The sequence below is a fragment of the Sorghum bicolor genome, chromosome 10 (genome assembly GCF_000003195.3).
Source record: "Sorghum bicolor cultivar BTx623 chromosome 10, Sorghum_bicolor_NCBIv3, whole genome shotgun sequence".
NCBI classification, from domain to species: Eukaryota; Viridiplantae; Streptophyta; class Magnoliopsida; order Poales; family Poaceae; genus Sorghum; species Sorghum bicolor.
The window spans coordinates 58,143,593-58,204,540 of NC_012879.2; the positions used below are offsets into that span (position 1 = coordinate 58,143,593).

At 42.4% G+C, this 60,948-nt stretch overlaps 6 protein-coding genes and 2 long non-coding RNA genes across 22 annotated transcripts; 3 read left to right on the forward strand and 5 right to left on the reverse strand.

The window, feature by feature from the left end:
- Nucleotides 229-2,827, reverse strand: LOC8063786 (polyubiquitin). The gene is made up of 2 exons (XM_002438859.2): nt 2,579-2,827; nt 229-1,651 (listed from the first exon to the last, which is right to left on the reverse strand). Exons 1-2 carry the CDS (start codon nt 2,798-2,800, stop codon nt 506-508), a joined length of 1,368 nt encoding a protein of 455 aa, XP_002438904.2. The 5' UTR covers nt 2,801-2,827; the 3' UTR covers nt 229-505.
- Nucleotides 15,585-23,221, forward strand: LOC8065105 (RNA polymerase I-specific transcription initiation factor RRN3). Of its 2 annotated transcripts, none has more exons than XM_021449723.1 (16): nt 15,585-15,745; nt 15,827-15,972; nt 17,497-17,601; nt 17,697-17,768; nt 17,844-17,915; nt 18,001-18,237; nt 18,675-18,782; nt 18,865-18,978; nt 19,094-19,198; nt 20,677-20,745; nt 20,862-20,974; nt 21,398-21,481; nt 21,580-21,676; nt 21,823-21,942; nt 22,055-22,239; nt 22,556-23,221. In XM_021449723.1, the coding sequence occupies exons 2-16, from the start codon at nt 15,877-15,879 to the stop codon at nt 22,842-22,844; spliced, it is 1,866 nt and encodes a 621-aa protein (XP_021305398.1). In that variant the 5' UTR covers nt 15,585-15,745; nt 15,827-15,876; the 3' UTR covers nt 22,845-23,221. The 2 variants fall into 2 exon arrangements, with proteins under 2 accessions (XP_021305398.1, XP_021305399.1); XM_021449724.1 differs by lacking the exon at nt 15,585-15,745 and adding an exon at nt 16,867-16,991 and having other exon boundaries at nt 15,834-15,972.
- On the reverse strand, nt 24,748-29,612 carry LOC8063787 (cysteine-rich receptor-like protein kinase 10). 2 transcript variants are annotated; one of them, XM_002438863.2, is made up of 8 exons: nt 28,972-29,612; nt 28,523-28,575; nt 27,817-27,902; nt 26,564-26,745; nt 26,296-26,488; nt 25,820-26,057; nt 25,578-25,731; nt 24,748-25,491 (listed from the first exon to the last, which is right to left on the reverse strand). In XM_002438863.2, the coding sequence occupies exons 1-8, from the start codon at nt 29,413-29,415 to the stop codon at nt 25,144-25,146; spliced, it is 1,698 nt and encodes a 565-aa protein (XP_002438908.2). In that variant the 5' UTR covers nt 29,416-29,612; the 3' UTR covers nt 24,748-25,143. The 2 variants fall into 2 exon arrangements, with proteins under 2 accessions (XP_002438908.2, XP_021304609.1); XM_021448934.1 differs by lacking the exon at nt 27,817-27,902 and having other exon boundaries at nt 28,523-28,568; nt 28,972-29,611.
- On the reverse strand, nt 31,090-35,076 carry LOC8065107 (mRNA-decapping enzyme subunit 2). Its single transcript, XM_002438865.2, has 9 exons — nt 34,693-35,076; nt 34,358-34,474; nt 34,110-34,261; nt 33,878-34,005; nt 33,334-33,432; nt 32,552-32,704; nt 32,257-32,360; nt 31,978-32,045; nt 31,090-31,703 (listed from the first exon to the last, which is right to left on the reverse strand). The coding sequence occupies exons 2-9, from the start codon at nt 34,441-34,443 to the stop codon at nt 31,522-31,524; spliced, it is 972 nt and encodes a 323-aa protein (XP_002438910.1). The 5' UTR covers nt 34,444-34,474; nt 34,693-35,076; the 3' UTR covers nt 31,090-31,521.
- Nucleotides 40,000-43,745, forward strand: LOC110430746 (probable 2-oxoglutarate-dependent dioxygenase At3g50210). Its single transcript, XM_021448639.1, has 12 exons — nt 40,000-40,244; nt 40,698-40,813; nt 41,311-41,429; nt 41,508-41,571; nt 41,645-41,712; nt 42,130-42,188; nt 42,266-42,419; nt 42,528-42,547; nt 42,786-42,832; nt 43,149-43,229; nt 43,316-43,405; nt 43,505-43,745. The coding sequence occupies exons 1-12, from the start codon at nt 40,211-40,213 to the stop codon at nt 43,631-43,633; spliced, it is 981 nt and encodes a 326-aa protein (XP_021304314.1). The 5' UTR covers nt 40,000-40,210; the 3' UTR covers nt 43,634-43,745.
- On the reverse strand, nt 46,444-47,461 carry LOC110431425. Its single transcript, XR_002448913.1, has 3 exons — nt 47,053-47,461; nt 46,879-46,972; nt 46,444-46,736 (listed from the first exon to the last, which is right to left on the reverse strand). It is a non-coding gene; the product is annotated as an uncharacterized LOC110431425 (long non-coding RNA).
- On the forward strand, nt 52,226-56,764 carry LOC110431206. 2 transcript variants are annotated; one of them, XM_021449949.1, is made up of 4 exons: nt 52,226-53,320; nt 55,789-55,880; nt 56,000-56,226; nt 56,323-56,764. In XM_021449949.1, the coding sequence occupies exons 1-4, from the start codon at nt 52,769-52,771 to the stop codon at nt 56,379-56,381; spliced, it is 930 nt and encodes a 309-aa protein (XP_021305624.1). In that variant the 5' UTR covers nt 52,226-52,768; the 3' UTR covers nt 56,382-56,764. The 2 variants fall into 2 exon arrangements, with proteins under 2 accessions (XP_021305624.1, XP_021305623.1); XM_021449948.1 differs by having other exon boundaries at nt 55,789-56,226.
- LOC110431207 lies at nt 53,664-60,690 on the reverse strand. Of its 12 annotated transcripts, none has more exons than XR_002448579.1 (9): nt 60,371-60,690; nt 59,537-60,299; nt 59,025-59,105; nt 58,871-58,936; nt 57,757-57,827; nt 57,240-57,371; nt 55,200-55,319; nt 54,313-54,525; nt 53,664-54,192 (listed from the first exon to the last, which is right to left on the reverse strand). It is a non-coding gene; the product is annotated as an uncharacterized LOC110431207 (long non-coding RNA). The 12 variants fall into 12 exon arrangements; XR_002448580.1 differs by having other exon boundaries at nt 53,664-54,208; XR_002448578.1 differs by having other exon boundaries at nt 53,664-54,219.

The following is a 60,948-nucleotide window of genomic DNA, read 5'->3' on the forward strand; positions in this document are numbered from 1 at the left end:
CCTATACATTGACCTCATATTGTATATATATCAATATCAATCAATCTAAATCCAGAGCACCCAGCTTACCGAGGTTTCAGTAGCATAATTGCATAATATCCTATCTCCTGGCTTAAACTGAGCATCATAACACAAGCGGAATTACTGAAGCAACACGCCAACAAAAGATCAGATAGCCACAAAGATACATCCACTTCACAAGCATGAGCATAGCAAATAACAAAGATATAGCCAGAAACCATGAACAAACATAGCCACAACTTCAGGGTTCACTTATTCTTCATTCCATAGTTCGACCAAACTGCTGCACAGCAGCAAGTGTTCACAAATAACCAGACAACATCGGACTCAACATGGGCTCTGCATCAGACAGGCAAACAAGAGCCAAGACTCGACCAGGACTCAAACCACAGAACACGATGACAGACGGTCTCCTAATCTCAGGAGACCCACAAGGCACCAGCACCACACTTGTGAACCCAGGGACAACACAGCCCAGCAGAACTTACTGGCCACCACGGAGGCGGAGCACCAGGTGGAGGGTGGACTCCTTCTGGATGTTGTAGTCTGCCAAAGTGCGGCCATCCTCCAGCTGCTTGCCAGCAAAGATCAGACGCTGCTGGTCTGGGGGGATGCCCTCCTTATCCTGGATCTTCGCCTTCACATTGTCAATGGTATCAGAAGACTCCACCTCCAGGGTGATGGTCTTGCCGGTGAGGGTCTTGACGAAGATCTGCATACCACCACGCAGGCGGAGCACCAGGTGAAGGGTTGACTCCTTCTGGATGTTGTAATCAGCAAGGGTACGACCATCCTCAAGCTGCTTGCCAGCGAAAATGAGGCGCTGCTGGTCCGGGGGGATGCCCTCCTTGTCCTGAATCTTGGCCTTCACATTGTCAATGGTATCCGAGGATTCAACCTCCAAAGTGATAGTCTTGCCAGTGAGGGTCTTCACAAAGATCTGCATACCACCCCTGAGCCTGAGCACAAGGTGAAGGGTGGATTCCTTCTGGATGTTGTAGTCAGCAAGGGTGCGACCATCCTCGAGCTGCTTCCCAGCAAAGATAAGACGCTGCTGGTCCGGAGGGATGCCCTCCTTGTCCTGAATCTTGGCCTTGACATTATCAATGGTGTCTGAGGACTCGACCTCAAGCGTGATGGTCTTGCCAGTGAGGGTCTTGACGAAGATCTGCATACCACCCCTGAGCCTGAGCACAAGGTGGAGTGTCGACTCCTTCTGGATGTTGTAGTCAGCAAGGGTACGGCCATCCTCGAGCTGCTTGCCTGCGAAGATGAGACGCTGCTGGTCCGGGGGGATGCCCTCCTTGTCCTGGATCTTGGCCTTCACATTGTCGATCGTGTCAGAAGACTCGACCTCAAGCGTGATGGTCTTGCCAGTGAGGGTCTTGACGAAGATCTGCATGCCTCCCCTGAGCCGGAGCACCAGATGGAGGGTGGACTCCTTCTGGATGTTGTAGTCAGCAAGGGTGCGGCCGTCCTCAAGCTGCTTGCCAGCAAAGATGAGCCTCTGCTGGTCCGGAGGAATGCCTTCCTTGTCCTGGATCTTAGCCTTGACGTTGTCAATGGTGTCCGAGGACTCAACCTCGAGGGTGATGGTCTTGCCGGTGAGGGTCTTAACAAAGATCTGCATCTGCAAACGTCAACAAGCAAAAGCAGGGTAAGCCAACAAAATTCATAACTAGAGCATACAAAAAAAATGCTACAAGGAAACTGGCCAAATCTGAACAGAAAAATATATCCCATGAATATTAGCTGCTCAGCATCATACACTGTAGACAACTAAATGTGAAGCTTATCATAATAATAAGCAGCAGCAGAACCATTAGCATTTATAATGCTTGAACTACCAGGTACAAACTGATTTGGCAACAAATGATAGATGGACTGATTGGGTTCGACACTACACGAGTAACATATTCAGGATGCAATTAGCAATTATGCAGCAGTATCTACTTTAGCCATGATATAGCATCCCTGATGACAATCAGTAATCACCATAAGGCAAAGGCATAAGAGCAGGAGTCATATATCATGCACATAAATCAATTGAGATGAAATTATATATCTAAAGAACAAATAGTAGCAATCAAGTTTCCCTCTGGACAGAATAATCTAACTAGACGAAGCGAACCAACAATTCTAAACCAAATCATCACATAACAGTAACGCTATTACAACCATAAAACGCAGGTCCGGCCGCGCCGGCCTGGCGATGACGGGCATGCCAACATCAGCACAAGTGCCCAACCTAGCAGGCAAGCGAACCAAACAACATGTAAAATCGCGCCAGCACGGATCGAGAGCAAATAATCCCAAACAACAACATGTAAAATCGCGTGAGCACGGATCGAGAGCAAATAATCTCATTACAGCCCGCGGATCCACACCTCTACCCGCGGATCAAACCGAAATCGACTACAGATTGCAGGATGCGATAAGTCAAAGTCGTCGCTCTCGCGACCAAACAAGACCTAATAATAATGAAATAGATCCGCGACGAACCGACAAACACGAACAGGGAAATCATACGAGACGGGTCGTGAACTCGCGCGCGTACCTTGAGAGGATCGGGAGAGGCAGGCTCCTTTGCTTTCGCTCGCAGGAGAATTCTTTCGACGGGATTGGATTGGGAGATTGGAGATTGGGGACTTGCGAGGGGAGGGTGCCGGTTTATATAGACGGGGAGGGAGGGAGGGGGCGGAGAAGGCCATACCCAGGCACAGACGGAAGGGTCCCGTGAGGCAGGTGGGCCCCGCGGCGAAAGGCGGTTGCATTGCATCGCGGTGTCGTCGTGGAGTTCGTCCCCACCGCATAATTTTTCCGGAAAAAAAAGTTGGTCACGCCGTTTGCTTCCGGGGGTTGGTGGCCGTTAAATGGTAGTAGTAGACGGCGAGATGACCCGTCCCGGTCCCGCTAGGTGAAATTTCTGCATTTTGAACCTTTTTTGTAACTTTTTGTACTAATAGACCCCTCGCGAAACATTTTCTAGGAATAGACCATTTTTCGGCGTGTTAGGACATGACGCCGAACTTAGGCACTTAGGCGCCCTGTCAGTTGACGCCGAACATGTGCCACGTCAGCGACGACTCTGGTCGCCATGCAGCATGGCCCACATGTCGGCGATAAGTGAAGCGACGCCGAGCCGCACATTTCGGCGCTTAGTGATTTGACGCCGAGGTTTAGGGTCACGGCCCACGGACTAGCACGGCCCACGAGCTCGGCGCTGAATCCATTAGCGCCTAGTCCAACAGTTCGGCGCTGGTCGACTCAACGCCGAGCTATGGCCCCCCTAAATACCAGCCACGGCTCCCTTCTTCCTCCTTCATCCATTATTTCATCAGGTTTCTCTCTCTCCCCCTTCGCCCACGAACCCTAAATCCTAAATGCAGCTGTAGGGAGGCCAGATCGAGGGCTAGGACGACTTGCCAAGGTGCTCCTCCTTTCCCTCTTTCATTCTATCTGTTTGGATTTGGTTGCATGTGTTGTTTGTTCATGGAACTTGTCATTGATGGTTTTCTTGATGCCATGTTTGGAATGTTTGTATGAAATGATTATGACCCAAATGTATGTTTGTTGTGGATATTAATAGTGTTTCGTTTATTGTTTTCGTTATGTATTGGTGGATTAGTGTTTGTTGTGTGGTAATTGAAATTCACATTTATTTAGATGCCAAAAAAAGAATGCCTAGAAGCACCACAATGTCGTCGTGTAAAAAGGAACTGCCCTTGTGGTGTGCTGGCAAAATATGGCCTTGTTCCCTCGGAGCTTGGTGTAGGACTGTATTGTGGTCATACGGTTGACCGTGATATTGTAAGTGACATTCTCACCATTTGTACAACCAAATATTTGTATCATGTTGTTGCAAGAACCATAGTTTTTTTATCTTTTTGCAGAGTACTCGGAAATGTGATTAGGAGCAATATTGGGAGCAAGACGAGGTGGAGGCTAGGCTAAAGGTTAAAGATAATTGGCTGGATCATTATATTATGACCCGCAATTCTAGGCTCGTTCGCTGGCTAATTTGATTTGTGAAAGCCGTCTACGAAACCCAGAGAAGTTTCCTCCTACCTCTGAAGGTGTGATTCGAATTGACCTATTAGTATAATTAGAGTATTGATCATTGGTAGTATTTTTTCACTAAATAGTACCACACTTGTGTAGGTGACATGGACACAAGTCAGCACGCTGCTCAATTGGCAGACGCTAGACGAGGGAAACGAAAGTTGGATGAGGGTCGGTCCTTGTTGTCCCAGCAACTTGCTTCGGGTCCTGCTGGTGATCCCGTTGTTGTGGAGCAAGTTGTGGATGATGTTCCCCACGGTGTCTCTTTGGGTCCTGGAGATTTTGTCAATCAACATCACATGCTAGATGAAGTAGACGATGAGCTCTTTTCCCAAGCAGCGGCCAAAGCTAAGGCGGAGTACTATCAAAAAAAGGCAACAAATGTATTGGATTGGGGGGAGATGGACGACGAGCTTGATTCGCAAGTAGCAGATGCGATGGAGGCGGCGTATGGGGCGCAAAAAACGGTCCCAGTGATTAACCCGTCTCCTTGTAGGGAGGATGCGTCGTCATCGGACGAGGATCTTCTTTCTGGTTATGTTTCACCACCGTGAATGTAATGCTTTGTTGTCATCCATTCCCTCAATTTGTCAGTTACTAATGTACGCGTCATGTGTACACGAATTGTATTGTGACTAGAGTTTTAAGTTGCACTTTTGGACTACCTAGTGACATGGTTTCAGTGAGTACCAATTTATTTGAAATTTGTGAAGTAAAATTGATCAGTAGAAGTTTCCTGTGCAACACAGTTTAAGGGCAAGTGTTACACTCGTAACACTAACTATGGTGTCTTAATAAATATTTCGTTTTGCACTGTAAAAGATATTTGTAGAAAAAAACATATGGGCAGAATCTCGGCGTTAAGTCATTTGACGCCGAAGCTAGGCACTTCGGCGTTTCGACTTCATCCAACCCAGGGAGTACCAGGGCTCGGCGTGAAGTCAATAAACGCCGAAGTACAAAACCTCGGCGCTTCGGGACTTTCGATTCCAGGGAGAACCCGGGGTCGGCGTCAAAGGACTAAACGCCGAGCTTTCTCACATCGGCGCTTCGGAACCCTTAGTTCCAGGAAAGACCAGGTTTCGGCGTTAAAAGATTAAACGCCGAGGTCATGTAAATGTTGATTTTAAAACACTTGGACTGGTTTTTGCACGAAGGCTTTTCACCAGATTGCGAACATCCACTTTGAAGACAAAATGCAACATATGAAAACAATACATGCCATAGTCGTTACTAACACCATAATATTTAGAATTTAGAAGTCCATACACACAAGTCCTTACAATTCCATACACAATAAGTATTTAGAAGTCCATACATAATATTTAGAAGTCCATACACCATATTGGGAAGTTGCAACAGTTGTTCACTTCATCACTTAACGCTCACGGCGGTGATATGTACGCTGCTTCCCTCGCCCAAGTGCATAGGTACCAGGAGTGTACCTGTCCACCGGCCGGATAGTCCTATGTGGGCGTTCACCTTCCTGAGTCGCTTGGGGTGCATCGTCGAGCTGCGACATGCCCATCTCATCATAGTAGTCGTCCTCATCTTCCGTACCTGCAGCTCCCGCTCCATGCGAAGATGAACCTCCTGCTCTATGGGAAGACGAACCTCCAGCTTCATGCAAAGTTGGGCCGTGGGAAGATGCAGCTCCTGCTCCTTGGCTGGTACCGGCTCCAACCTAGTGTGGGACTACGACATCGGGTTCACGTCTACAACCGAGCCGTGCAGCAACCTTGCGTAGGCGCGTCATGGCACGCTGCAATTTGGGGAAACATTAGATTTGGCACGCTACCATGTTAACTTAGATTTGGCGACTACCTGAATGTGTTGGCGTAGCAAATTGGCTTCGTCGGGATCTCCCACCGGAATCATAAGTGTCCTTCCTTGCTCCGCCACTGTCCTCATGATCTCAGTGCCCTGTTTAATAATTATTGTTTAGACACCCCCTCAAGTATGGACGTAAAGAAACTGAATTGGTTACAAATACAAAACACTCACCGCTCTTGCTAACGCCGGCGCGATCTCAACCTGTCGGCCACCTCTGGTACCTATGTCATATGGGTTGTCACCTTCTTCGTCACTCGCAATGTCAGCAATGTCTTGTTCCGACCAAGCCGGCCTCAATTGAAGCCTTGTTCGTTCAGCAAGCCATGCAAGGTACTCCCGGAAAGCGTTGTCACGATGGACAACGAAGATGCGCATGTTGTTCTGCTCCTTCAAGTTCCACTCATCGATGTAGCGATGGTGCTCCAGCTGCCAATCGGTGATCTTTTTCTTCTTTTGTCGGCTGTACCTGCAAGTTTTTAGCAACGTGAAGTAATATCAATTTCCGCTACAGCAGTGCATTCATTATAATTGAACGTGGTACTAGAGCAAATTACTTACTTATGCAGTTGCCAAGAAGTGGAGAAATCCTCTGGTGGACAAGGCTGCAGCCTACCAAACTGACGTGCGACACGATGAGGGAGATGATACTCCACTGCATAGAAACAAATTAAAGGACACCTCATCGTCCACAGGTCCTGGTCCACTGTGCATAATGTGCTCAAATTGAGGGCTGTAATCTGAGGGCGAGTATATGGGCGCCATTCAACCTGTAGTCATCAATTTTGGTTCACACATGCCAACATAGGAACAAGGTTGTTACAGATTTGCAAAACTTACATGGTGAGGTAGTAGGGTGTCCAGCTCGTTTGTGAAACTGATGTACGCGTGGTGTGACACATGGTAAGTTCCATGGGCTCCCTCGTAGATGTGTGCCACGGTTGGAGCGACAATTGGGTCTCCCTGAGGAAACCAAGCCCGTAGCTGCTGGATCTTGTGTGGTCTCCCAACTGGAAATCTCTCCCACATCCAAATCTGTAAAGATTACGAATTTCCATGTTAATCATTGACATAAAGGGTCAGCAAGCCTCAGTGACACAAGTTAACATTTATACCTGCAGTAGTGTGATGCATCCTGACATTGTAGAGTACTGTCCTCCTGCACGTCGGCAAGCCTCGCAAAGCTGCCGATACAGGAAGGCCAGTATAGCAGATCCCCAGCTTCTGTTGCCGGCGTCGTCCCAGTTTAGAAGGCACGGATGTACATCCACGACGCTGTGTCTCCAGTGCCGTCAGGGAATAGAACTGTACCGAACATGTGTAGCACGTACGCCCTGCAGTAGTAGGTGATGGTCGCGTCGTCTGCATCGGCAGGGCACTGGTGAAACTGCTCTCGCAGCCACCTCAGAGACACCCCACTTGTGCGCCTCTTCTTGCCTGCCTCAAGCTCAGGTAGTGGACGTCCTAAGAACTGGCTCACCCGATTCTCCCATCCTTCTGACTCCGTGTCTCCTGTCACTGGGATGCCTCGGATTCTTACTCCAAAGATCATTTGTACATCTTCAAGAGTGACCGTCATCTCTCCACACGGTAGGTGAAAGGTATGTGTCTCTGGCCGCCAACGGTCTATCATCGCTGTTAGGGCCGCCGGGTTGAATGGTGGTGTCCCACGACGACATACTCGAGCGACGGTAGCAAGGTTCGCCCGCTTCAGCAGGGGCGTGTACCGGTCGTCATAAATCATTGTGGTCGCGGCCTCATGTGTCATTGGCCTTAGTACGTTCAGTACCTGCACAATCAAAAGGAAGACATAGTTAAACATGATTAAAAGATTAAAATCAATGATATAATCTCATGTACATGTTGCTTTATGTGTCCTGTAAGATTACCTCGCCATTCTCGATTTTCCTAGCCCGATGATGCTCATCGAACCTTGCATCAAGTAGGGTGTACCGATCCATCCTGCAAGTATTTAAAATTACATAGAATTAGTAGGCATCAATTAAACAAAACATATGATAGATTCGCAAGTTTGTAATGATACAAAGAACTATTACGATACAAATTATTAATAGTTACATACTATTACGCTACCTGTTGTCTAAGTAATTCAGGACATCTTCGCCTATTGTGCCCGGGCTTATGGCATTTGGAGCAACGACTTTTCTGGGTGTGCTCTATAAAATGTGTGCCAACCTTACTCATGGTTGATCTACCTTTCATTGCTCGGTCCATGTCCATCCTAAACCGCTTGCGCCGCCGAGGTCCTCTACTCTTCCATAGTAAACCAAGATCAGCCACATACTTCGGGCCATCATAAGCAGGCCATTGGCTCTCGTCTAGAAAGGGCTCAAATTGAGGATTCCAAGTGCTGAGAAGATTTCTCAAAGAGAACTCCACAGCCATACGGGGAGGGATCTCAGCGTCAACACGTCTAAGACGACAAGCTGTAATCATGTGGGAGCAAGGCCTATGGTATATGGTCGGTTTCTCACAAGAACATTTGTTCTCATTGATTATTACTTTATGTTTTCTAGCACCACGGTCCTCACCACCGATGTTAGTTCCACCACCCTCTAGAATCTCGTAACCATGATTGATTGGATCGAAACAGGTACCCTTCTGTCGCTTGGACTTCCTTTTTGAGAAAGATAGTTCTTGAGAAACTAAAAGTGGCCAAAGTTTCCCTGCTGTCCATAGAGATCGTGCATGCTTCTTCCTCGCAACAAACCAAGAATTCAACTTATAGAAGGTGAATGAGGCAATAGCAGTCACAGGCAGACCACGAACCTCTCAGAAGGCTATTAAACATCTCTGCCATGTTACTAGTCATGAAGCCCCATCTCCAACCTCCGGTGTCATACACAAGTGTCCACTTCTCCTTGGACGACATCAAGTCACTCAAAAATTGTCTCCCATCAACATTTGTAGCTAACTTAAGTGCTTCCAGCTTCGCATTGAATAACTTCACCTCTCGTTGTCTGCAAACCTCCTCAAATAACTTGAAGTTGTCTTTTGTGTGATCACGCCTTATAAGATTCTGAGCAAGATGTCTCATGCACCACCGGTGATGTATTTGGCCATAACCAGGCATTTCTTCTTCTACAGCATTCATAATGTCGGCATGCCTATCTGATATGACACAAACGTCACGCCCCACTCCAATGACATGTTTTCTAACTAGTCTCAGGAACCAACACCAACTATATGTGTCCTCCTTCCGAACAATCGCAAAGGCCAAAGGGACAAGCTGGTCTTCTGCATCTGTCCCAATACAAATAAGCATTGTGCCTTCAAATTTCCCTGTAAGAAATGTCCCATCAATTGAGACAACAGGTCTGCAATGCTTAAATGCTTCGATGCTCTGCCCGAACACCCAAAAGGCCCTACCAAAAATCAGGCTCTCATTCCTTGTTTCACCTTCTTTAGGTAAATACTCAAAGTGCATACATGGATTGACAGCTCTCATTGCATTCAACATTACGGGTAAGCGCTCATATGCTTCTTCCCAATTTCCAAAGATTATTTCAAGTGCACGTTGCTTTGCCCTCCATGCTTTCCCATACTTCACATAGTAATTATAAAGTTGGAATATTGTCTCAACTAACGCAGACACCGTAATGGTTGGCATATGCTTCACTATGGGGCATAATTGCCTTGCAATGAACCTAGAATTAAGCTGCAAATGGCTATCCTCTGCCTTAGCAGTGGCACAAACATGTGGTTGTTTCACTGAGGTAATCTTCCATTTTCCGGCCTTTGTCTTTCTAGCACATACTCTCCAACCACACAAATGTTCTTCACAAGCAACAGTGTACCTCTTTTCCTTGAAGGAATTAATGACCCTAAAAGGACGGTGGTGGAGAATGGAGTACTCTTGCAACCAGGTTTTTAACTCATCCATGGTACCAAATAATAGACCCTTCCGTATGATGAGACAACCACTAACATCAGGGACTGTATCACTTTGCCCTCCATCAGCTACTGCCCTATGACCATGGCTAAGGTCCTCGAAATCACCAACTACTGGATCTCTCCCAGGCAATACCCTCCTCAATATATCTAACTCCCTAGCATTCAGCCGACGAACATGACGATCGTCATCAGAGTCTTCAGCCATCTCATCAACAAATATTTCATCATCTCCGGCTACATCGATATCAACCCGATTTGTAGCCGTAGCATCACCAAAATCTTCTTCACCACTAAGATCATCTTCGTCACTAAGTTCATCCTCAATGGATTCATCTCCGCTCGCATCGTCTACACCTTCTTCAACATCACCGGGTGCATAAGACACATCCTCGTCATCACTATCTACGTCTAACTCACAATCAGCGGGCGTGTTCTCATTATCATCTTCATCGGCCTCAAACCACCCTTGACCATGCTCGGGCAATCCTAACCCTTCACAATCACCGTAGCCATCTTTGTCGGGTGATACTAAACCGTCACCACCACCGTACACGGGTTGTGTGAGAACTAATTCTTCTTCAAATGAAAGACCATTACCTATGCGAGCGGGGGAGGTTGGGCATGCTTCATTGTGGTCATTTCCTACACCGGACTCCTTACTAACCACTAAATCCAAGGAACGAACTTCAGAGGACAATACAACTGCCTTATAATTATTCCATTCAGCCTCAGTACTAATTTTGAGCAAACACTTGATCCTTGGACCATTGGACGAACCCACATCTATCACCCCTTCTAACTGAACATGCATATCTACGACATTCCATCGTAACCTTTCTTTCAATGCCTCCACTAACTGGGACAAAGAGGGTGACTCAGAAAAAATAAGCAGCTCCTCACTCATATCTTCAAATTGCAAACTATCATCTCTTGTCCTAACAACACAGCCTCCATGATGCAACCTCACTAATCTATCCATCTACAGCCAACACACAACATTTGTTGTCACATAACAAAATATAATTTTTTAACCAACATAAGAATGTAAAAATTCAATTTCCATAATTACTAATCCACAACACTATATAAATCGTTCACAGAAATGTCCGAACAAAACTTATACAAACCATGAACTACCACAATCATTATTACACATAACATGAAAATTTATCAATTACCAATACTACATAAAAACCTAACCACAACACAATGTGAAGCAATACATATTCACTGTCAAGCAACTATGGTACAAATAACGTAAACCAATTAGTCAAAATCATACATTGCACACCTACATGACAAAAACAAACCCTAACACCAACATCCTAGGGTTCATCAACTAAATAACCAATGCAACTAAATATAGCCGGATAGAATGGAAGAGGGGAAGAAGTATTACCTCGGGCACGCGCCAATGGGGGAGATCTGGCCTCCTATGCCGAGTTTTAGGTGCTAGGGTTCATAGGGCGGTCGGGGTTAGAGAGAACAGAGGGAGGCGGCGGGGAAAGAATGGAGGGAGGAGGAAGAAGGGGGGCGCGCGACGGGTTATAGGTCCGAACTTCGGCGTTGAGTCGGCCAGTGCCGAAGTATGGGGCTCGGCGTTAAAAGACTGAACGCCGAGCTTTTGGGCCATCCGCCTACGTGGGCCGTGTCGGGCTGCTGGACGAAACCTCGGCGTCATTTGATTAAGCGCCGAACTTTCAAACAAGGCGTAAGTTCACTTATCGCCGACATGTGTGGGCCATGCTGCATGGCGACCAGAGTCGTCGCTGACGTGGAACTGACAGGGCGCCTAAGTGCCTAGGTTCGGCGTCATGTCCTAAAACGCCGAAAAATGGTCTATTCTTAGAAAATGTTTCGCGAGGAGTCTATTTGTAGAAAAAGTTTCAAAACAGGACCAAAATGCAAAAATTTCACTCCCGCTAGTAGGCAACGCACATTTCCTAGCCTCGGCCTTGTTTAGTGGACAAAAAAAAACAAAAAAAAAAATCAAAATTTACTGTCATATCGAATCTTGCGGCACATGCATGAAGCACTAAATATAGACGTAAACAAAAATTAATTGAACCGTTTGCCTTTAAATTGCGAGATAAATCTTTTGATCCTAATTAGTCTATGATTAGACAATATTTGCCACAAACAAACGAAAGTGCTACAATGCCAAAATCCAAAAACTTTTCACAACTAAACAAGGCCCTGGTTTAGCAAAAAAAAATTGCTAAAAATTAAATTTCACATTACATCGAATTTTGTGGCGTATATATGAAGTATTAAATAAAGATAAAAAATAATAACTAATTATATAATCTGCTTATAATTTACGAGACAAATCTTTTAAGACTAGTTAATCTATAATTGGACAATATTTGTTAAATACAAACAAAAATACTATAGTATTTATTTTGCAAAAAAAATAGAACTAAGGCCTTGATTAGTTTCGAAAACTTTTTGGTTTTCGAAACTGTAGCACTTTTGTTTTTATTTGACAAACATTGTCCAAACATAAAGTAACTAGGTTTAAAAGATTCATCTTGCGATTTATAGATAAACTGTGTAATTAGCTTTTATTTTTGTCTATATTTAGTGCTTTATGCACGTGCCGTAAGATTCAATATAACGAGGAATCTTAAAAAAATTTTGGTTTTTAGGCTAAACTAAACAAGGCCTAAACAAAGCCGGCAAAGAGATGCGGTGGTTTTCCAGAAACGGTTTTTGGTCTTGTTTAGTTCTAAAAATTTTTAAAATTTCCTATCACATTGAATCTTACGGCATATGTATGGTGCAGTAAATATACATAAAAACAAAAATTAGTTGCACAGTTCATCTGTAAATCGCAAGACGAATTTTTTAAACCTAGTTATTTTATGTCAAATAAAAACGAAAGTGCTACAATACTAAAATCTAAAAAATTTTGGAACAAGGCCTCTTGTCCCGGATTCTACTTGTTTCCAACCACAAGCAAACCAAAAAATCCTTGGTTTTCCAGGTCCGAGCTGGAGCTAGACGGTAATCCGCAAGGCTGATGACACGTTGGCACGGTTCAGGTTCAGGTTGGCCTACACTGCTAGACCTGGGAAAGAGGGCGGAAAGGGAGCAATGTGCCGACGTGCCGTGAGAAAGGGCCTGCTACTGTGCGTGGTGATAGGCTGGTGTATGGATCATGGATGATTCCTTGTGTTTTCTTATTCAAGGCGCTTTAGTTAAATACCTATTTTTGTGCCGATCCAAACAACCTTTAAAACTTCTGAAATTTTCATCAAACTATCACATGCATCCAGGAATTTCAGATGGAACATTGAGACCATTAAGAATTTCACGTGCATCCGATTATGAAATACATTTGGGATCGATAATCAAACCGGTGAGTTCCGTACAACCTTTGCTAAAAATTCAAAAAGGGGAACTTTCAATCATGTCATGAAAATTTCTCTCTCTCGCATAAGAATAACTAGACTGAAAAAATAACTAGAATAAAAAAAAACGGCAAACCATTCGAAAGAAAAGGATAGTTCACTTTTTCATATATGTACACCACGTCATCCACTTTAGGCAACTCTAGTGAGTCCGCTAACCCCTAGCTTGCGCGCCTCACCTCACCCTGCTCGGCGTCCGCCGCGGACAAAGCTACCTATCAAAGCCCAGCGAGTGGTGAGGAGGGCCACGGCGAGGCCTCCCTGCCTTTCCCCACTTTTCTCCCCCTTCTTCCTTCTCCTTCTTCCCCCACCGCTGCCCTTCGAAGCGCATGTTGTTGAGAGCATTTTCTCTTCAAGGACTACAGATCCAACATCTAGGATGACAGATCTATGGCGGGGATACACGGATCCACAAGTTGCTGGCTGGTCGGTCGCTCGGGGCGACCGTTCATCGTGGCCTCGTCACATATCCCTAGCAGCTCAGAGGTGGTGTGGCTGATGGCATCCTAAGCCGGATCCATTGGTCTTTGCAGCGAGATCTGGTGGGGCGCATGGTGGTTGGGTTCTACGCTCCTTTTCACGGGAGTCGACTTCTTCTTTCGTCTGTTTTTCAATTGATGTGGTCTGCCTTAGATCTACGGAAGACCATTGAGCGGATGTGCAAATGGGTGCTGGAGACCTTGCGCGACGTGGTTGATGTGGGATTGACTCGACATGGATTGGGACGTTGGTGGACTAGGCAACTGGGGCTATCTCGGCCCTCTTCTCTTCACCATCTATCCTACCCTTCTTAGGTTGGCTTCCACGGTGAGTTGGTCGGATCTGCTGACTATTGACTGGTTTTGGTACGGTGCAGACTCTTTGACGAGCATCTCCTAGTCGGCGTCCCTAGGGTCGACATCGGGGTGGGAGTGTTGCAGACCCTTCACCGCACCCTACCTCCATGGTAGGATTGAGTCTTCTAGCGGCGACAGTATGGAGGTTGCTTGAGGTCAGGGCGAAAGCTTAGATGACGATGTCTATGGACGTCATTCCCTTCTTGAAGGTATCCTTTTCTGCCTTTCCTCCTACCGTACTAGATGTCACAGTACAGGTGAAAATTTTCCTTACAGACTACATTATAGGCGTTTTTAGCGTCGTTTCCTCCATGGGGGCTTTGGTAGGCATTCAAATTTCGTAGTTTACACCTTGCCATCTGGGCATGGTGATGCCCCCAAACTATGCTGTTTGATGTCGTCCTGCAAGTTGTTGTTCATTTTTTGGTCCTTGTTAATTGTTAGTTGGGTTGTTAGCTGGGTTGATTCGGCCATGTTGGAGCAAGTAATGTCGTGAGTTATTGTACCAAAGTTGTATAGGGTGAGTGGCGTGCACTCTTCTCAGCTGTATGGTTATTGAGCCTATTTTTCATTAAAAAAGCTAGGCGGAGCATTTGTCTCTTTTTTTCTTTGTCTAATAGAAATCACAACAAATATTTTGCCGTCCTTTCTAAAATAACATTTGGAAATAAAATATTGATTTCTATCAATAAACACAGGGTGCTATCTTCATCCAACAATAGACCAAATTCCAACTATACAACTACGACACAATCAAACCGGAATGAACAAAGTGTTGAATTGAATCGTACCAATCTATACTAGGGTTTACTACTCACTGTTGTAATTGCTATTTTATTTTTGTACTTTGAGAAAGAAAAAGAGCGGTAAGAGCATCTCCAACAACTTGGTATTTCAACATGCTATCCTACCAAATTTGCTAAAAGCATAAAAATCCTCCTCCAACAACTCCTTATCTCAACTTGCTAAATTTCCCAAGTTGCTATCAGAGGTTTCTACTGCCGAGATTTGTCAAGTTGCTATCCCGAGCGCAACTTGTTGGAGACACATATTCTTTTACCAAGTGAGCGGGTCACATCTGTCATCCTCTATTTTTACCAAGTGAGAATAGCAACTTATTAGAGACACATTCTTTTTTCTTTTGCTAAACAAATTAGCAACTTGCTATAACTCAAGATTTGACAAGTGAATTTTACCAAGTTGTTGGAGATGCTCTAAGAATTGTGTTTGTATCCCTATTGGAAGGATGCAGGTCTCTGGGACCAAATAAGGGCCCGTTCGTTTCTGGGCTGGAACGGCCTGGAACTATTTCGGGCCTGAAACCATTTGATATTTTGTACTGGGCTGGAAATATTCCGGGCCGTTCCAGGCCAGGAATGCTTAACTGAACAGGCCCTAAACTGGCTCGTTGATGGGCCGGTTTGGTTCGGACCGCTGTTCGCCCGGCCCATAAGAAAATCAGGTCAGGGATCACGGGCAAATTATCCGCAACCCGTCCAGGATCCGCGAGGCGGAACCGCCCCCGACGCGGCGTTTCACTGGCCGCGAATAAACTTTGCGTCCCTTCCACACGCGCTCCCCCTCTCTCTCGCTCCGACAAAAAACCCTAGACCTCCCACCACGCCGCCGCCAGCCGCCAGCCGCCGCCTCCCTCCTCACAGACAGCCGGTGGGTGTCCCGATCGCCTCCTCCCGAATTTCCTCCACGCCTTCCCCGGATTCATCTTGATTCGGTCTATGTTTTCCGTAGGTTCCATCGCTGAGATTCTTCCTGTGAGGAGGTGTTGGGGGTAGCTGGCGATGGGGGCGGAGCAGGGCTACGACGACATGGAGGTGACCCTCAGAGACTCTGACGTGTTCAATTATATCGTGGAGGTGCTGCAGAACGTCCGGATGGTACGGACATTCCATCCTTAGCTTGTCGCCGTGTAATATGACTGGACATTGATTTCGGTGGTTTATTTGCTTTGGATGATGATTTGTATTCTCGTTGGGCTTGGAAGTTGAAGTGCTTAAGACTCTATAGCTTCAATCTTTCTATGCTTTACTTTATTGCTTCAATTACTGAGCATTCATTTTGTAGCTTGGCAAGTAAATTGTGCACCCCCTGAACTTGGACTATGAATTCAAATGCAATATACCAGCTCTTCTTGTACTCGAACCAAGGTTTCTTAGGATTTAGGACGTTAGAATGTGATTTAGAGAAGTGCAGTATCCGAACCTTGTATTGAGAAAGCACCTCAGAACAAACTGATGCAGTTTCTGGCTCCAATGTATCTCCTGCAAATTTGAAAGGAGGGCATGATCTTCAGAATTCCTAAGCATCCCCTGGATGACCACACTAAAGCAAAACCAAGTGATGTTTTGCCAATTGTTTGTTGTCAAGTCCAGAAATTCACCAATTGTTGCCCTCTGGCTCTGGTTTTGTTTCATATCAGCAGTGGCGGAGGGTGAACAAAAGCAAGGAGGGGCAATTACAAAAGCTACTACTATATTAGCTATCAAATTTCTCAACAAAGCATCCATGGGGATTATAGGATGTCAGAGTTACTGCTGTCCCAGAGGAGGGAGGGGAGAGTTTCCCCTCCATGAGCCTCTGCCCCTGTGTATCAGTTCTGTAGATCTCTGGTCTAATTTGCTCTTATCTGCTAGAAGTTAACAACTAATTAAATGACATACATCTATTGTCAGTTTCTGTTGATAAATTTGTTAAACATTAAAGTTTTGCGGTCTGAATAACAAGAAAAGTAATGCTTTCACTTATTGTGTTATGGAAAACATATTCTCCAGAACAAAACCGAGACTTGCAGTGAACTTTATATTCCTGCATTCAAGTTCGAAATTAAAGCTTGCTGGTGAAGACATGCCCAAATTCGCCAGATGCATGTGAGGTGTGGAGTTAGGGAAATTGAAAGGTGATCATTTTCAAATTGCAGGTGTTTAATTAGCAAATGCAGGATTCTTCTGCTTTTTACACCTCAAAACCACTATACAATACATGTTTTAATAGGTGGACAAGTGAAAGTACCTGCAGTGTTTATTTACCTTTCTTAGAGAATAGGTAATAGTCGTGTTCTTTTTGCTTCTTGTAGCTATGTACTTCACAGAGACTGGAGTACTGCCTTGTCATTTTAAAGACTCATCAAATATAATGCAAAATACATAAAGTATTTAGCAACAGTGTATGTCGTGTAAAATTTGCCTTTCTTGTCTGAGCTCAGTCTGCTGATATGAGTACACTGCCTTTACTCAGTCCCCTACATTAAGGAATTCATTCCATTTTTCATTTTGCTATTGATGTCATCCAAACAAAGATTTATGAGAACTTCAGACCAAAATTGTATTGTCTATTTTAATGAATTCTTGAGTTACTTATAGAATAGTACAATGTAAAGGTATTAACATGTCAATATCATTTAGGATCCATTTTTAATCGACCTAAGGTACAAAAGTCAATATGATTTCCTGCTAGACCTTGTAGACCCTACCAAGAAAAGGACTAGTGATGAGGAGGCTATGTTTGCTGTAAGTTCTTAACTCTTAACCCTATTTTAACTTGTCCACCTTTCCACACTTGATTCATTAGTTCTGCTCCATGCTTATGCCCTACCTTTTTCCAGACTACTTTGGAGGCACTATCAGAAGCAGTATCCACGATAGACACCATGTATCACCATGCACTTCTACACAATGTAATGTAATCCAGAGTGCTCATTCCTTTATTTTTGTCGAGTGAATGAAATTTTACTAAAATTATTCTTTTTCAGATATTTACCATGTGCGTCTGGTACTTAAACAGCTACACAAGGGTTGTGCTTTTGGACTTAATAACCAGATTGGTATACTTCCTCAGCTGTATATCCCGAGTTTTTTTTTCATTTGTGTGTGTGTGTGTGTGTTTCTGATCGATCTGTGTTCGTGTAGGCTGCTGTGGCAGACCAGTACCTCAGAGAATGTTTGCAGATGCTTGTGAATAATTTCACTCCACCTGGACCACTTATTCGTTACATTGAAGAGCCAAGGTGGCTTGCAAAGAAGGAAGAAATATACTCTCAGTTGCAAGAGAGTTTGAAAAAGATTTCTGACACTGTGCCCTTAGCACCAAGGATGTTAAAGGATATAATAGATAGGAGTATGCCAAAGTTGTTTGATAGCAAAGCTGTAAGTGTTATTTCTGTAGGCTACTCTAATTTTTCATTAGCTGCTGTATCTGTTTACAGATAGTCCCAACTTACCTGGATTCTTGATAGACAATTGACATGCGTATGGTTCAGAAAAACTATAACCTCTCTCCATGTCTCTGTTTTTGTCCTTGGCTCCTTTCTTTCCTCTGATTCAAACTAATATCGCCCAGTTTCAACATAATGTAAAGTTATGTGCTGTTATAGCTATTTGATTTAACGCCTTTATGCATTTTTTTAGTACTCAGCATCACAACATGTTTTCTTCAGTCCGCTGTCTTACAAACTTCTCTTCTTGCTGAGGGCCTGTTTGTTAATAATACCATGTCCATACACTCCTGCTGTGCAGTTTTTGCACATGCAACACTTACAGTGCTCATGCGCAATCAAACTTACCTTCTGGGATTCTCTTTGCAGAAGATGGTATCATTTGTCGAATGCATGTTGGGCCTTGATGCTGACACTTGGGACATCATTGGACCTTCATTGTTGGAGAAAGTTGTTTATCTACTTACGGAATTGGATGTATGCTCCATTCCTTTTGTATGGCTTGGTAATCTATCTTGGAACTGGTTTTTTCTCTTATTGATTGATTGGAATTATGCAGGTTAATATAACATGGGAAGATATTCTTCAAGATGAACACAACAAAGGTATATTTGACATGGAACTTGAGGATTTGGATGAGGATGAAGATAACCTTGGTCAAGAAGGAACAAAGGTTTGTCATATTTAGAATGTTCTTTGCGTTACTAATTGAGTACCTCTAATAGGAAATGTCTGCACTTTATTACATATTAACTGTGAGTAAATTAAGGCTTACTTTGATTGGTTAGGTCCTGTTTGGAGGAAATGTGTGTGCCGAAAAACTTGATGGTTTAATGGTGGTTGTGTGCAAGCACCTCAAGTCACGCGCAGAAGAACCTGATCGCCTAAATAAGGTGAGCACATGGCTGGAGACTCAAAAACTGAACCTTCATTTGTTATCTTTTTTTGTGTAACTTACGCTATTTGGGAATATGAAAACATAATTATAGTACTGATATACATAGATACATCGCCAGAAAAAATTAATAAGGGCTACAGTCATTTATTAATGGCAATTTTAGTTAAATATATGTGAATATGCCCATTTAGGTATGCATGATTTCTTTGTTTCCCCCCTTGTAAATTTGCCACAAAATATTTTGTACTGACTGTTCATGGCTCAGGACCTCAGGTTAACTTGGCTACCCTCACCAAACCCAACCCAAACTAACATGCGTATGCAGTTACAACACAGAGCTGATCCATTTTGAGAAAGAGATGCTATGATTTATTTATATGTGGTTATAAACTGCCGAACCCATCTGAGGAGTCTAGTGGAATTCAGAGACCCTTTATCCCATATAAAGCATTATTGGAGAAAGGGTGACATCAGCTACTTTGTGGCATGTACTGCACGGGCGGCAGCTTCTTATTGAGGTTTTTGTTCGGTTTTGTCCTTAACACCCTTCAATCCCCTCCAATCCCCACCAAACCAAACAAGGCCTCAAGGGTCTGGTAGCTTCTCCTTCAGGGGTATTACCTAGATGGTTGTCTTCTTCAACAATGTCCAGTAGCTTCACGACATCTCAGGATGTGCTTCTCTGACAGCTTGAAGCTTAACACAGTGGCTATCCTGTAACCGGCAACAACCATCACCTTGTTGACAAGATGTATTTCATAACCGTTCAAAGTTTTGTTTAGCTTGCTTTCTCTCCTTTTCTAGCTTACTGATGCATCGTGTTTTGTGCTCAAGCTTCTCTTCCCTTTGCTGCCTAAGGATTATTAATCTTAATATGGTGTGATCCAAGGTCTTTAAGCTTTGGATTCTTAAAAGTTAGCTGTATATGTGGGTTGTTAAAAGTTGTAAGCTGGTGGGATGCACTTGTGTATTGTTGGTGCAAATGTGGTTGGATTCTAACATCTGCTTTTAGAAAAGCACCTATTTATTTAGCTTCAGCTTATTGAACCAGAATCTTCAATATAAAGCAGAAACAAACAGGCCCTGAGGAATTTGATCTTTGTCTTGGTCCTGTATTTGACTTAACCTGGCTATTAGAAACTGTCAGGACCACCAGACCAACCCAACCCACAAGATAATTAAGAGGCACCATCCTGAGTGGGACCCCAAGGCCCTAACCAGGTAAAGGTATGCAGATTGGGATGCAAAACAAAGGCACCCTGTAGAGCTGAGCTGTGTACAGCCATTTAACTTTGTGCTCTATTCTTAGGGTTGATTCTTTCGAGATTGTGTTTCTATAATTGTCAACTCATCTAATGCTTTCTGAGAAATGTTCTAGTTTGTGGTAGTTCATGACTTACAAGTGGATGATAAGTAAACACATATAAGCACTTCTGTTTTGATATTGCTCATGTTTTGTCTTGACTTGGACAGGAATTTGACACTTTGAAGGCTATATTCAAATCACATGTGATTAGGGTGCACAAATCCAAATTTGCACAGGTTAAGGATTAACCTTCTCCTCTAAAGTAGATTCACAATGTTTGTACCCAACTTGTATTTTCAGTTGCTTTCTGTGTTGCCCTCTTGGATTGACACATTTATTTTGACTTTTGCAGTTTATCATGTTTTATGCTTGTTCCCTGTATCCAAAGATTTGTGGTGAGGGCTTTGCTTTTTTTCTTGTCGATATTTTTATTGACAAGGACAAAAAGGAGGATGCAATAACTAGGTAAGCCTCTTGTTTGCTATGCAGGAGTACACCCAGTAGGGAAACTTTCTGTTGTGTATCTAGGTGATTGGAGGCACCAGTGTTTGAACCTTACCTCTATAATGAATTAATGACCATTGCATGTTGTAAACTTGTAATCATGCCTTGACTATATGCTCTGTTTTGACACGTAGCCTTACTCATGTTAGGAGATTTTGGTATCCTAGCTGTGGACATTTATTATAGACATGCTATCTTCACTAAAGTTTACTGCATTTGTGGTAAAAAGGTGGGCTTACAAATATAATCATTGGAGGAGATTCAGTGATCGAAATAACTAGCATATATTGTTCTGATATAGATTTGTTGCTAACCTAATATACAACCTGTGTGAATTGACGATTAAAGAAATGCCAATGACCACATTTGTTTCTCCAAGTGCAGAATGTCTGCAGTTTCATATGTTGGAAGCTATCTGTCCCGGGCAAGGTTCATTTCCGTAAATACAGTTGTTGCTGTACTCCAAAGGTGGCTACTCTCTGAACTTGCAAAATATTTGTTTTGAACACCTCAAACAGTATCTGCGTTTTTGTACATCTGAGATTTATGTCATGTTATGTGCTTAGGTTAGTGGAGTGGTGCGGGGACTATTGTGGCAGTCAGCTGGACAAAGGGGTGACAGCCAATCCTATAAAACATCAACTATTTTATGCCAGCTGCCAGGTTTGTTATGCCATATTCTCTATGTATATTTAACTAAGCAAGAGAAGAAGTTGGTTGAATGCATGTTATTGCTCAATCACCCTTGTTCCTGTTCTAGCATCATATGCTTTCTGAATGTTTTATCTGCCATGTTTCTTAACCTGCAGGCTGTGATGTATGTCCTATGCTTTCGGTTAAGATCTATTATGGACTACCCAAATCTTAAACTACAACTTTTTCAAATGCGAATCCAGAATATCTTGGCCCATCCATTGGAGCCATTAAAGGTCTGTATCACACTCCCTACCACTTTCACTGTACCTTTTAGCAGCCACGCACTTGTGTTTTGCCTGTAATAAATACATAATGGTAACTGTGGCATATCTTTTGATGCTATAGGTGTGCTTGCCTTCAATAGTGAATGAGTTCTTGAGACAGGCTAGGTCTGCGAGTCTGTTCCATGCATCTGTGAATTCAACACATGAAGATGCAGTTGAATCTGATCTATCGAAGGCATTTGGAGGACTTAATAGGCTTGACATGTTCTTCCCATTTGACCCATATCTGCTTAAAGAGTCTGACAGGTTTGAATACCATTAAGAGTGCCTTTTTAGCCAGTTGTAGTGTCATTAACTCATTATGTTGTACTTCTAGTGTGTGCTCTTGGAGGATAGTTATTGCATATAATTCAATCCTGAACTTCATAAAACTGTACCATTGCTATAACTTGTATACCAAAAATTTCTAGAAATTTTAATTCCTATTGCTGGGTCCTCTTTTTTCTCTTTATTATAAGCTCAACCAGCATTGGCAGAACGGTGTTTTAACTCAGAAGCTAATTGTCCTTATAATTTGTGTCTATTAGTGTTTCCTGCCTGATGACCCATTGTGTCCATGCAGGTATATACGCCCAAATTTTGAGTTCTGGTCCTTGGTCAAGACGACATACAGTAACAACAACAGCGACGAGGACAATGACGAGCTTGCAGACATTGACGCACCCGGAATGAATGTGGGCAGCTTGGATGATCACTTTGAAATAGATTTCAACAATGATGATGACATTGAGTATTCGATGAATAAGATGTCCATAACGCCGCACCGCACTTTCTACCATCCACTGGCTACAAACAGTGAGTTCAGCAGCATGCCTGCGAGGATCAGACCTTCAGTGAGCCCTCCATCATAGCTGGCCATCAGAAGATCGTTCTGTTCTACTCAACTCTTTGCTTGACTGATGATGACAAAGCCTGATGCTATGAAGCTGTACGTGCCAAGAAGGAACCAGGGGATGACAATCAAACAGATACCGGAGCTTTCTATTGTAGTTGTTAGTAGGGTCAAAACCCATTATTCTGCAGTTTGTAGGCTACCATTTGGGATGAAATGCAAAGTGTATGTGTGTTACAGGGGACGGTGTGGAAAATGGTTTTGTGATTGTATACTTGGTAGGCACCCCTCAGGGATGTGTAGTAAAGACAAATGTGTTGTGAAATGGTTCACCGAAAGTATTCTCTTGGGAACATCAATGGTCTATAATGTTAGAATGTCGAAACAGTTCCTGTTTGATGGGCAGCCAGTAACGTAGTCAGTTTAGAACTGCGCGGAATCTGTGGCAACCACGCTAACAGCCTCTCCTCTCCTTGTCGACTCGTGAGGAGCCAATCCCTGTTGACTTGTTGAGCGCTTGTTGAGGGATTTGGTCCAGACGAGTCATACGAGTACCATATAAGGGTGGTTAGCTTCATCTCGCACAAATTGCTCAAACCCATAGATGTTGGCTGGTGATTTGGTGAAGTCGGGTCTAAATCAGATGGCTGACCAACCTCATATAGCAGATTCTCTAGGAGTTCTGTGGATCTCACAAATGAAGGAATACCATAAAATTAGACTGTATAGCATAAATATTCATAAAGGAGTAATCTTGAAACTCTTTGAAGGAGGAGAGTCTCTCTGTTGACAACCCAGGGTTGTTTTTGGCCCAAGACATGTTGCATTCTACGCAGGTCCTTAAGCCGGGCAAGAAAAAGATCAGGCTGCACCTCACTTATCTTGTGGTAACTGTGGCTCCAAGCTAGTGCACGGCCGAGGGTGATGTTCCTGAGCCTGTTCATTTGGCACAAAAAGCTATGGCTGAAAGTACCGTTCGCTGATTTGTTGTGATAGAAAAACACTGCTAAGGTCAAACGAACATGCCAATGTCCTCTGCGCCAGCCACCTTTCAAGGATAAAGAACTCCATGTCTTTTGACTCTTTTCCATCATCGATTTCCAACATGTCGTGAGTGCTAACCAATTTCACTTAGACTCGTTACATAAAAAAATCTTGAGTTTTGCAGTACTCCTTGGGTGCTTCACAAACTCCACTTTTTTTATGGGAGCTGGTGGAGCTATCTCTTTTTAGGCCTTGTTTAGTTCCGAAAAGTTTTCACTTTTCGGAACTGTAGCACTTTCGTTTGTTTGTGACAAATATTATCCAATTATGAACTAACTAGGATTAAAAGATTCGTCTCGTGATTTCCAGCTAAACTGTGTAATTAGTTTTTGTTTTCGTCTATATTTAATGTTTCATGCATGTGCCATAAGATTCGATGTGACGGGGAATCTTGAAAACTTTTTGGTTTTCAGGGTGAACTAAACAAGGCCTTAGTTAGCATAGTTGAAAAGTGAAGTGAAACAGTCCCAAACATGCTCTGAACCTTGCGGGGAAGATGGCTGAGAGGAGTCAATCGGTGGATGGGATTGGAGGACAGGGATCACCATCCTTTATTATATTTTTATGTTTATCTTAAACTTTAGAAATGCCAATGATTGTATTTAGAACAAAGACACATTTACTTTACCTGGCAAGGGCAAACCTAGGACGAAAAGTAGAGTCAAACTTGATTTTCGTTATTTTAAATATTACTCTCTCTATTTTATGTTTATCTTATACACCACTTATTTAAAAAATAGAGGGAGTAATTGCACGTCAATGTTCAAAGCACAACCTCCAGTTTTGAATTGTCAAATTTCTGTAGTACTTTTTTTTGAATTTAACTGTTGAATCAAATATGCATTGTGCTATTTTGCATAAACGGCCCACTCTTCTGCTGAAAGCATAATGTACAGTCAAATATGCATGAAAAGAAACGTTTCAAATCCATGAAAAGATGGCTATAGTGTCCGGTTACACATCTCTTTCGGAGTAAAGTCCATCTTCTTCGAACTTGTGTCAAAGTATCAAAATTCCTCCTCAAACTTCAAAACTAGACATCACACATCCCCGATTCTCAAAACCGTACACAATATCTTTCTGCCATAGTTCAAAGTTATTTCAAAGATAATTTTGCCGATGGCATACAAGACCGAGTCCACAACCCCCACCATTTTCCTTCTCCCCTAACTCCCATGGTATCCCTAAATGCTGACATGTGACATTTCTGCATGAATTGCCGGAAGGTCCACAACATTTCAGGCTTTCAACATCCTGCTATTCTCTTTAACATTTCAGGTCTCTTGGTCTACAATGATATGGATTCTAGTTGACACAGGAGCTGAACTTGTGATGGTTATGTCTATGGTCCTGCTTGATTGGCTAACATATGTCGATAACTTGTCACCAGTAGCACCTCCTTTAATTAGCTCAGTTGGCTGTTTAGGATATGGTAACAAACTTATGCTTTCAAAGTTCAAGAGAGCGACAACATCTGACATGGTGGGTCGATCTACCGAATCTTCTTGAGCACATAGTAGTGCTACCTGAGCACATCTCACTATCTCGTCGAGTTCGTACCCATCAAGTAACATTGGGTCTACAAGCTCATGTAGCCTTCCATCATTCCACAATTGCCATGCCTGAAACATTTTTTTTTTCGCATTACTTTAGCATCCACAATGATACCAAGGATTAACACAAAATGTTTATGTAGTTGTTCACTCACATCTCGTACGAGGTTACCAACAGTATCCCCTTGCTGCTCTAGTACAGTATTCTTTCGCCCACTAATGATCACAAGAGCCAACACCCCAAAGCCAAAAACATCTGTCTTGACAGAATAAAGGCCTCGAGATGCATACTCTGGAGCTATGTAACCACTGCAAATAGATATCAGAACTGCATTAGCACACTATAACACAATTTTGGTGGTGTGCTATATACAATTCATATTTGCACGACGCTTACCTAGTTCCTATAACCCTGCTTGTTTGCTCTTCTGCTACATCTGAACTCAAGGTTCTAGCTGATCCAAAATCACAAATCTTTGGGCTAATGTCATGATCTAAGAGGATGTTACTTGGTTTTAAGTCCCCATGCATCATCCATAAATGTGAGTGTTTGTGCATGTAAACAAGCCCCTCTGCCAACCCTTTAATTATGCCAAGTCGCTTATACCAGTTTAGCAGTGCCCCTTTAGTTTTACCTGCAAAATGTTTAAACAAGAAATTTGTTTCATATAATGACCTATTATTCCTATACCATTTAAAATCAAAACTGGGATAGTTTCAAAGTACTTAGCATCAGTCCGAAATGGAAATTGTTCAAAACTTTTACTATTTCTTTGGATCATAGAGGTTTTATAATTCATGCTAGTATTTACTGAGGCATGGAAAAGCTACATCTAAGCAAACAGCTATATATAGTCATCAATACATACATACCAAAGATGATACGATCCAAGCTGTGATTGGGCATGAACTCATACACTAGAATCCTTTCTTGTCTATGTACACACCACCCCAACAGCTTAATTATATTGATATGATGAAGACATAAAAGCTGCAATTCACTGCTGAAATCTGTTCCATGCTCAAATCTTTTGATGGCAACTATGGCTCCATCGCTCAACTCACCCTGAAATGGTTGGCAATAGGGTTTAGGTGGAATTTTGCAATAAACCAATGGATTAACGTTTCTGTTAACATTTACCTTGTAAACTGTACCAAATCCACCACTTCCAACTATTCTTTTCTCTGAAAACATTTGTGTGCCATCTACTATCTGAAAGAAATCATACTTTTTGAATCCTGGGTATTTCTCTTCAGTACGAGTGCACAGCTTCACCAACTCTTCCACACACATGATTTTCTGTTCTTGCAAATGTACCTTTCCTGAATCATGGGCGATCTCTTTGAATCACAAAGCAGTTGCATCAAACAAATGCAAAAGCAAGATGAAAACTGCTAAGATTAATTTTATTACAAACTTCAGTAGTTATTTAAGTTCTGCGGATCTTTAAGGGAAACCAAATTCCTTGCAAATGACTCAGCCTAAAAAACAAAAGATATAAAAAATAGGCAAATGTGCCCAATAGGTGTGAACGGGCCTTCAGGGCATTTTCTTGAACCAGAAGTGGTTAAGAGTGGGGCAGTCTTTTGTGTTTTCCCAGGGTCATATTTTTTTTTAAAAATAAAATAAAAACGAACTTCGCAAAAAGAAGACCATGAGAGCAGGTGAAAAGAACAATACTGTATGCATTTCCTCATGTTGTAGACTTCTTAAGTACAAAATTGTATGATGTCTTAGGGCTTTGTTTGGATGAATAAATCTCCTCAGATGGGGAGGAAATGACATGAACAAATTTCCCTGCTAATTAAACCTCTTATCACTTACTTAATTGAGTGGCAGAGCTCATGTCATTTATTTCAAAATAAAAAAAATCCCTGCCTATCACGGTTGCAGGGGTTAATCATGTTTCCCCTCAACAGTGATACACTGTCAGGTACTATCTGTTTTTACATCGCACTCAATTTTCACTCATTAGCTAGGATGTATGCATAACGAAAATGCTATTATACAAGCAATCTAATTTTTTCATTGTTGGAATATAAGTGAATTGCCCACCTCTCCCCATCAGCTTAAGTATCAAAGCCAGAGGTCTCGAGTTTGAATCTTGGTTAGCACAATTAAATAAAATACGTCTGAGGCCTGAGGGAGCCTCCACGTGAGGGGGAGTGTTGGAATATAAGTGAATTGTCCACCTCTCCCCATCAGCTTAAGCTTTTGGGTTGAACTGGTTGGTGCATGCAACTCAATATTCAGTTGTGATTTAGATGCAGGCAGGAGCAGTACATTGTTAGATTGACAGATAAACTGCAGAAAAATGCAAGTTGTTAAAAGCCAATATTTTAATATTTTCTTAGTCCAAAGGTAAACAATACAAAATTGGTATAAGAAACTGCCTTCTAAGAGTTGTTCCTCAACTTTACAAGATACAATGGATCCTTGAACGCTTATTTCTGTAAAATCCACAACTCTTGTCTGAGTCCTAACAATGAGCACATGTCATCATTATTGTATAAAACCATCAACTGTTCTAATTTCAATCCAAACAAGATATATATATATATATATATATATATATATATATATATATATATATATATATATATATATATATATATATATATATATATATATATATATATATATGCCATATCAGATTAGCTTTCAAGATTTGCGTTCAACTGATTTTGGAAGTAAACATTCTTCTACTGAGTCTGAAATATAAATGACCAGTGGTAGGCAATACATGCATATATCTAGGTTCAGTGTTAACTGTTGAAGGCAGTTTCACAGAAATTTATTTTACATCATATCCATATTGGTGTAAGGAAAAAGTTGTTAGAATTTAATAACAAACTAATATTTTCATTCCTTCTAGTTGAATGAATATATAAAGTACTACAAAACTTCTTAAAACTCCAGTTCCTACAAGGTGGTCTATAAGTGAATTGTCATCCACTTCAAACCTAGAACTGTCAACACAAAGACATGTCTAGACTCTAGAGAACAGCTACATCTCTAAATTAATCAATTGGTTCACTATCACTACTGTCAGTGGTCGGAACATGGCATTTGTTTTATAAGCGTGTCAAGGTAACCAACCTTGTGTGAAAGTTTGAACAGCTTGCAAGCACAACTGGCACACGTTCTGTACCCTGCCAGGTAAGTATAACGAAAACGGCAGTTATTATTGATATACAAGCAGTCAAGCACAACAGGGGTTTGGTTTGAACAACCAGTCAACCACACCCTCATTCTAGATGAGACTGTAAGTTTAACCCATAGTTTTAATGGAATTACTCTATTCCCTATGCTTTGGATAAGGTGGCGATGGATCAACATGTTCCACTCCCCGAATCAAACAAAAAACCAAATGTCTAATTTGATCAGTTGCACTGGCTACCAGGCTCAAATTCAAACGCAATCATTCAGAATATCACTTGGACAGATCAGTTTGATACTTCGATTGGATTACGAATCAAATTTCGAGACCAACCAGAGCTCAATGAAATTTCTGTTACTAGTGAACTCTTGAACCGAAAAACGCGTACCTTTACCCGACGTTCATGTGTATTGTCGACGAGCGCGATGAGCGGGACGAGGTGGATGAACATGTCGACCTCCTGCTCCGCGGCGCGGAGCTCGTCGGCCATCCACGTTCCCCAGAACAGTCGGTGGAGGCACCCGCCGCGGTCCTGGCACGCCGTGACGAGCGCGTAGCACCGGCGCAGCGCGGCGCTCAGCTGCTCGAGCGGCCGCCGCGTGGCCTCCCGCCGCATCAGCTCGGCGAGCTCCAGCTCCCGCAGCAGGCCACCCACGAGCTCCACGTGCTGCGCCAGCCGCCGGCACGCGTCCCGGTGGCGGCGCGCCGCTAGCGCCGCCTGCACGACCATGGACACCAGCCCGAGGGCGTCGATGCCGACGAGCTGCACCACGTTGGAGGCCTGCCCGAGCACCGTCCATAGGCCGCTTGAGTTGGCCAACGGGCTCGCCATGACCGTTTCCGACCGTTTCTTGCCCCCTGGGCCTTGGCCGTGGCCCCTCCGGCTGCGGACCTCGTCGCCGGCGTTGACGGGCGAACCAATATATGGGTGGGTCAGGTAGGTGTAAACGATCACTTGACTAGAGCGTTTTATGATTTTATTTTTGGGGCAACTAAAATCAGTTCATGTATTTCTTTCTCTTGCACCTAAATGTTTCTTGTCTGAAAGAAAAAACTGATCCCCCCCTCGAAGGTTTGGTCCTGCAGTCATCGGTCCAACTAGTCACAATCGCGAGAGTACCATTGGACGAGTCTTCTCTGTCGAAACAATATTGTAGCACATTAGTAACTATATAACAATTAGTGTTTAATTATAAACTAATTAGATTTAAAAGATTTATCTCACAAAATACATGTAAATTATGTAATTAATTAGTTTTAATATATATTTAATACTCTATATATGTGTCTAAACATTTGATATGATGGGACAAAAAGTTTTTTAAGTGGAAACTAAACATGGCCTATATTTTAAATCTTCATGACACGTATCTGGTCCCTCTATCCCAAATTATAAGTCATTCCATGAATCTTGGAGAGTCAAAACATTTCAAATTTGACCAAATCTATATAATAAAATAATAACATTTATGATACCAACTAAGCAACATTAGATTCTTTATTAAATATATTTTCATAGTATATCTACTTGATCTCATAAATCCTTATAATTTCTTCTATATAATTTTGGTCAAACTTGAGATGTTTCGACTCTTCCAGATTTTTGAAATGACTTATAATTTGAAATGGAGGGAGTATATATTAACGTCTGAGAAAGTTATAGCTTTTCTCCCTCAGCTATTCATTTTAAATTTAACTAACAATCACATGGACATATGTAGTGAACCTATGGCTACTCCAAAATAACTTACATCTTTGATGTGGTAGATACTTTCATTGGCTTGTCTTATAAGCTGTACTTTTTTTTTCTGATAGCCAACAATATTTTTCTCTCACAGACCAGCGAAAAGGCTCTTAATATTCTCTATAAGTTTGAACTTTATATAGTTTTCTTGTTGACTTAGAACAAACTTAAATCCTTTATATTGCAGGATAGATGGAGTATCTTCTGCAAAAAAAGAATGTCCAACAAAGAAACACTCATTCTGATTCCAACCGAATTGAGCAATTCAACACTACTTGAATCCTCGTAGAATAATGCCAAAACTTCAAACCCCAAGCAGATATGTTTGGCCAAAATCACCATCGAAATTACTCTGAACTATTTAAATAGAATAATTTATCTGATTTTAAAAATTAAGGGGAGTAAATTGTCCGGTATTCAAGTTCAAATACGTCTTCTAAATTCAGCGATAAGTTCAGAGGGCAAAATTATATTGGACTTTACTCTATCTCAAATATGCCACTAAATTCAATTAGGATATAATCATATACGAATCCTAATGGGTAAGAGGTCCCTGTTAACAGGTATAGCGAGAGTTATACTAGCAATAATCTCCAACTATATAGCTGCCAATGAACCATATAATCTCTAATGGCCACTGCAAAACTAACTATAAGACTGCAAACATAACATCATTCCTCGAAGCTAGTTGACATCCTTTTTTCTGAGAAGCTACACTATCATGGCACAAAACCATAGCAGCTCAGTAGAGGCATAACGCTATTAAACAATACACATCTTGCAGCTTTAACCTTTCCGTATCAACTGCGAGCACACAACTTGAGTATTATAATTTGTAGATGTAGAAGAACACAGCAGGGTCGTGGCTCCAAGTCTCCAACGGCACAATGGGTTGAGCTGATCCAAGCCATCAGCACGAAGATAGCAACTGGGCCTGTTCCAGACTTTCCAAAGAACTTTATGGACAACCACCACGAAACCGGGCAGCAGAAAAATCAGATTCAAGCGTCTGGCAGGACGCCACACATATATACCACACTCCACATGCAAGACGGAAACTTCTATTGCTGTGGAAGATTACAGGTACAACGGACGAGTGAGAGACGAAACAAAGACAGATTGAAAACAACGAAAGCGCTGGTCCTCAGTCTATACACATCAAGGATGCAGGGTTCATCATGCTTCGTCAGGATCCTAGGTGCGTAGGAAGGAAGCCTCCATGGACTGCAGGATGCTTGCCGTGTCAAACCTGAAGTTTCTGAAGCTGCGACCGGGGCGGTTGTGAACATGATGTGCCTGCACGTCAGATCCTGCTTTAGCAACAGGGTTCTCCACTGGGGTACTGCCACTTGAATTCTTCGCCTTCCACACAGTACCTGTTCGACGCCACATAATAACCAAATGAATGCCACAACTTTAGGGAGAAAAACTTCGCTTGTCTAAAAACCATGGCTGAAAGTACTGTTCGCTGATTTGTTGTGAGAGAAAAACACTGTTGAATGACTAACAAATTTGGCAGATAAGCTCAAGCGAACTTACTTCTGAAAGCAAAACTAGGCAAATTTATAGCAGAACTATAATGAATAATTCAAAGTTTTTTTCCCACTTTTGTAATCCTAGCTAGAATGGGTAAAGGGGAGGAGAAGAAACCTCTAGCAGATGCCTCTGGTTTCTGATGCAGTGGTGGAGGATGTGTGGCAATCCAAGCCTTAAGACCACTGGAAAGAGTACAAGGTAAGAGACAAAACAATGTGTAAGCAACAATTTTACGCTTTGGAGAATTAGAAGTAGATCAAGCCACAGAATTTAAAAAAAAAAGCACATTTTTGGTTTCCTTCTTTTTTGAGAGCATCTATAATAATGGCAATGCCCCCATAACAGCATCTTCCCCAAAAAAATAAAGTAGAATGTGGATCACAAGGTACTTACGTCAAAAATGGAGCAACCATGTACAGCTTCATTCCATTCACTGCCCGAGATACTGCGTCATCACTAGCTGGTAAGAGGTCATCAATTCTGTGCCATGAGATTTCCTAACAAATTTGCAGAGGAAGATAGCTCAGTGAATCATTTAATACCTTTTTAAAAGGGAAAAGAAAACAACAGAAACAGAAAAGGTACAATGAAGGACAATTGGCCAAGGAGAGCAGCAATAAGCCTTGCAAAGTAAAGGTGCATCACTGCCAATAAAAACGATGCGAACAAGATTCAGAACTATGCATACACTGATTTCCTTCTTGGTTTGAGGTGCAAACACAGTATCTCTTTTAACCCCTGTTATGATGTAGAGCCGAACCCTTTGTTGTCCAATTGAAACTTCAATGCAATCATCCAAATTTAAAAATGTAGAAACATCACACCCAGTTTCCTCTAGAACCTGCATTGTTTTTCAGGTAGATGTTAGTTAGCAAAAAACTACTATATGCTGAGCAAGAGGAACTAATGAATATAAGCACTAGAAGTGCTCCAGATTGGAGAAAGGATGAGATATTATCAACACGGATCTTCAAGTACCTCATGCAAAGTATTGGCTTTATCGTATGAAAACCCACTCTACTCAATAAAATTATGCAAGAGAAAATGCCTTTAGCAAATTAAATATTTTAATCAATTTTTTCCCCTCATGTGGAAACAAAATGTCAGACTGGTGATTCACTTGTTATCTTTAATATTGATAGATATTGCTGATAGCATAAAGGACAAAGATTGCTCCTGCAGACCACAAGGATGCCCACTGCGAATGAAATGTATACAAGTTTAACCAAACAGAAATTTCCCGTGAAGAAGAGATGAAAGTATTCAAAGGTCTAGAGATATGGAAATTGCAATTTGTAAACTCAAAACAAGCAGGGACTACTATCGTATAAAAGCAGCAAATGGTGTTGAATGGTATCTAAGAATATATATTTAATTGCTGCAAGTGCAATATGCTTCAAAGAAATTGCAGGGTGCACTCAGAAAGGAAAATAAACTGCAGGAAGGAAGATGATACAGGCAGAAGTTTACTTCTCTAATGGCACATGTGTGATCTTCCTCGTCTTTATTCCTCTTTCCACGAGGAAAGCTCCAGCTGGCCCCAGCCTTCCATCCCTTAACAAGCAAGCACTGTAGAGAAGGGGAAGAAGTTAATTGGTCTTGAAAAGCAACACAACCCCAACCCCCACCCCCACCCCCACCCAAATAAAATTGAGCTCCAAAGGGTCAGAAAAAATATAAAGAATTCATGTATGTTCATAATTTTATTGCAGAATAGCATGTGATTTTTTTACTTTTTATTTTTTTGCGAAGGAAATATCGTTTGAAATTGTATGTGTAAGAAAATATATAGGAGATTTGCAGTGAAAACACCACATCCTAGCATCAGAAGTCACAGTTTTTTCTTCAATATATAGGGCCAACTATAACTCAGAGAATAATGTATGCCTACTGATTTCGGATGCAAGGAAAAATGCTATTGTGCAACCTACATTCAGATTCCTAATTCACAAATCCCAATCAGGGAACTCCTATAATGCAATAGACTGGGGCAAAAAAATTATCAATAAATTACTCTCTCATAAGTGTCATCTAGGATGATGGCGCCAGACACGGGGACACGGAACTTGTAGTTGTTGAAGTCCTTGTAGATATCATCCAGGTGAGCGATGTAGGGCCTGAGAGCAGTGCAGCTCTTGAACACTGCACACACCACCAATCCAATCCACCATATCAACGCAATGGAACTGGCGTCAGCGACCAATCCAACCATAATCTCCTATGCATCCATGCACAGGCAGGCTTACTGAGGGAGGTGAAGTCCTTGAAGGAGAGGGACTTGAGGTTGGGATTGTGCTCGACGGAGTTGTCCTCGTAGAACCAGTGCGCCTGCTCCAGCAGGAACAGGATCCGCTCGAACGACTCCAGCTCCTCCTTGGGCACATTCAGAAGGAACCGGCTGCAGAGGCGATTCAGCTCAGATTGATTTACTCCAGAATCCAGATTGACCCAAGCAAATCCAAGAATAACTCGAGAGATGGGGTTTGGGAAATACCTGCAGAGATCGTCAAGCAGCTCTTGTGGCGGCAGCTGCCCCCTCGATGAAGACCGGTTCAGTCCCCCGCCGCCCGCCATCGTCATCCACCGGCCAGCGCGCTCTCTCAGTGTCTGTCTGTTTAAGATAAGATTTTGATTGTGAGCAGCTTGTAGATTGCAAAAGGCTGGATTGTGACAATTTTTGGATCATAAAGAGATAGCCAGATTTTGGCATCAAGCAGGCGTGGATCTAGTTAGAAGTTAGTAGGCATCAAATGACCAAATAGCTTCAGGTTAGAGTATGGGAACTCGGTTTCGCACAGCAAATATAGAAAATAAGGAGGATGGGAATACCTGGCGGGCGCTCTTCGCCGGAGAAGAGATCGGAGAAGGTCTCGGCACCTTGCGTAGGGCGGCGGCGGCGGTAGCCCACCTAGTCGTCGCAGACAGGGGGGGAGGGAGCGCACACGCGGAGTGAAGGCGACGGATGCGGCGGCGGCGGCGGCGGCTGTAGCCTAGGACCCGATCTGGGAAGAGGGAGGCTCGATCTGGACTGATGCACTGTCGGCGGTGCAAGTCAGGCGGCGGCGGCGGCGGCGGCGGCGGCGTACGGACGAATGCAACGCGACGGAGGAGACAGCTACGGGAACGAGGGGAGGTGGTGGATGGTTGGGCTTGAGATGGATTTTTCTTTTTTTTTTAAATGCTAGTTAAAGCCCAACTATTCTCAATATTGTGACAACGAAAATAGTCAGTAAAGCCCACTCATATGATGAAGACTACCTAAGGATCCGTTTGCATGTACATATTAGGGGAGCTAGAAATTGAATTATTAGGTTTAGTACCAAAGTAGCCACGATATTGAAATATCAACAATTCGAATATCATTGTTTGGATGATCATTGAATTGACTTTCGAAATCCTAGCAAGCAGCTCAAAATTGTTTCCTGTTTGGATGCAACAACATGGAATTGAAATGTTGGGGAAGCTTGACCCGTCCATGGTAGGTGGAAGTTGGCATGGCGGGCCACGATAGAGAGGAGCTTGACCTTAGCCACAACGAGGGGAGCTCAACCCTAGCCATGGTGCCGATCCGCGCCGATAGGGAAGAAGGGGTGCCGATGAAGAGCTCGACCGGCCATGGTGGATCTCTGCAGCCGGTAGACGACATGGAAGAAATGGTCACTGATGGAGCTCGAACGACCACGGTGAATCTCGAGGCCATGTTGTGGCCTTGCATAGTGCATTCAACGATGGCAAAGTGTAATGGTCTGCTAGATGGCACGCATGACACCTGGTGGGCAACAAAGCTACGATCATAGACGCTTGAAGTTCATAGTGGTGTTACCGTAGACAAGCAGTGTCTCATTGAGACACAAGTCGGAAAGACAAAGACACGCATGAGAAGCATTGTAGTAGATCGAAAATGACGAGCGAACCCCGTTACCTAATGTGTATAAGCTTGCATAACGCGTTGCCATCACACACCAATTTGGCACCGCTAGCCGCATTCAAATTAATTTGTTTGTGGTTTACATTGTTTTCTCCTTTACTATCTTTGTTTTTATAATAAGTTCAATTTGACATAACATTGTCTTCTAAAATACCTACACTTTGATAATTTGTTTATGTTATTTTATATTAATTATTATGCTTATACATTCATGATAAGTGGATAGTACATTTGATTACAAATCTAAACATTTAATTAAAATTGTTAGTTTTTTTAGATTACACAGTACAACGCAGACACTCAACACGTACGCACACTCACCCCTATGAACACACGTACGCAAACCCTACCCGTATGAGCACCTTCGAAGGACTGAGCCGGCAAATCTTGAAGTTCACGAATTAAATTATTGGTTATAGATTTTTCAAGTCACACCTTCTGCGAATGAGACTGCGGATTATAGCTCACGAGTCACGTTTTCTTTTTAATGTGTTGGGCACTTGAGCTAATGGGCTGGAAGTTGGGCCATGGTTGGGCGCTTGCCCTTCTACAATAATACTATTAAAATTTTAAAAATAATACTAAAATTAGAAGTAACTTTTAATAGAGAAAACTTTTAATACTATATATACATATATAGGAATTTTAATAGTATTTTATAATACTATCAATGATTTATAAATATTTAATTAATTTTACTATTTTATACTTTAGTTTAAATCTAATATGCTTGTTGGTGTAAATTATTTTGATACTTTAATTTATTTTTTGTTGATGTAAATCATTTTATATAATTTATATTTTCATGATAAACATTAGATAAATAATGCTTGATTAATTGACACATGTTGGATTCATGACAGCTCATAGAGTAGGTTAGATCATATTTGGACAAGGATGATACCGCTTGCCAAGTTTAGGGATCTGCAGTGATCACTTTGAAAATTCAGGGACGGAAATGACACCACTGACTTAAAAGTTCAGAGACCGAAATGACACCACTAACTTATCCAGTTGGTCCTACAGTACAGGAGGATCGAAGGAGACGACCAAAGGATGAATGCCCTGACCATAGATTTGTACGATTTTAGGAGTAACACATAGTTCATTCCTTTCATATCGAGGTGTAAAACATTTAATCGTAGTCAATTTTATGTTTTTTTCACAGCATACTTAATCTAAGTGACTTAAAATTTCTCGCGGCAACGCGTGATTTATTCTCTAGTATTTTAAATGTTCCATCTCTTTCACAGGTTTTCCAATTAATTCATATTTCCGTCAAAGATATATTTTAACTTTTTTGAGAGCCTAATCAGCTTTTTAGACACAGGTAGTAGGGCCAATCTTTACTGCTAGAAGGATTTGGCAGGGCTTCGCTTGTGCGGTTCCTCCGTTGGAGCAGGAGCCCAAGGCATAAGGCAAAGCCACTTTTCAGGGCTCCACCGATGCTGTTTCTAGAGCATCTCCACAGTTATGCAATTGGACTTTACATTCTTGAAATTTGTTAAAAATTTTAAAAATTGCTCTCCAACAGTTTTGCATTTGACTTATGCATTTTGACAAACTTGACATTTGATGGACCAAACTTGGCATTTTTGCATAAGCACAATGGCTTGGCAATTTTGATATCCCGAGAATCTTAGACTCCTTGTCGTGCCCGTACTCCCCACGTCGTGGTAGTTTCCCGCAATACGAGTCCTCGCACACGACTATTCCCTTTCCCCCGTGTGCCGCCTCCTTTCTTGGCGTGGGGACGAAGGAGATCCATCGCCGCCTCCTTTTGTTGCAGCGACGAAAGGCTAGGAGATCCATCACCGCCTCCTCTCCTTCATTCATGCGACGCTACGCCAGCTAGGAGATCCATCGCCGCGTCATTTTGTTGCAGCGATGTGAGGCTAGGAGATCGATCGCAGCGACGAGATCAGAGCTCGACGATCTGGACCAAGCGGCGACGTGGACTTGCGGGACGACACGGCCGCGCGACACGCGAGACAATTGGCAGCGACGGGCGAAGGAATTGCGCGCGACGCGCGAGAAAATTTCCCACGAAGATGAAAGATTCCTGGACAAAAATAGTTGGGTCCACTATTTTGGGAAATGCCAAGTCAAAAATGCCAATCACTTGGAGATGAACTTTTTTTTTTCTTTGGCAAAACGTTTAGGGACTTGGCAAACTCCAACAAATGGCAAATTCCAATTGCATAAGTGTTGGAGATGCCCTTAGGCGTTCATAAATTTTTCATCACATTAAATCTTGTGGTACATGTATAGAATATTAAACTAATAATACAGTTTGCATGTAAATCGCGAGATGAATCGTTTATACTAGTCCATAATTAGATAATATTTTCTAAATAAAAACGATAAAAACGAAAATGCTAACTCAAAATAAAAAATTTTGGGAACTGGGCTCCGGCTCCTCCCATCTGGCACCAGAAGTGCTTCTCACAGGTGCTACAATCAACTCTCCTCTGTTCTACTCGGTTTTGTATCGAATCGTATTATCAAAATATGTTGGTATTGGATATTATATCCTACATGGTTTGAGCCATGCATGGTTGGAGCGCGGAGAATTCCGATGCAAAATATTGTAAAGGAGGAGCATAAAAATGAGTGACAGCTTTGCCCCGTTGTGTAGAGAGAAACGATGGTTACATAGCAAATTGGAAAAAAATTCTTTGCAATTATGATGCACAATATCCCCGTAGGCTCTACCGTTACCGTTATTGATTCAATGTTCCCGTGGTGGAACCCACAGGTCATGTGTTCAAGCGCTGCTCGGCACATGATTATCACTAGGGTTTTTCTCCAATTTCTACAGCCAGTATGTGGATGCACCACAATGGTTATGGTGACGTGCTCGTCACGTGCAAAATCTAGATGACTTCGGATACCTCTTAGCCATATACTCTCTCTGTCCCGGAAAATTTCAATTTCTAGAGTTATTCCAAGTCAAACTTTTAAAACTTTAACCGTTTTTTAAAATGCTAAGATTTATAATACAAAATTAATACTAATAGATTTATCATAGAATAATATTTCATAAGATACACATTTTATATCATAGATATTGACGCTTTTTCTGTAAAGTTGGTCAAACTTTAAAAAGTTTGACTGACACAGATTCTAGGAGTTGAAGCTTTCAAGGACAGATGAAGTACAACTTCTTTGTATAGGCATAGATCTAACTTACGCACTAGAGTATGTACATGTGCATGTGGTGGTGTAAGTTAGGTGCGTGAGTTCAGATACTATGCTTGTACTTGGAGAGTTAAGACATAAAAAACATACAACTTTTGGTCCATCTTGCAGCATAGTGTTTTCGCTGCACACAACACAGCCCACCAAGCATCAATGCATCGATGACTCTTAGTGGGTGGCTCATGAAGGTGCTCTAAGTGTATAGATTTTTTTTAACATCGATACCGTGCGACTGATCTTGGGCTCCGAGAGCGCATGACCTGGCTCCGCGTCTTTTTTGTCCCCCGCCATTGTCCTCTTCATGCCTTCCTGCCCCACCTCGCCTTCCTCAACGACCAACTACGGTCAGCAGCTTCCTCGTCGCTGGCTGCACTGTCTATCGTCTGTTGTCGCCCATTGACCCTGCCCTCCCCTAAAGATAGGGAAACTCGCTAGCGTCGTCCTCGTCCTCACCCCTACCCATCCCCTGCCACCACCACCAATGCCCGACGGTTACCGTCGCCTTGCTGCGCCACCCACCTCTCGCCCTCATCCCTCGACCCCGCCCACCCTAACCCTAGGATGCCGGTGAACTCTGCCACAACACCTCATCGCTGACCGCACCCAACCGTATCATGGTCTCGCCACCTACCAAAAACTCCTCCTAAGGACATCGGAGAGCAGATCCCTAATCGTCGTTACCCTGCCGGAACTCTAGCCGCCACCATCTTCTTCCTCTATGGTGGGGTGCGTGGACATGGTCGTATGGGAGAGGAAGAGGGAGAGTGCGGTGGCGCCATTAAAACTATCACACAATAGATTTAGCAGATTTTTTTCTAGTGGACCACAGTAATTTAACTCTGAGAACACATTAAATAACGGTAGTGTTTTTTTTTCCTTTATCTGTTTTCCACGTCCAATTCAATCTGGCGTTAGAGAGGTCGAAAGTGAGAGTGCAATTTGTTGAGCGTGCCGCTCCGGTGGCTGCCTTTTTTTTAGCAGCGACAAAAACAGCAGAACGCAACACGCCAACAAACAACTCCTGCGTCACACCACCACAGCACATAATTGAGGTAAAATAAAATAGCTACGACCTACGAGTAGTGAACAAGCCGTCACGCAATTTGTTGCCACTCCTTTGCTAACCGCACCGGGAGTGCCACTGCAAGGGAATAATTTCCCACGATCAGCGTCGTCGCTTATCTCCGAATCTCTCTCTCCCTCTCTGCAGTCCGCACCATGGGTTCCGACTTCAAATCGATCCCCTTGATCGGTACGCCTTAATAACTAATTAATTCTTCAATTGATTCCATTTGCTCTCTGGATGCGATTTCTCCCTTCAAAGATTCAAGATTCGGGGGTATCCGGACCAGATTCTGCTCTGTGCTGAGGCACCCAAATTTCGTTCCCCGCATTTCCACCTTCATCGCTCTGTAACACCTTCCTCCCATCCTCATCCTCAAGAATCGGAGATGCCCGTTTGGGCTGAATGTTCCATGCGGCTTCAGGCTTCAGAGCCAGCGCCTCCCTGTTTCTCGTTTGCCCCCTGCCGCCGCCGCCGCAGTGCTAGTAACTTCTGCAAGCGAAGGGACGCAGCTCCTGAAGGATTTGATTCATATACTTCACTCTCGGCCGCTTCAGTAGATGCAGCAGCTTCTGCCTTTCGCCCTCTCTTTGTGCTTCCAACTCTTGATTTTATAACGACTGTGTTTCCTACCACTGCCAGATATCAGCCCGCTTGTCGAAAAGATTGATGATCCAAGCATGGCCAACGACAGGGATTTACTGCAGGTTGTCCGGTTGCTGGACGATGCTTGCAAGGAGGCTGGATTCTTCTATGTGGTAATCACTCGTTAACTCTCTGATAGCAGCAACCCCCCCCCCCCCGCGCGCGCGTTTGTTTCCAGAAAAAGTTGGGGTCTTGGGCAGTTGAGGTACCCAGGTAGGTTAATTTTCAGTAACGATGCAGACGTATTTCAACATTGAAACAAAGACCAGAAACAGTCCTTATAAAAAGAAAAGTGACCGGAAACTGTGACTTGCCAACTTTGTGGTAGCAAACAGCCCAGTTTGAAAATTTTAATAAATCATATCAGCAAACATGTTTGTGTAAAACTGTTTGAAATAAAACCGTGGATATTTACCATTAACAATGTATGAGGTATGTGCTGGATTACTTCAGTAGGATCTCATAAAGCACCAATGTTCATACCATGTCCGGTCTTGCGTAGGTGCATATGTACAGTTGGCTTTTCTTTTTGTTCAGTGAAAAAAGCTGAATCTTTAAACATTCTGTTATTGTAAAAGCTAAGCAAAATGCTGCTGTATTATGTTACCAGAAAGGCCATGGTATTGACGAGTCGCTGATGAGGGAAGTCAGGAATGTAACGCGCAAATTCTTTCAGCTTCCTTATGAGGAAAAATTGAAAATTAAGATGACACCTCAGAGTGGATATAGGTGTGGTTGCTTAAATGTGTCCCATTACTTTCTGGTTCTAATGCTTAGACACGCAAATTTCTGACTATATATTTTTAGAGGGTATCAAAGATTAGGGGAGAATATTACCAAGGGCAAGCCTGATATGCATGAAGCAATCGATGTAAGTTTACTTTGTCGCTTATTTTTCATGCTGTGAGCAGTTCAGAGCTAAACCGTGAGAACAAATATGGCAGTGCTATACTCCTATTAGACCTGGCAAATATGGAGACCTCGCTAAACCAATGGAAGGATCTAACTTATGGTATGTATGTTTCCAAATTCCAACTTCATCTCTGTTCTCACGGTACATCTTCAAGCACCACAAATGTCTGCATACTCTAGCCTGTTCTTGTGAATTAAAAACTGAAAAGAGGAAGATAAAATAGGTTTACACATACTCTTTTTTTGTTTCTTTTTTGGCCAATGTATGATGAACTAAGTGCAAACATGCCTTACCATGTAATTTAGTAAGCATTGATACGCTACATTCAATCTGTCAAGCAGATTTTCCTCTTCATTCGTCAGATGTGTAGTACTGAAACAATAGCTATATCAAATATCATATCAATATATGATTTTCCTATAAGCGATTAAGCAGCTACTAAATTCATGTCACTCCTATAGTCTAGAAAGATATGTTGCTCCTTTTAAAGTAACTAATCACTTGCCTTTCATACAGGCCAGAATACCCATCAAATTTTGAAGTACTGCTGGAAAACTATATCAACTTATGTAGAGGTCCACTTCTCAGCCTACTCTAAACATTCATCTTCATTCATCACCAACAGTGTTCATTAAGCCATTTTTTTGTACAGATATTTCAAGAAAGATAATGCGAGGTATAGCCTTGGCTTTGGGAGGGGCGATTGATGCTTTTGAAGGGGAAACAGCTGGAGATCCTTTCTGGGTGTTAAGGTTGATTGGTTATCCAGTAGATATTCCAAAAGAGCAGCGCACTGATACTGGCTGGTAATCAGAAATGTCATCCATTGCTATTTTGCAGTATGCCCTGGCTATTATGTTCACTTGCTCTCACTGCTTTTCTTTTGTGTTCCATGCATTATATGACAAATCCAGTGGAGCTCATACAGATTATGGTTAGTACGTCTCTCCAAAAAAAATTTATTGAGAAAAAAATTCCACATGTGATGTGAAAAAGTGGACGATGATAACTTCTGAACTATGGCTACTAGTATCCCGTTAACAAAATACCGTGGTTGTGTTGCCTCTTAAGGAAACCACATGTTTTCTCGATATTCATTATTATCTCCAAAGATTGGTGGAGGCTATTCTCAAAATCTTGAGATTGTTTTCCTCATTTGGTTAAAAATGCAGGACTTCTAACACTGGTTAACCAGGATGATGACATATGTGCCCTTGAGGTATCTGTTTCTTCAGTCTCTTGCATATCTTGTATTTGTTTGTCACATCACATGTTACTCTTTATGGCCCCCTTTTCTCTTCACTAGTTGTTAACTGTCTGTCCAATTTCTTCTGTCCCTGCTAATAAGAGGACAGAATTAGCGTCCAATATGATAACTCGATTTGACATCAATCTTGAGATGCTACTGTAGTTATCATAATGCTCTGCATCTTCGAGTTTGTTTTATGCATCCTATCTTCCCATCACAGGAACTAAATCTTTACTGGGCAAAACCCACAAAAAACTGATGTTTAAATTCTTTGGTGATCTATCAGGTGCAAAACCGCTCCGGTGAGTGGATATATGCAACGCCGATTCCCGGAACCTTTGTTTGTAACATTGGTGACATGCTGAAGGTTTTTTCTTTACTTTCTTTGCACGTTTACCTGCATCTGATTGTTTCATAATATCATGCCCTTATATGTAATCCTTCTGGGTTCAGGTTTGGACAAATGGAATATATCAGCCCACACTTCACAGAGTTGTCAACAATTCGCCTCGTTACCGTGTATCTGTTGCGTTCTTCTATGAGGTACGCACACGCTCTCCCTCACACACAAGCATGCACTCGGAACTTCATATCAACTTGGTTACTATTGTACTCATTTTTTCCCTGAAACCAATGGTGCAGTCAAACTTTGATGCTGCAATAGAGCCTGTTGAGTTCTGCCGGGAGAAAACCGGCGGTGCTGCCAAGTACGAAAAGGTTGTCTACGGAGAGCATTTGGTTCAGAAAGTACTGACGAACTTTGTCATGTAAATTTGCTGGGTGCAGATGTGGAGGAATAAATCTGTATTGTAAACGGCACATTATATTTCATCTATAAACATGTTTTTTTTTATATACTTGTCGTTGGAGCAGATTTACTTTATAAACAAGTTTAGTCCACCTGTTTGGAGCCTCAATTGGATTCCATGGTCTAAACTAAACTTGACTCACTTGTGGTCTAATGAACTAAAGCCCTTTTTGTGAGGTTCACTGAAGTTTAGATACAATTTTAGTCCACCTGTTTGGAGCCTCACAAAGAGTTAAAGTGATGTAAAGTTTAGTGACCATGGGATCCAAACAAGCCCTTAACAATTCCTTGTCGAGCCGTATTTGTTGTGTAGTGCTGGACGCAGTTTTTTTACCCATAAGGGCATATGCCCTCACTCTCTCACCTATTGGATTCGCTTTGAGAAGTGTGCAAATACACAGCGAATCCAATGGGTAGGAGAGTGAGGGCATATGTCCTCAAGGGCAAAGAAAACTTTACCGTGTAGTGTTGTCTGTCTGACGACGATACCTACAAGCTACTAAAGCAGGCCATCTCTGAAATCTGACTTTAACATGAGTTGTAGACTTGCAATGCCGATGATATCAGAAGGAAATGGGGGAAGCTTTTCTTCTTGCTGCTGCACGGAATTATCAACAAGCATCAGGCGCCTGGACATGATACAATCTAGTACAGGACTAAAGCATGCCGTCTCTGAAATCTGACCTTGACATGAGTTGCAGACTTGCGATGCTGATGATATCACAAGGAAATGGGGGAAGATTTCCTCTCGCTGCTGCACCGAATCATCAACAAGTCCGTCACGCAAATCTGAATTTAGCATCAGGCGCATACAAGTCCGTCTCTGAAATCTGAATTTAGCATCAGGCGCAAAATTGCCTCCATTTCTTCGCCAAACCATCTGCTGATGGAAGCTCTGTAGCTGGCAAGGTCATATCGTCTGACGCCGCCAATGCAAGGCAGCAGCAACGTGAAGGGCAGCCGGCGGCTTGGGTAAAATCTGCTGAGCCTGAGTGGCGTCCCATGTTCCTATCCTATTTTCCGCGAGTGTATCTGTTCAATCGATTGTTAGACAGACTTGCCTTGTTCCTGACTGATGATTATCGGGTTCAGTTTGAGCACGAATAAAAATCATTCAGATTCACGAGAGGCTGAGACTGATGCCTGTTGTTGCAATACTACTAGCTAGCTGCAGCTTTCGTGAGAGACTGAACCAATCCAAGATTCATCCAGTGTTCATTGTTCTCCCCGGAACAGAAGGGGCACGTAGGCCTTGTTTAGTTCCCAAAAGATTTTGCAAAATTTTTCAGATTCTCTGTCACATCGAATCTTTAGATACATGCATAGAGTATTAAATATAGACGAAAATTAAAACTAATTACACAGTTTGGTCGGAATTGACGAGACGAATCTTTTGAGCCTAGTTAGTCCATAATTGGACAATATTTATCAAATACAAACGAAAGTGCTACAGTGTCGATTTTGCAAAAAAAATTAGAACTAAACAAGGCCTAAAGCAGACGTGAAAATAAGCCTTGTTTAGTTCACCCAAAAATCAAAAAACTTTTCAAAATTTTCCGTTACATCGAATCTTACGGCACATGTATAAAACATTAAATATAGATGAAAACAAAAAATAATTGCATAGTTTACTTGTAAATCATGAAACGAATTTTTAAATCTAGTTACTTTATAATTGCACAATGTTTGTTAAATAAAAAAAATGCTACAATATCAAAGTCTAATTTTTTTTTAGAAAAGACCTTGTTTAGTTCATCTAAAAACCAAAAACTTTTTAAAATTTCATGTCACATCGAATCTTGTGGCACATGCATGGAGCATTAAATATAGTCAAAAATAAAAACTACTTATACAGTTTGCCTGTAAATCGTGAAATGAATCTTTTAAGTCTAGTTAGTCCATATTTGAACAATATTTACTATAAACAAATGAAAACTTTTCCTAACTAAACAAGGCCTAAAGCCAATAAGAAACGACAGGGAGAAGAAATCGAAGCCGATGTTTGCAGTGCTGCTACCAAAACTGTTTCCGAGGCAACAAGTGGCCAGCCCTCTCTTTCCCTGCATGCGGGCCCCTGTCGACCTAGCAGTCGATGAGTCACGTGATGGATAGGAGACTCAGACCTTGTTTAGATGTGAACTTATTTTGGATTTCACTATTGTAGCACTTTCGTTTGTTTAGGTAAATATTATTCAATCATAGACTATTAAAAGATTCGTCTCGCGATTTACAGACAAACTGTGTAATTAGTTTTTATTTTTGTCTATATTTAATGCTTCATGCATGTACCGCAATATTCGATGTGACGGAAAATCTTAAAAAAAAAATTAGTTTTCAGGGTGAAACTAAACAAGGCCTCAGCTGTGATCAACTCCCCCGCCTGCCGGTCGCCGGTCGGGCAACGGGCAAGCAGTCGACTAATTGTTTATGCCTTCTTTAGTTTCAAAAGTATCTAAATTTAAAATTTTTCATCACATCAAATCTTATGACATATACATAAAATATTAAATATAGACAAAAATAAAATTAATTGCATAGTTTAACTACAATTTGCGAGACGAATCTTTTAAGTCTAGTTAATTTATGATTAGACAATATTTATCAAATACAAACGAAAAGTACTAAAGTATCCAAAACCAAAAAATTTTATCAACTCAACAAGGCCTTAGTTTCCAAAAATTTCTACAATTCTCCGTCACAACAAATCTTTAGATAACATATGAAGTATTAAATATAGATAAAAAAAATAATTAATTACACAGTTTGTTTGTTTGTAATTTGCGAGACGAATCTTCTAAGCTTAGTATGCAATTGGACAATAGTTACCAAATATAAACAAAAATATTACAGTACACAAAGCTAAAATTTTCCTTAACTAAATAAGTCCTAACAGATAGAGGAGCCAATGGAGGCAAATGCTGGAGGCCTTTTCTCCGCTGTCCACACGCGCATCGTCGGCGTCCAGGATGGGGTCGGCAAGGGTGGCGTGTGCTCCGCCGTCTCCGCAGCAGCCGCTCTGCCGCAGCACCTGACACGGACGACGCGCCGACGTCCTCAGTGGCGGACCTAGAATCGGATCACAGGGGCTAAATAACATAGGGTAAAAAAAATATTCACAATATACAATATACTAATAGATATAGCAAAGATTGATATCGATTCAAAGTGCTCAAAGATACATAGAACCATGATGAGAATAGAAAAGTACCAAATACAAAGAGCCTTTCACAATAAAAAAAAAATCCATGCCTGATGTCTTCCGTCTTCACGAATTCGCACCACTTGAACCACCACGCTCAATGCTACATAATTTTTAAATTGTCATACTTCTTTATATATCAAGATAACATTATAAAATAAAATGTACTAAAACAATACACACCTCGGGGTAATTGATAAAAATAGCATCACTGTGGGTAACTTTGACAATAGATTTTGTCTTAGGAGTTGATTAAGTATAACTGATAAAAAATAGCACCAGTGCACCACTATCTAGTTGATGAAGTAAGGAATAAAAATTATCATATATAGCAAACAATATAGAATTAGGGTATTAGAGATTTGGATTTTTTGCTTCTCAAACCTCAGGCGACGAGTAGTCGCTAGAGTTCAGGGAGACTGACGCTGCCGGCGGGGTCGCGAGGAGACGGCAGAAGGGGCAAAGCCACGGATGCCGGAGTCCGTCGCCGTGTCGTGCAGTGTCGTCGCGCTCACGCCGGTTGCAGCTTCATGACTTACGATGGCGAGAGCCGAGAGGGAGTCGACGAGTTGGATTCGTACACAGCGAGGCGCAGAAGATGGCGAGATTAATGAGTCGAAGCAGCAAGCAGGTCAAGAGTCGTGGCAACCCATTTGCTGGTTGCTGCCTTCCGTCGGCAAGGGCTGGGGAAAAGAATCATTGGAGGGCTAATGGGCTGCCAAGCCTTTTTACATGTTTTTTTGTGAAACTTGTTCCCAGAGATAATGGGCCTCGCCCCGGGCTGCAGCCCAGGCAGCCCGGGCCGTGAATCCGCCCCTGGACGTCATGACGACGACGACGTCCGCGCGGGAAGGATCATCACATGATGCCGCTGTTGTGCAACGACGAGTGGGCGGGCGATGAGCCGCCGCCGCTTGCACCGGCTCCGGGCGCCACGCCGCTCCCGGACCCGGAGCCTAGGCCGGCGGGGTCGGGGCTGTGCGACAGCGATGCTTGTTGTAACTCATTTGACGGGCTTAACAAGTGTCGTTTATATTTTTCGAGAAATAACTTTAATTAAATATGTATTAAAAAATTAATATTTATAGTATATAATTAATATTATTGAAAAGATTTTTAAATCTATTTTTAATAACAGATATAAATATTGTACATATTTTTTACAAATTGAATCGATTTATTGTATGATAATCTAAAACGACACTCTTTTTAGAACGAATAGACTACGGGCCTGTTTGGTTCACCCTCACTAAAATTTAGTGACTAAAGTTTAATCACTTTTAGTCACTAAAATACCAAACACTCCCTCTAAAAGGGTCACTAAAGTTTAGTGGCTTTAATAGATAAGCGGCTGCTAAAAGTGACTAAAGTGCAAAGATTACAGGGATATCTCTTATTAATTTTGCCTCGCTTGCATTAATTAAGCGTAATATGGTCTTTGTTTAGTGCTTTAGTGGTCTTTAGTGAATAGAACCAAACAGGATGTTACTAAACTTTAGTGGAATCACTAAACTTTAGTAGAATCAAACCAAACAGGCCCTACGTATATATTCTGGCATTGCCCTTATTTTTTTAACTGTGAAAAGCTGCTAATGCGCCCTGGAGGAATGTCCTGCATTGCTCTATCTTTTTTTTTGCCAAAAAAAAAAATCGTTGATGCATGCCCTAGGGGAGTTGGGATTTTCTCTTTCAAATAAAAAAATCTAAAGAGGGGAGTAAAGAGAAAGTCAGTCTATGAGAGACATTGGTTTAAAAACTTTCTTGATAAACCTTTTAAGGCAATAATCAAGAACAGTTTAATGGCAAAAAGAAAATCTGACCTTAGTCAAATTTAAGCTCAAATTTGAATTTAATCAGGTCGTTTCCATCACTCTTTTAAGGCCTTGTTTAGTTCTATTTTTTTTTACAAAATGAACACTATAGCACTTTCGTTTGTATTTAATAAATATTGTACAATTATGGACTAACTAGGCTCAAAAGATTCGTCTTGCAAATTACATGCAAACTGTGTAATTAGTTATTTTTTAATATATATTTAATGCTCCATGCATGTTCTGCAAAATTCTTTGAGATGGAGAATTTGAAAAATTTTGCAAAATTTTTTAGAACTAAACAAGGCCTAAGTGTGTTTGGTTCATCACTTTTTGTATTTGGTTTGAGCAATAGAATGAGTTGATCTATCACCACCTCATTTTTCATAAGCTAATAATTAGTATATGTATGAGGAATAAGTTGATTCTACCAAAACTCATAGATGATCTCATGATACATGACCTTATGAACATGAGTAATTCCATGAACCAAATACACCATGTACCACGCCCATCCAATTCCTAGCGGACTACTGCAAGTTAGTTCCTTGTCGATCTTCTTTCTATTTCTTGTGTGAAAAACAACATATACAAATAATATAGTAAATCCTTTTGGACCATTGTTTATCGACATTCGACGACCTTTTCATTTTTATAGTATCTTGCGTAAAAGTTGGTTGTTTGTGGTCTTGTGTTGTTTGATCCAATTATTACTTTCAATTTGTATTCTATGCGGATTCTAATTACTTTTTCTGAAGAATTTAACTAATGACTAGTTCAAAGCTTTTCTGCAGACCGCTCTAGTTATCGTGGACGTTTTGGTATCTATGTTTTTTGCTTCAAGGCTCGTTAACAATGCACAGAACACTGAAGATTGTTGACATTGAGGCATTGAGCGATGGTGCTCGTGCAATAGCAGTAGGCTACTTGGGAAAATATATTAGTACGATAATGCATGTATTGGATCTAGCTTGTACCAGTTTATTAGATAATGTATAGTGTTTTTCTCTCATAATAAATTAGTAAATATGGTATTTTAATTTCTGTCCTTATTAGCTTAACAAACTATTGTTGTCGCAACCTTCCAATGTGTTTTTCCCCTTTCTAAGGAAAAACCATCTGATTTATATTTGTTTTATAAAACGTGTTAACATTGAAATACTTGCTTCCAATCTTTCGAACCATTATTATTTTCTAGGTGACTTTATTTATGCGGATGCAACTTCAGTTCACATCTGTTCCATTGATATACTTCTTTCCATAAAAGAATTGACATACTTGAAATTTCATGCGAACACATTCCTTCTACTCATCATAACCCACCATGTGTGAGCCATTTAGGGAACGTTGGCTGCATACGTTATGCCTCCGCCTGCTATTGTTCATCTAGTCATATATGCGTCGTCCGAGCCTTCTGGGCCCATGGCTCCTAGGAGGCCACTGCAGTGCTAGCGGCCACCCCCAGATCCTCCCTCTCACCGACTATGGCCCCATACTACCCGAGCAGCTCCCCGAGGAGGCACTCTCCATCGGTGGGCGGATGACGCCAGCCTTGAGGAGTCCAATGATGACCGCTCCACACTCCTCTACTTGGATGTTGCTCATCGCCTGGCGAAGCCATCCATTGCGTCTCGTGTGCGCCCAGCCTCGCTAAATCGTGGTTCTAGGCTACACAACAGAGCGGATGAAGGTTGACGGGGTTTGGTCGAAGACGTTGGAAGCATAGTCGACTGCACCCCCCAACTGGTTTGTGGCATGCCTACTCGAGCAGTGGATGGTCCTGTCCCCTTCCACTAGTGTCTCGACCCTCATGTCTTGTCTTCCTGATGACGGGTCTCTGCCCTAACATCGATGCGTGGAGGGAGATCCTTCCTCGATAGGAGACGCAGCCTGCAGCCACATCAAAGCCTCGACGTGGCCCAAAGCAGCTAACGTAGACCAAGAAGATTTCCACAAAGCTTCACGATAGATACTTCAACGACCTTACCCACTCTTGAGGCGACAACCCACAAAGCTTTGAGCAATCCACCAAGCTCGGATGGGGCCGCACAACATGCCGTGGGGCGTCGGCGACATCCATCAACGCCGACGATGCTATCGGAGTAAGCCAGCGAAGGACACCAGCATGGACGTGCCTACTGGCTATGTTGGCAACACCGCTACTTCTGCTACCGCACATTGCTTCCTCGAACTAGATTTGCTGGCCTTGGTGCCATGCAAGAGCACATGGCCTCCCGTGTGAGTCATCTCGGTCGACCCAATACTGGAGGAGCTCGCCGCCTTGCTCGTCGTGAGCTGTACAATGGGAGCACCAGCGCCTGGGTGCCCGCCTACTCTGTCGACCGCCTCTCAGGTGGAAGCATCGCTGGTGTACACTTATTCTTTGGTGACGACTCGTTAGTAGACAACGAACTCACCTCGTCACGCTATGTAGGGGTTGCCATGGGGCCATTGATGTTCCATACCAAATTTTCTCATATCTCCCCCCTTGTAGTGGCTGGTGCTTCCCTCCCTGTCCCCTCCGATGGCCGGTGTTTCTTTTCTCCGATGGCATAAAAATTGGGTAGTATAAAAAATATATGGTTACCAAGCAGACAAATAACCAGTCTATTTTGGATAATATTTGTCACAGATGTGAGTTAGGATGCTAGCCACTAGGTTTGCTAGTCACGACCGCGACATATTTTATATATGATCGAATATTTGACATATACGATATATGTACTTCATCTGTCTCAAAATAAATATAAATCTCGTATCTCGAGAAATCAATAATGAATCACCTGTGATTTGTGATTTTGAAATATGATGGTTGTTTGAACTTGTTGTTGTCTATTATAATTTTGTTTGTTTTCAAATAAATAGCGCGCTATAGCGTAGATAGCTACAACACGCTACTGTGTACAACAGCCGTTATATCGAGGCTATAGCACCGCTTTAGCGTTCGTTATAGCGCAAATAGCATCTGGGACAGGAAGACGTTATTTTCTATAGCCCGCTATTTAAAACATTGATAATGATGTTTATTTGGTATTATAAATATATATATATATATATATATATATATATATATATATATATATGATCAAATTTGGTCTCGATTCACTCAGAACGTGGGACGAGGACATTTTTTTTTTGAATGAGAATGAGAGAGTACTTTTCCAGAGATAAAAGAGAACTATTATTGAAGTGTATTTTTTTTTACCTAAGTGCTTGTTTGTCTACACTTTAATTCATCCCAATTTAGGATTGGATTATTAAGGGAAATTATTAAGATAGAAAATTAACTAGTTTTCATTCAATCATCCCTAAGCCTTGTTTAGTTCAACCGACAAACCAAAAACTTTTCAAAATTCTTCGTCACATCGAATCTTGTGGCATATGTATGAAGCATTAAATATAATAAAAAACAAAAACTAATTATATAATTTGTTTGTAAATCGCGAAATGAATCTTTTGATTGTAGTTAATCCATAATTGGATAATATTTACAACAAATAAACAAAAAGTGCTACAGTGGCTATTTTTTTTTCATTTCCGCCACTGAACAAGGCCCTAGTTACATTCGAATTGAGTTTTTTTTTGATAAGTGTACATTCGAATTGAGTTGAATTGAAGTGAAGTATTAATTGGACTTGTCTGGTTGCACGCCAACCGACTACACAATCGACTCGGCTAATCATTCATCGCCGTTCCTCGGTTCTCGCCCGAGTTCGGCTATTCCTCGCCGTCTTCCTCTTTCGCCTCCGGGCTGCTAGCATCCAACCGACAACGCGGCGCATGGCGTTGGTTGCTGGCGGCGGTATCGACAAGCCCCTCCCCCCGCGCTCCTCAGCCAGCTGCTGCCACCAGTTCGCGGCCTCCGCATCGCTGCGCCGTACTCCAGCCACGATGACGAGCGTGCGCCCCTCATCCCCACGGGCACGCCGGCTTCCTCCACCTCCGCCTCCTCCGACCCAGCGCCGACCACCAGTTTCCCGGGGGCGACAGCAGCAAAGCAGTGGAGCTCGTTCACGCGCGTAGGCGACGTGTTCGACACATGGGCCAAGCAGGGGCACGAGGAACCATACGCCAACATCGACATTGAGATGGCATTCCCCCCACCGGTTCGCGGCCTCCGCATCGCTGCGCCGTACTCCAGCCACGATGACGAGCGTGCGCCCCTCATCCCCACGGGCACGCCGGCTTCCTCCACCTCCGCCTCCTCCGACCCAGCGCCGACCACCAGTTTCCCGGGGGCGACAGCAGCAAAACAGTGGAGCCCGTTCACGCGCGTAGGAGACGTGTTCGACACATGGACCAAGCAAGGGCACGAGGAACCAAACGCCGACATCGACATTGAGATGGCATTTCCCGCTGCCTCCTTCCCCAAGCCGGCCTCATCGATGCTCAAAGACAATTCAGCGCTGCCGCGGTGGGCGAAACGGCGCGTAGGCGATGGGGAGGCTCTGCGCTTCCAAGGCTCGAGCAAGGATTCTGGTGCTGGATCCAGCCAGCCTGCTGCTAGCTCCTCCGTGGCCAGTGCACCTGGGCAGTCTGCAGCCGAGTCCATGGTGGGCGCTGGCACTCTATCTGGCTCCGTGATGGGCGCTGGCAGTGGATTCGGCTCCGTGGTGGGCACTGGCAGTGCATCGGGGCAGGTATTGCCAGAAAGTCTCTTCCGAAATTATTTTGGTAATATGATCCCATATGACCACCAGTTCTTTTGAGTAGAATGCACAATTAGTACATAAACTTGCCATTTGGGTGCGCTTAGATCATCTCTCCAAATGTACATATGGGTTCAGTAACTTGGCGGGTGGGTGCACAACTGCTCACGAATGCGACACATAGGCACAAAAAACGACATGCTGGCTAGTGATGTGGCAGATTTTGGTCTTATCTGAAAATTTTCCGTTCCCATCTTGCAATTTAGTACTCCCAAAATTCTGTGCAGTCTTCTCTTTTGGAACACGACATGTGTAAACTTTATTTGCATATGAATGATCAATGAACTGACACTGATTTTATTGGCTACACGTTCAGTAGTACGACATTGCCTATGTAATATACTATGTTATGAAAGCAATGAAATTATCTTCCTGGTTGAATCTGTGAGTTTCCAGAGCTGCCTGTGAACACAATTGTGGGAAAAATAGAAGCTATACAAAAATGTGCATAGCTTAAATATTTAGCTAAATGTAATGTTGTTGGCTAGCCTCTGGTGCAGTCTATGTTAGTCACTTAGACTAATCTCATCAGGAACTAAATTGAGATCAATGTGGTCCTCATGTACTCTGCCACCTCGTCCCCTTGATCTTGCACATCCTCTGCCACCTCTTCCTCTTGACCTTGCCTTCCGTCTCCCTACATTGGAAGGAAAGCCTGATGTCCTGGTTCTCTCAACCATGCCCTCTACCACCTTTTCTCACTCTGCTGCCTCTAGTTGTTGCCCTTCCAACTCTAGTTGCAGTTGTATGCATTGTGGGAGGTGGTATGTCCTCTCTATGGGCAGCAACAAATACAGATTCATCTGGTAATGGCATCTCCTGAACATAAGCTTGGTGCTCCATTTCCCAAATACATCAGTAAACAAAGTAAAACATTGTGTTCTTATTTCAAGTACAAAGTTGGCTTTGAAAAGTTAGCTTACTTGTTGCATTATAATGTCCACCAGGTTTTCAGTATCTTTTGTAGGATCACACATATCAAAGTCCTTGTCCATCTCCACCTCTTCCACATTCACATTTTTTGCCTTTATATTGCACCATGCTGTCCTCCACATCAGAGTCAACTTTGTCCTCAAATAAGTCATCATCATCTTGCCCAAACTCATTGTCACTGTCCATTCCATCAATTTCAGAACCTGAAGCATTATCATCAGAATCAAACCCATTGCAATCTGCATTATTAGTCGAACTCTTTGGCACGTAGTCATAAAATTTGCTTAAATTATCCTCTTTATCGTCAACGGATACTACATTCTTGGGGCTGATAAGTGGGAGGGGATGATCACTCGTGCCAGTGCCATAAACATTGACATCATCTATTTGCTGCCTTTGCTTCACTATAAAGTTGTGATCAATATAAATTCTCAAAATTTTGTGGTGTGCTGATACATTGATCATCCTAATGGTATCTGCATCACATGTCAAGCATCACATGTCACTGGAAGCAAACACTCTGCAACAGTATACTCTGGAATACACCAATACCTACTGACTGGTCTGTGCGCTGCATAATCTAACTCTTTTAGAATGTCTGGCAAAAATAGCAGCGACCGTTCCTCAGCATCACAACCATCAAACCAGTCGACCTTTTCATCAACATACACCCTCTTCCTTGCAAGCCCACAAAAAAATCCCCCATGGTGTACTTCTAAACTGAAAAGTAATGAATTGCCTACAGTCCAATGACATAAACATATTCAGTATTGGACCTGCAAAATTGGCCTCATACACAAGCCCTAAAATAATCTAATCTCTCTTGATCATGAACACTAAAAAAAATCTCCTAAAGCGGGTAAAGATTGGCACTCACCATAATCTGGAGTCTAACCACCAGGTTCCCGTCGCCTTGGACCCATTGCTCCAGGGATATGTCTGATCGCTCGTTGGTGGCCGTGTGGTTGCCGTAACAGTTTGTCGTTCTCCTCTCCGTCTATTATTTGTGTAAAAGTTGGGAGGATAAAATAATGAGGAAATTAAGGACTAAGGGGCCATCTGATAATTACTATAGCCTCCCACGCCCTCTCATGCACGCTAGACCTTGTATAACTTTGCCATATCAGCGGCCAGGTACCTGGTACTTTTTTTCTACGTGTCGTGACCATGAGCAACTGTGCACCCACAAGCTAAGTAATTGAACTCATATGTACATTTAGAGAGATGATGTACCTAAGTGCACCCACGTGCCAAGTTTGTGTACTATTTGCGCATTTTACTCTGAAAATTAATACTGCTATGGACTTTCAATCCTAGCCTCCTCCAACTTGCTGGGCTAAAAGGCTTTGTTTGTTGTTGTTGACTTTCAATGTACAGATATATTGAATTCCATGACAACCAGTAGCTATCTACTTATTGGTTTCTGTACCATACTTGGTATTAACAAGTGCTACATGACATTGCAGGGAGTGACAGCTAACTGGATGGAGACGTTTAAAGGATTACTTGTAGCCTATGTGTTCTTTGTATTGCCTATCATCTTGTTTTTCTTTCCCAGGTATGACAACAACCAAAATCACCATGTGCTACAAAATCTAATGGACAGCAGTAAGATCAGTTCAGAAAAGGTGGCTGTCTTAGTCTTCTTTGTGATTTTTTTGACTGCTGGTGTACTAGGGGTCTTGCTAGCTCATATTGCACAAGGACCAGCGGTTACCAGGGTTGTTGGTGCATTTACTTTATTGGTTATCATATTGATTCTTGGGTTCATGGATTATATCCTTCTGAAGACCATGCCAGACAATCTCACCAACACGTTGATGTTTCTTTCACATTTCATCGTTACGACGACTATTATCTGCTTTTTGTGGTTCAAATATGTATGGCCAAGCAGCTGTTGTCAGGTAATATATTACTCATCGCATTTTTACGTCCCCCATAATATGATTTGTCAATACTTATATTATTTGTGATACAAATATTCTTTTTATTGTATGCAGGGAGGAACCAGACAAGACTGATCCACGTAAGAGTCCAACTACCTGGTCTACAGCGATGATGTTATGCATCATGTTGATATGCTTTTTGTGTCATAGCCTATGAATAGAACAGTTAAAGCTTACACTTGACAGGGTCATGCTTAATTGTTGTTCGGCTAGCGTTACCAGCTGTTGTGGGCTTGTGGCTGGCTGCAACTAGTATAGTCTACTGTAATTCTACAGTGAAATGTGAGAGAAACCACAACCAGACTAGATATGTATAGTATGATAGTTTTCTACTTTTGAGTTTGATCCTTCCTTTTGATTCTCAATATTTCTGTTCATTTTTCTCACTGTGCCCCGTCTATGTGATTCAAAAGTTGCAAACCGTCTCAAGTAGTCTCATGCTGTTCTGTAATGTGACTGTGATCAGTTTGGGAAACATTTTGTTTGGATTTCATTACATGAACACCAAGGGTCTTCTTCCTTCATTATTTTTTTTGGTAAAGAAAGATGTGCTGAAACTCTTTCCCTAGTGACCAAATCACATTGTGATAAGATTGATTCACTGAACAATGCATGTATGTGTTGTGATGAACTGTGGTGCCTATTGGTCTGCTAAGTTCTAACGAGGGTACCACAATCTTTTCAATTTATGTTCCTTCATTACTAGTAAGGTGCATGTGCTTTGCTATGGACCATAACCTTAAAAACTCACACTAGGTAGCGTGCCCGTGCGTTGCTACGGGACATCTAAAATTTTATACTACAAAAATATGTATCACACAATAGGATAACAATACTATAAAATTAACTAATTCAAAAGGCAAAGTTTGCCCATGTGTTGATCCAAAAAGAAAATATAACACCATGACAATTAGAGTTTGTCCATGTGTTGTTGTATTACTAAAAGCAATGTGTAATCATGGACTCTTTACCATCTTTATTTTTCAGCCTTTTTGACTCAGTATGCAACATTGTGTAACCATGGCCGCCTCCACCTTCCTGCTTGTGGGGAAGTCCACTCGATGTTCTGTATTGGATCTTTGATGTTGCAAGCCTGAAGGTACCTGAGCAAGTAATTCAGGTTAAATGGCCAGGCCGCCAGGGGCTAAAAGATTAGAAGTTTCTCTAGAAAGGAAGTGCAAGTCCTAATAAGCTAAACTCATCGCCATCTAGATCACAGGAAATAGTTGTGATTATCCAATCAAGAAACGACATCAAAACATACCCTGATTCATGAGATATCTTAGCAGCGACTGAGTTCATTCGTGCATAGGATAATTACTGATATGAAAATATCTATTTTGTCCATAGTAAAGTCAATAGAGACAAATATTCTTTCCAGCCATTGCAAACCTTCAATCAAAATGCTTGATACACAAAAACTAAGGATATCGAATTTCGTGCACATATCTAGGTGAATGAAAAATCTCACACACAACAAAAAATTACCTTGCAATGAAGACAATTCTGAATTTATGTAAAGCTTTGCGCCTTTGCGTCACCTTTTTCATCAGACACATCTACATGAAAACAGGCATAACCAATAGTGATAAGCAAATTCTTGGCTACTAAGCATTTTAGCATCATGGGACTAATAGGAATTCAACAAGCATTTTATTGTACAAGCATGTGAAGATATCATATGTGCAGTAAACTATTCATGGGTTGGAAAAGGCTATCCCAGTATTCACCAATCATAAAAAGGAAAAGAGGTTTTCATTCCTCAAAAAAAGGCCACATATAAGAAGGGATAGATAAAGTTAAAGACATTCTAGAATAAAAGATGACCCCAGGTATTTCAAACCAATAATCGACATTGTCATTTTCAGCCTATGATTGTACAAGTCCTTGAGGCCACATATAAGAAGGGGCAGATAAATTTAAAGACATTTTTCAACATTAGTGCAAGAGGACACGCCTTGGACAAGATCTAGCAGGCTGCCCACTTTCTCCCTAGCCTTATCTTCTTTCTGAACCCATAACTCATGCTCTATCCCACAACAGTAGCAATGGACATTTAAAATGCGCACAATTCAAGCTTTCAAACAATGTGTCGAACATGTTCCGAGTACTAAGAACAATGCCAGCATTAGAACCAAAACCTGATTAGTGTATGAAAGTTTTCTTGACATCAATTATTCATCGTATGCATTTGGATCCGGTAGTTATTTTAAAAATGGTACACATCTAGAAACTTATTTTAAATATACATGCAATAGAAAATTATCATTTCATAATCTAGAAAAGTAACACTTTTCAAACCTATTTGTGCTAAAAACACAAGTTGTTGTAACCTACAGTTATAATGTAGTCAAACATCCTTACATGTACATGCCACAACCTTCACCAATGTGCTTGATCACAATTGGTTTCTGATCTTTAGGAATACAACCTAAGCCAAATTGAGTTTGATGCTATGAAACAATGCACAATGAAATTACCAGGTCACCGTGAACTTGATTAATAACCTGACATTAGAGGTAGAGCTTTGACCAAATAGAAATAAGCAGTCTAAGTAATTAAGTGCTGAACACCTACGAAAAGTATCAAAATTTTGGTTTACCGATTGGAGATTAAGTTGGACAGGGAGCCGTGGTCCACCTTGGTCTCAACTAACTTCTTCCCCTTCCTGACATCAGACATGACTTCTCAGAGTTTAGAAAAACCTTCAGAGTCAAGCTTTATTGATCTGTTATCAGGTCTTTTAAGAACTCAACTGAAAACCAAAAATCTTCAACATGGGCTGTGTCTATGTGAACTTGAGAAGATAGTGATTGGTGCACTCTGTTCCATTTCAACTGAAAACCAAAAATCTTCAACATGAGCTGTGTCTAAGTGATAAGTGATACTGAAGATCAGGCAACCTAAAACAACACCTATTTACTCTACCTGCATGATTGCTATTGAAACACTGAATGGCTGAAGTAGGGAAATCTGAAACTAAAACACAGAGGCACTGGAACTAAAATTGTTGACTGAGTCCTGCTACCTATGTGGCTATGTCAGATTGTCACTACTATCTACCATGTCTTAGTTATGCAATATACTTTTAACTGCTATGCACATGGTAACCTGCTCCTCTAACCTATGCATAACTCAAAAATATACTGGCTCAGGGATCAAAGAAAAACACGTGCAGCAGTAGCATCTAATTTTCAATTGGACTTTAGAAAAAAATAGAGGTAGCAGTATCATCTATTTTCAGTTTTTGCTTGAGAACAAGTATTACCATCTATGTCGCGTCCCAGCACGCACCCTCGGCTCAACAAAGCTGTTTTGCAGGGCTCGGTCATGTTGAGGTCGTCAGGGGCTTCTCGGATCAGATCGACGGCGCCATCCGTAGTCGCAACATCACCGTCTTTGTGGCCACCAACTCAGTGCCAATATTCTGTTGCCTTCTTTCGCCGTGTCAGAGTGCACATCGTTATCTCAAAAGCAACAAATATAGTCCGTTAAATGTGCTAGCAGTCCACCTATTTTGATTTTTGCAAAACATATTTGATAGATGGAACCAGCATGAAAATATATATCATATGACAGGCTACACATCTAAAACCATAAGAAGGCCTAATTTCTAGCGGAACACTGATGGAAGTGAAAATATGCAGCACGGAATGGCACCATACAAAGTTTACAGTTAATTATATTTGCACATTAAACTCAATGCATTTACTCTGCAAATGCTAAAGAAAACAACCCAATACATTGGTCAAGTAGGGATTTGTTAGTGGAACAACCTAGGATGTCTCACACAAGTCCAAGCACCAAAGCATAGCCAATTGCGAAGAACAAAAAATGCACAAAAATAGCTACACCAGCTATTGCGTGAGTTCGAGATTGAGCGGCTGCCGCCATGGTACCTCACATGAGAAGCATACGTGTTCTTCGCGGCCTTCTTCTCGCCAAGCAACCATGCCTCCGCCTGCTCTAGCTCCTCCACCCACTGAAGCAGCTCCTCCACCGCCTGCTATTTCCTGGAGAACACCACAGATCTGGAATAGGGAGAAACAATGAGGGAGAGGGATATGGACAGGGAGAGGAGGAGAGGGAGGGAGGTACTCACCTCGGTCTAGGGTTTGGCACGGTGACCAACAGATCCCGTCAGCCTAGGGCAGGGGGCGCACGAGGACGGGGCTCGCGTGGCCGGTAGCGACCGCAGACGGCGCTCGAGGACAGCGCTCGACGGAGCTCGCGCGGACGGCACTATCGTGGACGACATTGACGAGGACTGCGCGCTCGAGGACGGCGTGCTCGCGGCGGACAACGCTCCCGCAGACGGAGGGATTGGGGTGCTCTGGTGGAGGGGATTGGGGCGTGTGGACGGCGCCCGCGAGAGGAAAGGGAGAGGGGATTGGGGAGGGGATGAGGGTCGCCCAGCTGTTTCCTAGTACGGACGATGCGGACACGCGGACGCACGACGGGGGCAGACGGACGAAAGCGATTGCCGCACCAAGAAAATGTCATCTTCTAGTCTTTTTAGTTGTAGTTGTATTGTAGGAAGGATATAAACTATCAAGTAGTGAAATTATTGCTTCATGTGTTTTTTTTTGAAGCAAACTGAGGATACCCACCTGGAAATTATATTACCAAAGTTCGAACGTCTGTTACAGAGACCGTTGTTACAGGGGCCAGAAGGGGGTA

Coding starts and splice junctions, on each gene's coding strand:
- LOC8063786 (XM_002438859.2), bottom strand. CDS start 2,800: ATGCAATGCAACCGCCTTTCGCCGCGGGGCCCACCTGCCTCACGGGAC. Junction 1,652..2,578: donor CCTCTCCCGATCCTCTCAAG/GTACGCGCGCGA, acceptor TGACGTTTGCAG/ATGCAGATCTTTGTTAAGAC.
- LOC110431206 (XM_021449948.1), top strand. CDS start 52,769: ATGGCATTCCCCCCACCGGTTCGCGGCCTCCGCATCGCTGCGCCGTAC. Junction 53,321..55,788: donor CTGGCAGTGCATCGGGGCAG/GTATTGCCAGAA, acceptor ATGACATTGCAG/GGAGTGACAGCTAACTGGAT. Junction 56,227..56,322: donor GGCCAAGCAGCTGTTGTCAG/GTAATATATTAC, acceptor TATTGTATGCAG/GGAGGAACCAGACAAGACTG.
- LOC8063787 (XM_002438863.2), bottom strand. CDS start 29,415: ATGGCGAGCCCGTTGGCCAACTCAAGCGGCCTATGGACGGTGCTCGGG. Junction 25,732..25,819: donor AGCAGGGTTATAGGAACTAG/GTAAGCGTCGTG, acceptor ATCTATTTGCAG/TGGTTACATAGCTCCAGAGT. Junction 25,492..25,577: donor TTGGTAACCTCGTACGAGAT/GTGAGTGAACAA, acceptor AAAATGTTTCAG/GCATGGCAATTGTGGAATGA.
- LOC8065105 (XM_021449723.1), top strand. CDS start 15,877: ATGGGGGCGGAGCAGGGCTACGACGACATGGAGGTGACCCTCAGAGAC. Junction 19,199..20,676: donor AACCTGATCGCCTAAATAAG/GTGAGCACATGG, acceptor TGACTTGGACAG/GAATTTGACACTTTGAAGGC. Junction 21,943..22,054: donor ATCCATTGGAGCCATTAAAG/GTCTGTATCACA, acceptor TTGATGCTATAG/GTGTGCTTGCCTTCAATAGT.
- LOC110430746 (XM_021448639.1), top strand. CDS start 40,211: ATGGGTTCCGACTTCAAATCGATCCCCTTGATCG. Junction 41,430..41,507: donor ACACCTCAGAGTGGATATAG/GTGTGGTTGCTT, acceptor ATATATTTTTAG/AGGGTATCAAAGATTAGGGG. Junction 43,406..43,504: donor CTGTTGCGTTCTTCTATGAG/GTACGCACACGC, acceptor CCAATGGTGCAG/TCAAACTTTGATGCTGCAAT.
- LOC8065107 (XM_002438865.2), bottom strand. CDS start 34,443: ATGACGATGGCGGGCGGCGGGGGACTGAACCGGTCTTCATCGAGGGGG. Junction 34,006..34,109: donor CAAGGACTTCACCTCCCTCA/GTAAGCCTGCCT, acceptor TGGTGTGTGCAG/TGTTCAAGAGCTGCACTGCT. Junction 32,046..32,256: donor ATGGTTGCTCCATTTTTGAC/GTAAGTACCTTG, acceptor TACTCTTTCCAG/TGGTCTTAAGGCTTGGATTG.